This window comes from Leptidea sinapis, chromosome 12, assembly GCF_905404315.1.
Source record: "Leptidea sinapis chromosome 12, ilLepSina1.1, whole genome shotgun sequence".
In the NCBI taxonomy this organism is placed as follows: domain Eukaryota; kingdom Metazoa; phylum Arthropoda; class Insecta; order Lepidoptera; family Pieridae; genus Leptidea; species Leptidea sinapis.
The window spans coordinates 8864839-8936927 of NC_066276.1; the positions used below are offsets into that span (position 1 = coordinate 8864839).

General features: G+C 34.9%; 1 protein-coding gene across 1 annotated transcript; it reads right to left on the bottom strand.

Annotated features, from left to right (window-relative positions):
- Window positions 1-5607: 5607 nt before the first annotated feature.
- LOC126967139 (protein artichoke) lies at window positions 5608-54719 on the bottom strand. The gene is made up of 5 exons (XM_050811576.1): window positions 54548-54719; window positions 12735-12942; window positions 9543-12665; window positions 7763-8055; window positions 5608-7197 (listed from the first exon to the last, which is right to left on the bottom strand). Exons 2-5 carry the CDS (start codon window positions 12883-12885, stop codon window positions 6619-6621), a joined length of 4146 nt encoding a protein of 1381 aa, XP_050667533.1. The 5' UTR covers window positions 12886-12942; window positions 54548-54719; the 3' UTR covers window positions 5608-6618.
- Between the last annotated feature and the right edge of the window lie 17370 nt (window positions 54720-72089).

The following is a 72089-nucleotide window of genomic DNA, read 5'->3' on the forward strand; positions in this document are numbered from 1 at the left end:
TATGAATTTATGTATGTTTATATGAATTTATGTATGTTTAAGTAAGTATATTGTATTAAATATATCGTTGTCTTGTAACCCATAACACACGCTATACATATATGCTTAACTTGGGGCAAGATAATTTGTGTAAAAAGTGTGTCAATATTATATTATTATTATTTGATACGTATTTTTTTTGTTATTTTAATGCAAAATATTGTGTCTTGTCTCACACTTCGTAGAATAGTAGGTACTGTAACTAAGAGTTCTTATCTGTATATAAGATTTCCTCATTATAAAGTTGTTAAAGTTACTGAATAATATCTTATTTTTTTTGAATATTGACGCGGATGAGAAGATAATCGTATAAGACAGATTACAGAATGAATTGAAGTAAGACCGGTTGGTCTTAGCCCAATATAAAATATAATATAAGATATAAAATGAATATAATTCATTAAAGAGTATTACATTCTTTTATTCTGCAGCGATCTCTCTATGCTACAGTACCGTTTTAATTTTATATTTATTGAAGTATTTAAGTCATTCATGTATCACACACACAAGGTGACGAGCGCAATTGTATTGCCGCTCAGAATTTTTGTGTTTTTCAAGAATCCTGAGCGGCAGTACATTGGGCAGGGCGTATCAATTACCATCAACTGAACACCCTGCTCGTCTCGTTCCTTGTTTTCATAAAAAAAAACTCTAACGAGGCACAATCCTTTATTGTTCATAAACTTTCAATATGTGCCCATTATCCAATTATCAAAGCCATTACGTGAATGATGTCATCGTCGGTGCTTGACCGCGTCTCGAACATTCTATGGGCAACAAGAACGTATTGTGTTTCGGAAGCCCGACTAAGTAAACAGACGGAATCTTCCACTACTTAAGATCGATAGATAGTCTTTTATGTGAACGCTTACTGAATTCAGATGATCTGTATCTCTTAAGAAATATTCAACGTTTTTATATGAAAAATGCAAATAAATACTAACAATATTTGGACGTTATTCCAGAAAAACTTTCCAAAACACAATCATGTTGAAATAGAATTATGAACACAAAACTGGTCACGGTCTGACAAAAAATGGCAGCCCTACTATCACTCTTTAAATGAAATCATGACTTATTATGTATTGATTACACTAAAATTTATTAAACTTTAAACACGAATTCCTTAAAATGTGATCTTTGCGGCTTGGAACGTTTTGAATAGTTTTATTCAAAATATGATTCAAAATCACTTATTGAACGTCAAAAACTACCACCTATTGAAAATAGACTGCCTCAGATCTGAGAAGAACGGGCGCGAGAAACTCAGCGGGTTTTTTTTATAAAAATACATTATAAACATTTAGAACATTATCAAGAAAATATTGAGATGCAACAGTCAAAATGTTTATTTCTTTAACTTTTTCTCTTAATGACTCTTTAGGACCTAGGTTATAAATAGCGCGAATAGCGCTCTTCTGCAGCACAAAGATTGTATTAATATCGGCTGTACTGCCCCATAACAATATACCATAGGACATAATACTATGAAAATCTGTTTTAAGGCAAGAAGGGTCTATATCCTATCTTCATTTGAAACTATTATTGTTCTAACAAATATAGACTATCTTTGTAAAAGACAATAGCAATATGAACGCTATTGTCCTTGACGATGCGATTTGTGCGGGTAGATGACTACGTCTTTGAAAGTGTTCCTTTTGCCAATTCCTTTGTCCACCAGCGTATTGCAAACTCTATTGCTTTTTGATTCAAACGGAATCACGTCCTCGAAATATATTATATCATAAAATAACACTTTGTCCTATCTCACGTAGCAAGCAGTTATTTTTAATGCTCTGTATTTTATAGCATTGCCGAGGAAATGTGTACAAAAGATTACTCACATAATATGACATCTAAGATTCCATTATTTTATACTGTATCGAGGTGACCTAATTCCCATTTCCCTGTTGTCTAACTTTGCGAAACTAATATAAGTATTTTTTGTGTATATTCAAACATTTACAAGTGGGAGGCTCCTTTGCACCGGATGCGGCTAGATTATGGGTGCCACAACGGCGCCTATTAATGTCATGAAGCAGTAATGTGTAAGCATTACTGTGTTTCGGTCTGAAGGGTGCCGTAGCTAGTGAAATTACTGGGCAAATGTTACTTGACAACTTATGTCTCAAGGTCACGAGCGCAGTTTTAGTGCCGCTCAGGATTTTTGGAGTTTTCAATAATCCTGAGCGGCACTGCATTGTTATAGGCAAGGCCAGTATCAATTACCAACAGCTGATCGTCCTTCTCGTCTCGTCCCTTATTTTCATAAAAAAATACCCTATATATATATGTACGTACGATCTGTGGCTTAGTTCAGACACAATTGTTGTTTTACTTCGAAAATACACTGAGATAATTTTAGCATGTAATAATTATAAATCATTAACTTCAAAGAGATATTATTTCACAATGATTAAAAGCGGGAAGCGAGATACTATCAAAGGGCCGGCGGCATCACGCTGTTTCGCAATATGCGGTTACTTGCATGTATACCTACCTACTCACTCGCTTCTCTGAAACACTATAAATAGAACGATACCGAGTTCTTTTTTTAACTTACACATAAGCTATGGCGTTGCGTAGAGACGTCGCTTCATTGTGTGTCTTCTACCGTATTTATCACGGGGTCTGTTCCGAAGAGCTGTTTAACCTGATTCCTGCCGCCGAATTCCACCTTCGCACGACGCGCCACAAGTTAGGATATCATCCCCACCATCTGGATGTGTGGCGGTCCTCCACAGTGCGGTTTTCAAGTGCGGTGTTCCCGGGACGATACGACATAGCTTCAATAAAAGCGCATACTCCTTCCTTAAAGGCCGGCAACGCTCTGGCGATTCCTCTGGTTTTGCAAGAGAATGTGGGCGGCGGTGATTACTTAACACCAGGTGACCTGTACGCTCGTTTGTCCTCCTATTCCATAAAAAAAACTATCACATCGTTATAAGCTTGTTTTTCAATTTGTTAAGTACAAACGTAATTCATTTCCAATTCAGTTCAAATAAAAAGTGAGTTGTTGGCTTTAAATTTTATTGGATCTGACATTTTTATAGTCCGAGCTCGATGAAAGACTGGGAATACAGTTGGGAATGAATGGACTCTTGAGGAATCAACGATTCGCGACACTTGCTTTTGCATTATTCATTTAATCCGTTTAATAGGATCTGAATAGCTATTCGTAATCGTGTACGGAGAAGTTTATGGAGAGAATTGATGAAGAGAGCAAAGTAGGAGAAAGAATTAGTTTAATTTGCTTATACAGTAGTTAGTGCAGTGAGCCTATTAGCATATTTATAAAATATTTTGTATATTTGACAAGAATTTATTTATGATATATTTTCATATTCACAATAATTCAAACTATTTATTGGATCAATTAGGAATTTAGTGTGCATGAAAAGCACCTACCCGTAGTTAATGATATTAAAAAATATAAGCAGTTACTTGCGTTCTATTCACAGACAATTCCACATAAATTGATTTGTCTGTGGTTTTATTAAATTATTTTATGAAAATTTTGACAACCCGAAAATACAGATATATTTATATGACTTCATAAGATCTGACCTATGGTTAACACTACAGTTATTCGACAATTGATGTCTACAGGACACTTATAAAAAAATTACACAAACAAAATTAAAATAAAAAACTTTTGTAATTAAATCAAACCCACCGTTTAGTAGCATTCTATGATTTTATTTATTATAAAATGTGGGAGGCTCCTTTTCACAGGATGCCGCCTAGATTATAAGTACCACAACGGTGCCTATTTCTGCCGTGAAGCTGTAACGTATAAACATTACTGTGATTCGGTCTGAATGGCGTTGTACCTAGTGAAATTACTGGGCCAATGAGACTTAACATCTTATGTCTCAAGGTGACGAGCGCAATTATTGTAGTGCCGCTCAGATTTTTTTTTCCTTTTCAAGAATCCTGAGTGGCACTGCATTGTAATGGGCAGGGCATATCAATTACCATCATCTGAACGTCCTGCTCGTCTCGTCTCGTATTTTCATAACAAAAAAAAATGTCACGAGATTAAATATTACCACGACTAATACCTAAATATTACTTGAAATTTTGACTTACTCAGTAAGATCTCGCAACCTAATTATATCATTTATTATAAAAAAAAATGTGGTTGTTTTTATAATTTTATTGGTGCACCAATTTTTTTCTGAAGAGTGTTGTAATTACTGTTATTGCTCATCTACGTTCTGATAGGGTCTGGTGTTTAGTCAATTGTGTTCCCTTTATGTTTAGTTCTTTTGTTTATTTAAACAAACAACTTATCATGAGGTAATTCGTAATTAATCTTGCATCCGTTAAATTTCAAGGACAGTTTAATCAAAAATAATATATTTAAGTAGGTTCGTTTCATTTAACATCGGATCATCGGATACGTTGGATGTGGGGAGTACAGGACCGATCGCCTTGGAGATCTTTGCGGGGAGGCCTTTGTCCAGCAGTCGACGTCTTCCGGCTGATGATGATAATATAATAATAATATTGACACACCTTTACACAAATTATCTTGCCCCAAATTAAGCATATAGCCTGTGTTATGGGTTACAAGACAACGATATATTTAATACAATATACTTTGTGCCGTTTGGTGTCGAGACACTTGGCCCGTGGGGCCCAGAGGCGCGGAGAATGTTCAAAATACTATCTTCGCGCCTCAATAAGGCTACTGGAAGCCCAAGCGCTGGCAGCTATTTCGGTCAACGGATCAGCCTTGCTATCCAACGGGGTAATGCTGCCAGTATTCTTGGTACGCTTCCACGTAATGATAGTTTTAATTTTATGTAGTCGTAGTATTGTAAATATAGTTATAAGATTTGTTTTTATAATTAAAATTGATCAAAAGTATTACGTTATTTAAAAGAATTAAAAACATTTGTGTTGTAAAGGTTACAATAACATAAATGACTTTCTTAATATACTTAATTAAATATATATAAATACATATATACATACACATAAACATACATAAATACATATAAACATCCATGACTTGGAAACAAAAATCAATATTCGTCATATTAATGCTTGCACCTACCGGGATTCGAACCCGGGACCTCTAGCTTAGTAGGTAGGATCGCTAACCACTCGGCTAATCGATGATGATGATGATTTATGTTATGAACAGCTATCGTGTTTATATTATGTTTGGATGTGTATGTGTGCTTGCAGTGTGTGTTTGTGTATATGTACGTGTTTTTATGTGTTTGTTCGTTTTATATTGCTTCAATAACATTTTCGTATATACTGTATTCATAAATATTTAAATAATTACCTTTTTGAAGATATTTTTACTTTACTTCACTGTAATTCTTACAAATGCTGATTTGATTGATGATATAACTAATCATACGTCTTTCTTGCAGACCAGCAAATCTACTAGATAACTCTGGTGTTGCAAGAGGAGATGATCAGAGATGGTGCGGGAAGTGATCAGACGAACGTAAACACTTCTTTTTCCTGTTCATCTGACAAAAAGAAAAATATCTCTTTTGCTCTTACAAACATCGTCTTTAAAAATAATGACACCAGTCTTTGAAAGTTTTATTACCAATTCTACAATTTTGTGGTCTAATTATAAGTACATTATAAACAGATTGTTTTTAATTTCATACGTAATATTATAAAAGTTTGGTACATTTCATACATTTATTATTATGTAAAATTAAGTATTCAATTTGATATTTGGCTTATACTACAAGTCAGCGATCACGACTCCATTGCTTACAAAGACTAATCAATATTACTTTAAAAGCCTAGGTTGGATCACGGACTAGTAAAAAATTAAGGACTCCGCACCGTGATATTAGCAAGTGAAGCACCTTTACGCTAGTGTGTGTGCGGTTACGGAGTATACCAGTTACACAATTTCTTCTCCCTTAAGTAATCATATATCCACAAATAATTTTATAGTATTGTTTTTACACTTTATCACAACGCACGACGGCATTTTTAAAATATTTTATTGCGACGCAAACTGACTTGTCACAAACGATAGCGATCTCATAACGGCGGCCGATCGGCTTCTGTTAGTGTAAGTATATTTACACGTTTACCGGCTTGTTTTGGTGCCTCACTGTTATGTAAGGTGACACGGAGTCCTTATTTTTTTACTCGTCCGTGGGTTGGATGAATAGTTTGCTTAAATCTTAGAGCTACATTTATATTACAAGTTTAAACATGTTTTACACAATATATAAATTAAATAGACTATATTTACAGAAATAAACAAAACAGATTGAAATATAAAACTAACAATCACAAAGGGAATATTTAACACTACACTAAACGTTAGACGTTTGGAAGATTCCTTAAAATATCTAATAAAATTTTCGCAATAAATTAAAAACTGTAAACGTAATAAATAAGTTACATTATCAATCGTCACTTTCATAGTTCCTTTACAAAATATTCATAAAAATGTTTGCATAGAACATCATGTTCCATAAAAAGAGATTCAAAATCTAATTCCAATACCACTTTATAAAGTGTGATGAAATTGAAAACGGGAATCGAACGATTTCCAATTTGTAAACAAGAAGTCGACGTATTTTATTTTCGTTCAATCACATGGCTTATTTGGGGCTTCGTTTTATCTGTAATTGTGTTTATATCCATATCTGTTGTTTGTGCTTCAATATTAGCTGCAGGAAAATTATCGTAAGATATATATTGTGGTGTCTGTCGCGGGTCCTCCTTTGCGATCACAGGGCGTTTTTTTGTCTTTATATAACCTAAAGCTGACACTAAGACAATAAATACAATAAAACCTATACAGCAACCAACAACGAGACTTAATCTTCTCGTTAACATATCTGCTATACCCATATAGGTGTTGGAAAATGGACTATCTAATGAAGTTCCAAATATTTCTATGGTACTCACGCTGGTACATTTGCTTATCTGGGAGTCATTCATGAACCCTCGCAGATGATTGAATAGTAATTCATCACCGTACAACTGAGCACCCGTATTCTCCGTTGAAGGAGCAATCCGAGCATCCGGGTTTGATGAACTGGTGGCTCCGACAAAATTTCCAATAGCGATAACGCAAATCGTGTATCGGGCTCCAGGGGTTAAATGGCTTAATCTTGTCATTCTCGAAGTCGTATTTAATATTTTTCCTCGGATCTAAAACAATAGAATTAGAAATCCTTGTTTAAACAGTATTTCAAATGAATTTACAGTACAACCAACCGTTCACACGAGAAACATAAATATTTTTTATGGACCATTGAAGTGATGCACAACCTCTGTATTCAAATATTTGCTGTAATGGTAGCTTTGTGTTTTTTATGTACGAAACACGTTTACCCTCTATTGAACGTAATTCTTTTAAAGGCAAAGTGCGCAACAGTTTTTACCAGTGTGAGGCTCGATGCCGGTTATATTTCTGCCGTGAAGCAGTAGTAGTCTAAACATTATTATGTTTCGATCTGAAGGGTGCCGTAGCTAGTAAAATTACTGGGTAAATGAAACTTAACATCTTATGTCTCAAGGTAACGAGCGCTATAAATGTAGTGCCACTCAGAATTTTTGGGGTTTTCAAGTATCATAAGTGGCACTGCATTATAGGCAGGGTGTATATAGCTGAACGTGCTGCTCGTCTCGTTATTTTCATAAAAAAAATACATAAAATGATTGTGCAAAAGGAAGGCAGACAGTATAAAATTAAATTATATTCTTTAATACTTACGATTGCTGGCATCTGTTCCTTGTAGTAAGCTACTTGGTATCCACTTAATCCGGTCTGATTGCGACTCTGCCAAGACACTATAACAGAATACGTTTGAATGTCTTGGATTGCAATTCGTATAACAACTGGCACGTCGCATAACTTCTGCGATGTTAGCTCAAGAAAACTGTATCCATGCAATTCTTCGGGGTGTTCGCATCGTAAATTTCCGCTTCCCTTTAAAATTATTTTATGGTGATCTTGCATCCATCGCCAAACATCTTGAGATTCACAGTTGCATGTCAAGGGGTTTTCTGAAAATAAAAATATTATGTTTGCATTTTACATATCATTTTTTACTCAATTATATATATATTTTATTTCTTTAAGCTTTTGTGCTGTTGAAATTGTCGAAAAAAAAAAAATCAATTAAATTGTTATTTTTTAAAGTGATAAATTCTTCTTCTTTTTTTACTATTTTCACTAATTAAATTTTAAAACAAAATTTATGAACGATATGGCAGTTGAACTCTTTGTTCAACTCTCAGGTTGTGGCTCCATCTACAGAATCTAGTTTACAGTTGATAACATGCTCAACCCAAATATTTGCATTTTAGGAAATTTCCTTGAGATGTTGCTCTTGCAATTCATTATTGTAAGTGATATCCCTCAATTCTGGAATTAATGTAGAATTAGATCTATTATTAAATAAACATGTACAATATGAACAAGACATACCAATATTCTGGTGGATGCGCCGAGTTCGAGTCCTGCATCGTTCATTAATTTTGATACACATTAAATTTGTAAATTTTTAAGTTTCGATTCGTTGTTAAGATGGTCTTGGTACAATATGAAGTTCTTAAGAGATTATAAAATTAGATGAAACTACATCTATGGTAATGATTTTTAATTTTTTATCTACACACATGCTTTAAATCCTCTATTAAAGATTCTGAAACAGTTAGCTTATTGCCAACATTAAAACACCCAATGTTCTAATAACCATTACATCACCCAAAAGAGTGTTGTAATGTTGTACTGAATTTCATAACAACACTCCTCTGTTTTTTTTTATCCCTTCATGCGCAAAGAGTTTCAACATACAGCCACATTCTTATTGCTCGATGCGTGGTATCTGTATGAATTTCAAAAAAAGACAATTATCGTTTACGCGCGCAACCACACTCCCAGAACGTCGCGCGCCGTAAAAAAAAGTAGGTTATTCGAATCCCCGCCATTTTTCTTCGATATTTTTATTGTTTTGTTTACAAAAAATAAGCGATTCATTTTAAACGCTGCAAAAGAACATTATATACGAGTGAATTTTAATTATTTCACTATACAAAATGTAAGTTACTACTAAAATAAATAGTTGTTTCATTAATACTTATTTTATTTGTATATAATCAGTAATGAATGTTATTAGGTTACTAATAGGACTGGTGTTTTAATGTTAGCAGTAAGCTAACTGTTCCAGAATCTTTTAGAGGATTCATATTCTGGGTGTAGATAAAGTCTTGTATGCAACTGTTGATAATTAGGTATTAAAACACTCATGTGATACTATTATCACATGAGTGTTTTAATACCCCTTATTACACAACAGTTGCATAAATAACTATAATAGATATATAATATATAATAGAATAATTTTCATGAATAACTACTAAATAAACATATAGGTAAACCTATAGGTTGGTATCATAACGAAGATGTTGTCTACTGATGATATTCAATTCTTTCTAAATGTTACATGAGATAATATCATATCAAAACATAATTATATTGAGTAACTCACCATCGAATGAAATTGTTTTAATTTGAGATTCCATATTTTGAAGCATTTTAAGATGAATCACTTCAAAGTAATTTTTACTTAAATCAAGAAACACCATTTTATTCAACATCCGTAAAGCATCTGTAGCTATAAATGAAAGCCAATTCCCACTCAAGTTCAATTCGACAAGATTGAGAAGGTTTCGAAAAATGTCCTTGTTTATTCTTGTAATGTGATTGAATGAGATATCCAATTTTTGAAGACTCTGCAAATCTGAAGTGAATTCTTCCAGTTCTCTGATGGTATTTTGTGATAAATTTAGTAATTTTACAAAGAAGAGTCCCTGGAGGCGTTCTCTTGGAATATTTTCCATTTTATTTTCACTCAAATCCAAAATTTCCAAGGAATGTAATTTTGAAAAAGCACCAGGTGATAAGCGTTGAAGACAGTTAGACTTTAGAATTAATTTCTTTAGTGATGGGAAGTTCTCAAAGTCTTTGCTTGTTATGATCGTTAAATTTGTATTCATTATTATCAACTGTTGTAATAGAGGAAATGGCTTTATTGGAGGTATTTGTAATAACTGAACTAATGTATTTGATGACATATTGAGCGTTGTTAAGGCTGGCAGTACTATTTCGGATAATCCATTACTAGGAATGTGTTTGAAAAGATTATGAGACAAATCAATTTCCTTAAGACCTAAGGAATGTTGAAAGAAATTTGGTGGTAGAACAGAAAGCATATTGAAACTTAAATTGAGGGTTACCAAATTTTTCAAGGACGGTGCGCTAAAGCCGTTTAAAATAGAAATTTGATTTTTACATAAACTGAGCGTTCGTAAATTTTGTAAGCCTATGAATCTGAAGAAATCTATATTGTGCAGTTGATTCTCACACAAATTCAAAATTTCCAATGAGGTAACATTAAATAGAGCAACGTGAGGAAAGTCTGTAAAAGAATTTCCTTTCAGATTAAGATCTTGCAAAATGGTTGTATAAGCAAAAACATCTTTATGCAAGTCTTTCAAATTATTGCCTGCTAAATTGACTCTTAGCAAATTTTGGTTCTTAGTAAATATTGGCGGAGGTAAAAGTGATATATTTGACAATTCTAAAGATAAAGACTGCAATGAAGGTAAATGAGAAAATGCTTTATTCTCGAGTAACGTAAAATTATTGTTGGAGAGCACTAAAGACTTTAATCCTGGTATTTGTATCTGTGTTACATCTTCCCACGTAAGAAAATTATTGTTCATTTCTAAATCACTGAGATTAGGTAGCGTTTTAAGAGATTCTGACTCAATTACAGATACAGCATTATGATTTAATCGAATAAGCTTTATTGGTAATGTTGATATATGAAAGTCTAATGTTATTATTTCATTAAATGACAGATCTAGAACCCTTAATTTTGTCAATTGATTAAAAGATTGTTTTTCAATTCGATTGATATTATTGTTTTGCAAATATAATTCTTCTAACGTCACAGCGTTATAAAATGTTTCATTATTTATATATGTTATCTTGTTACTACTTAAATCTAAAAATTTTATTTTCTTTAAATGCATAAAACTCCTATCTTCAATAAACATAATACTGTTGTTTTTTATATACAATCTTTGTATGTTGTAAAGTTCACTGAAAATATTTCTTGGTAATAATTTTAATTGGTTTTGTGTAAACCACATAATTTGAACGTTAACTTGACCACGAAACGAGGTATTTTTTACAAAGGAAAGCTGATTTGAACTCAACTGTATCGATACTAACGATGAGTTTCTATTAGGGAATATATCACCAATAGTCGATAATCTGTTACCTTGTAAATTAACGTGCTGAAGTTTTTTCAGAGTAATAAATGCATGTGAATCAATATTTTGTATGAAATTGTTTTGTAAATGCAATTCTAGAAGTGCAGGAAGCGGACTAAACACATTTCTCTTAATATGTGTTAACTTATTATTTTGCAATCTTATTTCACTTAATTCTTCTAAATTATCAAATACTAGCTCATGTAGCTCGCTAATTTTATTATTATCGAGACTTAAAGTCACCAATCTAAGATTCGATTCAAAAATTTTATTTGGAAGTTTTTCTAGAAAATTTGTTCCCATATGCAGTTGCGTTAAGTTTTTCAACGTTCGGAAGCAATTGAAGTGTACAGACTTAATAGCATTGTGTTCTAAGTTCAAAACAGTCAACGATAAAGCATTCAGAAATGCATTATCTGGTAATTCCAAAATGTTGTTTTCAGACAAAAATATTTCTGTCAATTGTGTTAAATTTGAAAAAACTCCACTGATATAGTGCAGATGATTGTAACTCAAATCTATTGTTTTTATATTATGATTACTTTGAAAAATATTTTTTGAAATAAAATTTAATTTGTTATGGCTAAGGTCAATCGTCTCCAAATTTCGTAAGTAATAAAAAGCCTCTTCATCGATATTTTCTATTTGGTTACTAAAAAATGTCAATATTCTAAGATGCGGCATGCTTTTAAACCAATTCCTTTCTATCTTTGAAAAAAAATTCCCGTTTAAATCTAACGATGACAAACTTTTAATTGTAATATTTATGTTATCAGGTATACTTTGAATTTTATTATTAGCTAGCTTTAAACTTTGAAGTTTATTCAACTCTGCAATAGCCTTTAAAGGAAAAATATTAAGATAATTTTCCGACAATTCCAATTCTACCAAAGTTGCTTCAAGGTAGTGAAATGCACTATCAGAAATATTTTCAATTTTATTACTTTTAAAATTAAGTTTCTTTAATTTTAAATTTTTGAAAGAGTTTCCTTGTATTTCCCTGATATCATTTATCTGTAAATCAAGTGAGTCGATGTTCAACAAATCAGAAAATGATTCGTACGGAATTCTATTTAATTTGCTTGAAATTATACTAAGGGACGTTAAGGAGTGGTGAAGGGACGAGAAAGCATTAGGGCTTATTTTATTAATACTCGATTGAGAAATATGCAAATTGATAATTTTCAGTTGTGGCGGGAAAATGTCGGGACCTAATTCTGATATTGAGCTATCCAAGTCATAAAGTGAGAAAGACTGTATTGTGCCTTTTATTTTTGCTAGTACGTTTTTGACCACGTTCGGGGTTGCACTCGGACATTCTAGAAATAACCCTGAAAACAAATATAACTTTAAAAACTGTGAATAGTACAAGAAAAGACATATATATGAGATTAACTTACCTTCTTTGTAATTATAGCAAGGGCAAATTGGATTTTCTGTTAGGCTGGGACAGTATGGTTGTTCTTCTCCTTGCAGTATCTGGACATTTATAATAATAAGAAAAACATATATTCCACATCTTACAATTCGTTGCTGAGTAGATATGCCCATATTGATTTGACATCATTTCAATAACATGTTGCATCCGCAAGATCTAAAAAGGAACCCCTGCAAAGAAGAGAATACGTTATACAGTTTTCTAGGACTCGATTAGCACAAGTTTAAGAATAATTGAAAGCAAAATTCAAAGAAATTAACATCTTCACCATTGCTTCTCAATATATTCTTGATAATGTGACATATTATGTTCATAGGCACATAAGTGAATTTTCTAGAAACTGTCATAGCCATAATATATATAATGTTAACACCAGGGACAGACATAAACTTCGGCGAGTCGAGTTAGCAAGTCTTTTGTGGGGAGATGTATATGCTTTTACAACAAGATTCCAGATAATGTTCAAAACAAAAGTTTCAAAGAACGTTATTCAAAAAAAATATTAAAAAACGTTTGTGTGGTAAAGGTTACTATAACATAAATGACTTTCTCATTGATAATAAGAAAGTCATTTATGTTATAGTTTCACATATTCTACAGATTGGGAATGGAGGGACCATCCTCAGGCTATTAAATAATAAAGTTTAATTGTACAATATTACTGTGAAAACATTTTTTTTTTGATGAAAAACAATCCCGCTGAGTTTGTTGCGCCCATTCTTCCCAGGTCTGAGGGATTTGTTATGGAATGGGTGGTAGTTTTTGACTTTCAATAAGTGATGTCATATCCTATTTTGAATAAAAAAATTTGAATTTGAATATTAATGCTTCTTTGACAAAGAAAGCTAACTATATTATAGTCGATTATGTTAAAGAAGATACATGACAGGCAACCTAAAATTATATTATATTAGGAAAACAATGCAATTTTGTTGTCGTACGAGAGTGAAAGAGAGACCGGGAGCTACTTATCAGTTCATCTCCCCACGTCAAAACCGCATTACGTGCCGATGTAGTTAAAGTTGAGCTCGTGAGAAGAACATACAAAAATCTCAACGGCCAATCTTTTCTCTAATTTTTCAATCAAATAGAGTATTTTACAATGGCTATAATATACATAACAAATTAGTTTGTAAGGTGCTGTCGATCCAGTTATCCAATATATGAGTCGTGTTTAAGTAGTCTTTGCCTTATTATAGCATAAACGATTTTCTTAACGACACCACGGACTGGGAATAAAGCGAACACCCTCAGGTTCTTTAATTATAAATGTTTATACGTTTACGATATTGCATTGTAATCCATATTTTATATTTAAAAAAAAGCCCGCTGAGTTTCTTCTCAGGTCTGAGGCAGTCTCTTTTGAATGGGTGGTAGTTTTTGATGTTCAATAAGTGATTTTAAATCCTATTTTGAATAAAAATATTTGAATTTATACTGCGAGCGATATTCAAGGTGATATTGTATGAATTTTTCTTGTATTCGTTCAACATTAACGCTCAGGATTCCATTTTGAAATCCCTCGCTCCCCTCTGGATTAAAAAAAAACTCTCGTCTTATTAAGAGTGTTTGTTCCCTTGGCAAATAATCAATTAATCTAATATATTTTTATTACTTTTAAATAATATGCCACAACCTGAGAGTTGAACAAAGTATACAAGATTTTAAGACGACACGTCACTCGAACGATTGCCTCAGTTGGCAGAGCACTCGTACGGAACGCCAGAGGTCGTGGGTTCGAGTCCCGCATCGTTCATAGAATCTTGTTTTCAAATTTTATTTGTGTATTAATCCTAGAAGTGAGCGTTATCGCTTTAAAAACATAACAAATTGTTTAGATTTACAAGAGCGACATCTCAACTAAATTTTCTAATATGCAAATATTGGGGTTGAGCAGGTTATCAACTATAAAATAGATCCTGTAGACGAAGCCACAATCTGAGAGTTGAACAAAGCATGCAAGATGACGATACGTCACTCGAACGGTTATCTCACTTCAGATCGTTGGTTCGAGTCCCTCATCGTGCATAAAATTTTGTTTCCAAATTTTATTTGTATATTTTTATTACTTTTAGTTGATTGGACATTATGGAGTTTTGAGCGTTGCAAAGCTGAACGATCAAAATCCAATACACTTTAGTATTAAATTGATTGAAATGACATTTCATTCGTTTATTATCTCCATGCAAAATAAAACTTAAAGTAACATAGCATACCATAGAATTACTGAAACTTCAATAAGTCCTCTATAACTTTGTACAGTGGAGAAAGTTGAGCTCGGAACACGAAAGGTAATTTTGTTCTTTATTATTTTCAGTTGCCTCAAGGGTGCTTTGAGTAAGGTAAATGTTTTCAAAGCGAATCGATTTTTAATTTTGTTCTTTTACTGTCTTCAATGGGAACGTTCGATGCTTTTATCCTGTCATAACATAGGCCTGGTAGCTAAGGAAACAAGCTCTTTTTAAAATTAATGTAACTTTACTGTAGAGTAAAGCTAAGGATTTGTAAGTAAGGCTTGACTTAGCTTAAATTGTTATGTAGTTATAATAATATTGACACACTTTTACTAATATATATGTATAACATAAACATCCATGACTCGGAAAAAAACATCCATATTCATCATATTAATGATTGCACCGGGATTCGAACCCGGGATCTCTTAGCTCAGTAGTCAGGGTCACTAACCATTATGTGGTTATAATAGAAATGCTCACAAAAATTATTATTAAGAGCTATTAATTATGAATGGTACTTGAATAGTAAGAGTAATTTTGAAGATATTTCCCTTTTTTGAAAACGAAAGAGAAATTCGCGAAAAACTAAAAATATTACAAATTAATCTAAAAATAACAGATTTATATGCAGGTAGAATACGTAATAGTGGCTATTACTGAAGTTAGATTTTCAAAATAAAACAAAATTTTAATATGAATTGAATATCATAAGTTCTAATACTTATTATATATAAATTTCACTGGCACATTCCCAATTTGGGGTCGGCCCTCCTGATACAAGATCGCCATTGTTTGCGTTCTTGGGTCATTACTGGCGTTAGGCCTAGCATCGTCATGTCTTTGTTAACAGTTCTAGTCCATGTACTTGGTGGGCGGCCTCTGCCACACTTCGCCTCATCCATATCCATGACTCGTCTCGTCCCTGCGCATTACATGCACATACCAGCGTAATCGGCCTTCCTACGTTTTATGATGTATATATATAGGTGCAATATAGGTGCAATTTTAAAGGTGCCTCGGATATACTCATTATGAATTTTGTCTGACCGTGTAACACCCCAGACCAACGCAACATTTTCATTTCGGTGACATGCATTTTTTTGTTCGTCACACTTTCTCATTCCCCAGCATTCGGATTCATAGAGCAAAGCTGGTCTTTCTGCTCGTTTTAATTGACATTTTTGCGTCACATAGAACACCGGTAAGAGATCTCCACTTCAGCCATCCTGTTTTTATTCTATATTGAAGCTGTCAGCTCACTCTTAGACCTTTTCCCCTTAATGCTACCAGCCATGCTTCGAGGCTTCTTTGAAGTTCCGGAAGTGATTCCTCTACTATGACTACATCATCCGCATGTAAAAGTGTCCACGGGGTCGGTTTTTGTAGATCTTTGGTGATGTGGTCCATGACGATGTTAAATAGCAGGGGACTCAGTGTCGATCCTTGATGAATGCCAACTTTCACTTCGAGGCTGTTACTCATGCCAGCAGCATTCCGGAACTTTTTGGGCCTTGAGTGCTTGCCAAATGAGCTGACGAGGTATTCGGTCAAAAGCTTTTTCCAGATCTATAAAGACCATATGCAGATCCTTTTTAAGGGCTTTGTACTTGTCCATTAGCATCCTTAAGGTATGTGTGGCATCAATACTGCCCTCTCTCGCAGTTAAGCCGCACTGATTTGGTGAAATTGTTGTGAGTTTATACAGTCTCTTTACCGTATATCTTTCCCAGATCTTAAGGATATGTGACGTCAACGTGATCGCTCTGTAATTTCCACACTCTGCTATGTTTCCCTTATTTTTGTAGAATGGTATTATGTTGCTCAGTCTCCACATGTCTGGCATAGTTTCTTTTGATAAAATCAAGTTGAATAGGTTTGTTAGCCATTTTACATCATAGGCACTTGCTTTTTTCCATAGCTCTGCAGGTATTTTATCAGGGCCTCTGGCTTTGCCATTTTTCATTGCAATAATAGCGGTTGTAACTTTGGTAGGTGCAATGGCTACTATATGGCCAGAAATTGGAGAAAGAAGTGATATTTGATAATGTATAAATTCTTAATTTAGTAGTTTTTGAAAATATTCTAATATAATAATAACTAATATTAAGTTCTAATACTTATTAGTGTATTTTTATTAATTTAATTTGAATTGAAAAAAATGACTACACACAAGATGAATAATTTCATATGAATTGGATATGTAAAATTAGAACTAATAATTTACAATTTCATAACAATAATATACACAGATAAAATTTGAAAAGATAGTTTTATGAGTGATGCGCGACTCGAACTCGCAACCTCTCGCGTTCCATCGAGCGATCTTCCAACTGAGCCAACCATTCGAGTGACGTATCGTTTATAAAATCTTGTATGGTTTGTTCAACTCTCAGTTTGTGGCTTCATCTACAGGACCTACTTTACAGTTGATAACCTGCTCAACCCCAATATTAATTGCATATTAGGAAATTGACTTGAGATGTCGCTCTTGTAAATCTAAACTATTTGTTAAGTTTTTAAAGCGAGAACCCTCACTTCTAGGATTAATACACATAGAGCACTGGCACGGAACATCACGGTCGTAGGTTCGAGTCCCGCATCATTCATAAAATTTTGTTTTCAGATTTTACTTGTGTAATTAATCACACAAGTGAGGTTATGAGGTAGAACAATAATATAACTAAAAAAGTGAAGTAGCCTTTGTATAGATTGTCTATATCTACTAGATGCATAAAATCTTTTAAACAAAACTCTTTTAAAGGATTGAAACGCGCGTTTTTACATTAGATTTTTGCGTAAAATTTACGACCCCTTGCCGTTGCCCCCCGTTGCCCTTTGTGAGTGAAGTACGTTATTTATTTAGGCAATTATTTAACATATAAACAGCAATTTTATTAAAAGGTTATCAGGATGTATATAGTAAAGCCAACAAATGACTTAAAAGAAGGTTTTATGCATAGTTTTTTCTTTGATTAACGCGAGTGTAACACATTTAAATAAAACGCGTGTAGTTTAGCGCCATTTATTTCCTAAGAGGTGATATTTCCTGTAGACAGATGGTTTTTGACAAAAAAAAACTTTCTACAGAAAATATTGACTCATTTCATCTGCAGTCCCCCTGAAAATGAGATCTGGAAAGGCCTTGAAACGTCGTGCTTACTAAAATAATAATGTAACGCAAAAAATTAATATAAAAACAGTTACAAATACACGCGTTTTATTTTTTTAAAGTGTTATATTTAAATGTTATATTTAAATCTTCTTTAAAGTCATTTGTTGGCTTTACTATATACATCCTGATTACCTTTCATAAAATTGCTGTTTATATGTTAAATAATTGCCTAAATAAATAACGTACTTCGCTCACAAAGGGCAACTGTGCATATCTTCTTGGGCGATTAATTAGACCCCTTCCTGGCAGTTCACTTGAATTAGAAAGCAACCGTTCCCCTTTGTGTAATTATAGAGGTTTTACAATAGTCTTTTGTTTGGCACCTTTCAGGTTCGCCGATTGTTTACTCGATTTGATTTACTTAACGTATATCCGTTATGTGCGGTGCTCGCTGTAATTTAATACTGTGGGAATGAATGTGAATATTTAATCTGAATATTAATTATTTAATCGTTGTACGAGTGTACCTGTGTGCCTTATCAATTGTGGATACCCTACTCTCAGTGTAAGATATTTCTCGAAGAAAAGGAATATTTTATCGTAATAATATATATAAATCCAGTGTCCTAGTGTTTGTTTCCACTGAACTCCTAAACTAATGAACGTATTTTAATGGGGTGCAGTTTAGTCCAACTTGAAAGATAGGATAGTTCTTATTTCAAATTCAAATATTTTTATTCAAAATAGGATGTGACTTCACTTATTGAAAGTCAAAAACTACCACCCATTCCAAAAATAATGCCGCAGACCTGAGAAGAACGGTGTCGATTTGGCACCCAAAATTACTTTTATTTCCAATATTTGTTTTGTATTTATATTCTATGAGAGAATTTACTCACGCACGGTTTGACAGTTCTGCTGTGAAACAATTTCATTATAACAACAGGAAGCATATTTTACGAAACAATATTTCCTTAATGTAATTGAATATTATTTTAAAATTCATAAAAATAGTATTTTATTTATAATGAACAGCAAACCGTCTGTCAGCTCAGCTTGTTTTTTTTTTATAAAGTTATGTAATAAAAGGGAAAATTAGCCTGCTGGTCAGCTAAATTGAATAGTTCGCGTGAGAGACTTCCAAATGGTATAATGTTAACCCCCCCCCCCCCCCCCCTTTAACTTCTTAAATAAGAGAATTATAAAAGTAAAAAATTTATATGATGTTCATTAACATGCAAACTTCCACCGAAAATTGGTTTGCACGAGATCTAGCAGGTAGTTTTTTTTTAATACGTCATAAATCCTTACATCGAACTACAAGAACTTTTATAGTATGTAACTAACAAAGTCGGATCACAGAATGAATTTGCGCGTCTTTTTAACATCTTTGACACACTTTTAATTTGGCTCGCACTCGGCTTACTTGCCTATAAATTACTACCTTCTACTGTCAGTAATTAGCTGTCAAGAATCTGAAGCTGTCCCAATATACCCGATAAGTCATTCTTAACGCCTTAAATTGGGACGCGTTAATTGCAATTTCCCTACAAACTTTATATCGCTGGTAAGCTGTACGTCGTCCCATTGACAGACAGCGTGCACGGATAAGGTCAGTTACCGTCGATAAGTTTATTGGGACAGAAGAGTCAACGATAGTTACGATTTGTATCTCAAGTAAGAGATAGACTGAATATTGGGAACGGCCGTAAGTATCCGTCATTGATCTCTTTAATGATTGAAATTTAAACTAACAATATCGAAATGCCAAATTCAAAGAATTTTTAATCATTAGGGACAAAGTAGGGATTAAAAGGCTAAATTTTTTCTGGCTATTTGCAGAAAACCAAGAAGCTCTTATTGAAAAGATGAAGGCGTACCTTTTCCGAACGGATGGAGACACAATATATCAAAGGAGGTTTGAACATTAAATAAAATAAAAAATATAATACCTGATTTCGATAATACCATGTGAATCTAATACAAAATTTCGATAATACCGCAATTTGATCAGGATTGTGGCAAAATAATGGGTGACATAGAACGAATAACTTATAGAATATATTTTCTCAATATATTCTTGATAATGTTCTATATGTTTATAAGCACAAGGAATTTGCTAGAAACTGTGACAATCATAATGTTAACACGAGTAGCAAACATAATCTTTTTATGCCTACTACTCGGTTAAGTCGAGTTAGTGTGGCTTTTATTGGGCGATTTATATGATTTTACAATATGATCCCATAAAATGTACAAAACAAGTTTGTTACTAAATTTAAAAGAGCGGTAAAAACTTTTGTGTGAGAAAAATTATTATAGCATAAATAATTTTCTTACTGATACCACAGACTAGGAATGATGCAGACACCCTCAGGCTCTTAAATTAAAAATTGTACGATATTACATTGTAATCCATATTTTTATAAAAAAAGCCCGCTCAGTTTCTTGCACCCGTTCTTCTCAGGTCTGAGGTAGTATTTTGAATGGGTGGTTGTTTTTGAGGTTCAATAAAAGATTTTGTATTAAAATATTTGAGTTTTAATTCATTTTTTTTCCCAATTTGCCCAAACAGTTCCAGTAGATCGAAATTAATAAGTGTTCCAAATTGAGTAAGAACCATCATAATTTTACAATATAGAAGCCAAAGTAGAATCTTAAAAACACACATTAACTCTTTTCATAATGTTTTGCTCCATACATGTTCTTTTATGGAGTACCATACAGTAGTATGACAGTTGATAACTTTAAATTTAAAGCCATTAAAGGCATTTTCTTTTCTCAATATTGATTCCCTTAGAATTATTTTTGGTGTCATTTCTAACACTACCACCGCTTCGGAAATAAATGGCGCTCTGAGAGAGAAGAAGCGGTGCAAGAAAGACTCCCAGCATTCTTTTTTTGCGATATTTTTAATAAAATAAACAATATTGTACTGTCATTGTTATTGCTATGAAATAATAATAATCTAGTCCCAGGCTGTCCGATCACTTAGATATTCAGCTGTGGAGTTCTATGTATAACCAAGGAGATATATAGCACCAACAGCTCTTTTTGCATTTAAAAAGGATTTCTTTAATCTTTTATCATCATTCATCCGAATTTAAATACATACAGCATACCATCTAGATAATACTCAATTTAACATAAATTTTGGTTACGAATCAGAAATTTAATGTGCGTTATGATCCTTATAAACACGGTTTATCCGCTTAACAAGTGCCAACAATCTACATAACAGATTAAGTGAAATACAATTAAGTTCATTTATAAATTTATTTCGAATAAAGTATATTGTATACTTCAATGCAGAATCATATGAAATGAAAATAAAAAAAGGGGATATGAACAATAGATGTTGGCCGATTCTTTTTTTCGATTTCGGAGGAGTTTGGTTGCAAACACCGCAACACGAGAATTATATATATAAGATATACAGAATAACGTCTTTCTGTTCAGCTAGTAGTTTATATTTTAAGTAAAACTAACGAGTGATGCAAAATTCAAGTATTGAGTAAGCATTTCAGCATGGAAGCATCGAGCGATTCATCACTTTCAAAGTTTTCCATCATCGCTATGTTTGCCACTAACATCCCGACTAACGACGCTCGCCGCCAGAAACGATTAGTAAATTGATGCTTGTTTCGAAGAAACTAGAACATTGATGAGTTTTAGTAGATATACGATGACAAAGAGAATGTAATATTGCTTTAAATATCTCGCTAACAACGATATAAAAGTACGATGTAATATAGCTGTAAGTATCTCGCTAACCACGATATAAAAGTAGTTATTAAATTTTAGTTTGTAATTGTAAATCAATTGTTTGTAATAAAGATTCTTTTGTTTTCGAGGAACACTTCTTTATAATAAATTAATTTATTTTTACACGTTTCCTATGAATACGTGTTGAACTCATCAGGAATACTTTTGAGGCCTGTGAGGAATCACAGAATGCACTTGGTTTCTTCTGTGATTTATCTAAGGCTTTTGATTGTTTTCAACATTCAACGCTGGTCAGGAAGCTATGTCACTATGGTATAAGAGGATCTACACTCGATCTTCTGATCTCATATTTAAATAATAGGATTCAGAGGGTCGAGGTATATGGCAGGAGATCTCCTGGGACTCTTCTCGGTTTTTAAGTTTTATATGACGAAGTAAACAATGCTCTATTTGACATCGTGTACTGGTTTAGCGCCAATAACTTATTGTTAAATAGTCATAAAACCAAATATATTAAATGTACCGCGCCAAATGTCAAAAATAAAAAATGTAAGCAATATATAGTATGTAACTAGAGATATGGTATTGAAAACGGACGTTGGATAATATATATAATCATATAGATAGACTGTGACAGCTGTGAAATCATCGAAAAACAGTTGAGTTGTGCGCTAACCTCCATTTTGAGCAATTCACGCACATTAACACAAAGTGTCATGTCAAATCGCGAGTGTAAGACTTAGCTTGTCACGCACAATACACTAATATTCCTGGCCTGTTTTTATCGGTTGTCTAACAGCAAGAGAATCTATCTAGACGTATAAATTATCTAAGGTTTTATATATTTTCATAAAACCAAACGTAAAGATCTTTTAGTAAATTGGTTCACATCTTTAGATTTTAACACGCTTTTACACTAATTAATTTACCCCATATTAGACATAGCCTATGCTATGGGTTGCAAGACAACGATAAATTTAATACAATATACTTACTTAAACATACATAAATATATATAAACATCATACAAATATTCATCATTATAAATGTTTGCATCTACCGGGATTCGAACCCGGGACCTCTAGCTTAGTAGGTAGGGTCGCTAACCACTGGGCTATATAACCTTGATAATATTTAAACGGAATGACACCTGGTTCATATTTTTTCCGAGACTGCTGGACAATATTGACCCTAAAGCACGTCATGTTTACATTATAAACTTTTCTAGTTGGTTTTATTATGACTAACCTCCGAAGCCGACCCATTTTAACGGGAATTTTACTGGCAAAATACAGTTAAGTTTGGGTGTGGATTTTCAATGGATGACAAAACGAGGGTAGGTAATAAATTCGATACGAAGGTTACGGATGTGCGGTTGTTGCTAAAACCGCAGCGAGCAGGGAGGAAGGTAAAGGCTTTGTTTTAAGAGGGAACAGAGCATCACGTCAGTGCTAAAGTTTCATTAAAACATATCTTTTTGAATGAGCGTAATGATATCAAATAGTTCAAATATGACCAAGAATATTAGGACAATTAAAATGAATCTCATTCAATATGTTCCTGGCTATAATATATAGTTCAAAATAATTCATAATCTATGCAACCATGAATGAATGAATGAAGCCTTTATTGCAAGCAAACTAAAAAGTTACATTTTTAACTTATACTACAACTTAAAATACTATGTGATTTTAATTATATTTCACCTAATATATGTTATATCTTGTTAGTCGTTGCTCGCTTGTCTAGGCCTCCTTCAGATCTTTTACATTTTCCTATCGTAAGTTGTTCTTTTCGATGTTGGTCCAGCAATCTTTTTGAAATCATCTTCCCATCGTATCGGTTGTCTCCCACTATTTCTTTTTCCATATCTTGGATACCACTCTATAATATCTTTTGTCCATTTATCTTGTTTGCTTCTTATCACATGTCCTCTCCAACGCCATTTTAGCTGCTTAATTGTTTTTACCACACTTTCCATTTTTGTTTTCTTTCTTATGTTTGTTAGTCTTCTTTAATCTTGCTTTCTTATTTTCGACATGCTGCGCTCGATCCCGTATGCAACCATAGTAAGTTGCAAATAATGAAACCCGTTAACTTCAAGTTAATTATTACGTCTGTGGTTTTGCGGTGGTGGAGAATCCATGGAGTTCTATTAAGGCTAATTTTTTTTTTGTAATATTAGAATAATTAATTATTACAATCTTTGTAATTAGTTAATTACAATCTTTAAAATGACTGCAGAAATGTTATTTTTAATTTCATTTCAAATATATATTCTGCTCTGTTTTCGTAGATAAAGGTTTCTTAAAAATAATAAGCAATTTTGAAATTGAAGATTATCTCATGTCCTATTCTAGTTCCGGTTTCCATTTTTGCTCCCGTTCCCAAGATATTATATGAATCTTATTTCCAGAAAGATTGCTATGATAAACTAAACCTACTATTGGTATAGTAATTATAGCTCATCGACGTGAATTTTTGTTATTCACAAATCCTGCGGGAACCATGGATTTTTCCGGGACAAAATATATCCTTTCCCAAGCTCTAGTCTATCACTGTACCAAATTTCATCAAAAGCGGTTCAGTAGCACCGGCCTTAAAACGTAACAAATAAACTTACACTCACATTTATAATATTAAAAGGGATATTTTGTGTACTCTCTTTATTTTAAATAGGTCAAAATTAATACTATTATTTTTTTTAATTATTTTTATTGTTAGTCATATATCCATTAGGGTGAATGTTTTCATGTTCGAATCAAATTAGTCTTTGACAGTAATTTCATTAGAATTTATTCGGCTTGAATAATCTTGTTGCATTCAACGCTCACGCCCAATTCAGAACCCAATAGTTGACATCTCGTTAATTCCATATAAATTTTCTGTTGTGGTTATGTCGGTCTATTGTTCTAGTCAGTTCAATGGGGCCTTTTTTTTACTTCAAGCAGTAATGAGCTAGAATAAATTCAATTCAATTTATTTATTAAAATATACATTCTTATTATTATAATTAAAAAATATAAATTATAATTGTTAAATATAAATTCTTTGATTAACGCGAGTCTTACACATTTAAATAAAACACTTTTAAAGGATTAAAACGCGTGTAATTGTAACTGTATTTTTACATTAAATTTTTGCGTAAAAGTTACATTTTTATTTTTATTTTAATAACCTCGACGTTTCAAGATTTTTCCAGATCTCGTTTTCAGGGGGACTGCAGATGAATTGAGTCAAATATAGTATTTTTTATAGTTATCATTATGGAGTTTAGCGCAATTTATTGCCTCGGAAGTGGTATTTGCTATAGATAAATGGTTTTTCGCAAAATTTACTAACAGTATTCTCTAATTGTGTGACAGTGTCACAGTTATTGTGGCCTATCTTATATAGGGCAAACCAAACGCAATATCTCAAGCCGACTAACGGCCGTTCCCAATATTCAGTCTATCTCCGGTTGTGGCCTACTTGAGATATTAAAAATCATAACTAATGTTGACTTTTCTGTCCCAATAACTCACCTTATCTGTACAAGTTGTCTGTCAATTGGAGGACGTATAGCTTCCCAGCGAATAGAAGTATGGAAATTGCAATTCACGCGTCCCAATATAAGGCGACAAGAATGACTTATCGCGTCTATTGGGACAGCTTCAGATTATTGACAGCTAATTATTGTCAATAATAGTAGTAAATAGTAGTAGTAGAAGGTAGTAATTTATCTCTATCTGTAGAGTATATTGGGAACGGCCGTTAAAGAACACATTGCGGATATCAAACACAGACGTCACTCTAAGTCAGCTGTATGTGAACACATAACAGACCGCCCTAACCGCTACATCCGATTCAACCAACCAAAAGTTGAAATTACTGGGCTAATGAGACTTAACATCTTTTCTCTCAAAGTGACGAGTCTGCGGTATCGTCCAGAAGATTGGGTTTCTTAATAATGAATTGGGTTTTTTAAAATGTAATGAACTTGCATTGTAAAAAACAGGGCATATCACTTACCATCAAATGAAAATTTTGCTCGTCTCGTCATTCATAAAAAAATCCGTAATGTAATTTGGCCTTTTTTAGAATGATTTTTTTTTTGCTTTAGACTATAATCAACTGACATTTTATGAAATGATAAGAAAATATTATATAAAATATTAAAAATGCATTTATTTTCTCAAAATTGATTCCTTTAGATTTATTTTTCATGTCAATTTTAATATGCTAGATAATACTACCACTATTACTTCCCGTAAAATGAAGCGTTAACATATTTTTTTATTTTATATATATATATATTTATAGTATATATACATACTTTTATAAAAGTAATATCAAAAGGAATATAAATACATGTATGTACACATATGTTTTCACATAATTCAATTAATGTATTTTTTATTTTGATGATGCTTATTTTTTCCCTTGAGATTTCACTATCTAATGTAATAAGTAAATGATTTAAGCCAAATTTCAATCAATAATAGAACTATACAATGTCTGAAAAGTTTCGGTTTCAGCCGCAACATAACTTTCTAGAAAGTCGGTCAGACACTAATTGAAACAGTAGGTTTATGTTACATTAATTTAATTTGTTTTACATCATTTTTGAATAAATATTGTTCTGTTTGGTACTTAAATTATTTCGGTCCTAAATGCAATAATATATCTTCAATAAGTAAACATGGTTTCGCTTTGTTTTGGTTAGCCAATATAAATACACATTTTATTATTCAGATTCCATAGATGAAAAAAAAAACTGTATTGAAATAAATTGTGTATACATTTTATTTGTTTGTGTTTTTCTTTTATATTTGGTTTTTTGTTTAGTTGGCGCAAATTTGGCCTCACATGGAGTACTGTTCTCACCTCTGGGCGGGTGCTCCCCAGTACCAGCTTCTTCCATTTGACCGCATATAACGAAGAGCGGCTCGAATCATCGACGATCAAGTCATCTCCGATTCTCTAGCATTGCGTAGAGATGTGGGTTCTCTCTGCATCTTCTACCGCATTTATCACGGGGAGTGCTCCGAGGAGCTGTTCGGGTTGATTCCAGCGGCCGAATTCCACCATCGGACATTACGTGCAAAGTACCATCCGCATCACGTAGACGTCTGGCATTCCACAACCGCGCGTTTTGTTCGAAATTTCTTGCCTCGCACAGCCACTTTGTGGAATCAACTACCGGCAGCGGTCTTCCTAAACAGATACGACTTAGGGACCTACAAGAAAAAAGCATACTCCCACCTTATGTCCATGGGCGGTTGCCTCACCTCTCCCCATCCCGTGAGCCTCTTGCCCGTTTGCCACCTCTCATATAAAAAAAAAATTGTAATCTCATGACTCTGCAGTTTATGTAAAGATTTTGTATGTTTGTCTTTGAAGAGTAATCACATTACAAAAAAATTGATGATATAATATTGCATATTATACATGTAGTTACAGTATATTACACAGAAGTTATTTTTAGGGTATTTGTACTAATGAACAATACCACAAAATGGCATTGAAACTTCACGATGTTTTTCACGGTTGCCGACATCATAATAATATGACTAGGATTCACCATATTCAAATGGTACCATGAACGGTTGGCTCAGTTGGAAGAGCGCTCGCACGGAACGCGAGAGGTCGCGGGTTCGAGTCCCGTATCGTTCATCGTATTGTGATTAGGACTAACGATATTCGAATGGTACCATGAACGGTTGGCTCAGTTGGAAGAGCGCTCGCACGGAACGCGAGAGTCGCGGGTGCGAGTCCCGAATCCTTCATAAATTTTGTTTTCAAATTTAATTTGTGTAATTAATCCCAGAAGTGAGGGTTATCACTTTATAGCATAAGAAATTGTGAAAATAATATTATTACATCAGTGAATGATAATATAAATTACACTAATATTACAAAAGCTAAAAGTTTCAGTGAAAAGTCTAGAAACTTTATCAGTTTCTAGACTTATCACAATAGAATGTACAGGACGCTTGATTAAGTTAATTTACTTTTAAAGAAATTTTATTAAACTTTTAACGGTGGCAAAACCCTTTGCTAACTTGAAATGGCTTTTGTAAATGAAAATACTCACATTTTAATTATTTCAGGCAGAAAATTAATGAAAATGTTTTTGATAAAATTTAAAATTTTTATTGAACTTATCACCTAAATATACCTCTCTGGAAATGTCAGAAGAATATTGACAATAGGTGCAAGTTGTTTGCCCTAAAATATTATATTTTTAATCAATATTTAAATTAACGTAATATTAAATTTGGAACCTCTGAATTAAGAAAATTTCAGATGTTGATTAATTTAACTTAATGTAACATTATATTAAACCTTTTTTTACATTACTTAACTGGATATAAAATAAAATGCATTTTAACTAAAAGGTCCATTTGGACCCGCAATTCTATAGTACAATAGTAGCTAGTGAAATTACTGGGTAATTGCGACTTGGTATTTATGTCTCTAGGTGACGAGCGCAGTTGTAGTACCTCTCAGAATATTTGGGTTTATCAATAATCCTGAGCGGCATTGCATTGTAATGGGCAAGGCGTATCAATTACCATCACCTAGACGTCCTGATCGTCTCCTCACCGATTTTCATAAAAAAAAAGCAGGCGTAGTCTCAAAGTGCGGCAACGAATACTACGACCAAATGGGCGTACTTGTGTCAGTCTTGAACAATGTCTGACGTTGACGTGCCACATGTTCTGTTAAACTTTGCGAATAATTGAAACTAAAATACCGGGTTGCGTACTAAAACTTAGTAAAAATAATACTAATAGAAATAAGAAAGACACTGGGATCATATATCATCAGTAAATATTTTGTATTTTTAATTTTAATGTACAATAAAACGAAGCGTATGTTACAAAATTTGAAAGCATCTAATAGTTGCCTTAACAAAAAAGCTATTTTTCTTAGGTAGTGAGGTATTTAGTTGGAGTACAGCGGATACCAATCATATAACATCAAAATGTCGTTCAACTTCGAACCACTTATCAAAATCAATAAGACAATGATATATAAACTACCATGATATCTTGATAGCACTCAATGCCATTAAATATGATTACATTGACAAATGACTCGTCCCTTGGGTTCTAAGGTTGGTAATCTACTGGCGAATGTATTCCAATTAATTCTCTCTATTTTCCTAGATATAATACCATCGTTCACTTGCCTCAGAAAGATACACGATATATCATACGAATGTCTTATTATGCCGTCCGTAAATCACATACATTGTGTAGTAGTTATAGATTACGGCCAAAAGGAGGTTCTTTGTGCAGTCTGGTATTCAATTCCTTTTGTACAATATTCAGCCAAGCTGAAGCCTGTAACGTTGTTAAAACATAATCTAGTTTGGTTGAACACAAATCTGATTTTCCTTGCGATTACTTGATTTATTTAGACTAATGAAGGTCGGATGTTGACTTCGTCTGTCTCGAATTGTTGACTTTATATTGAACGAATATTCAACGTATTTTTTTAGTATTAAACCTAAGAATTAACTATCTATAGAGGTAATTTAAACCATACTCAGATGTTTTCGGGATTGTTCAGTGATGACTTTGAAATGCGCAATTTTTCAACCGGCCCTTAAAACTCAAGTCGGTTCTAAATCCGACCGTACTTTTTTTTACGTTTCTTAGCTCATATCTCCGCCGTTTATGAAATAAGTCATATTCGGATGAAAGGGTACACATGGTGTAATCGTCAACTATGCACAGGCGATTATTCCGTAACTATCTGAGATATCAAAAAACTTTAAACAGATTTCGAAAGTACTTTACCTAATAAGTTAAATAACTTAGCCCTGTGCTGCCCCGGGGCGTAAAAAGAATAGGGTAGACCCAGGTCCAAGGGTGTCGTAAGAGGCGACTACGGGCTTTTTGAAAGTGGGAGAGTCACGCTGCCGTCTTATGACGTCAGCACAATCGGGCCAGACTCGTCCGGGTTACTTACCACACTCACACAATACCGGCGTGAAGTAGCGGCCTAGTGCCGCTATGTTTCGCATAGGTTAGTGTCGAGGACCGGAGGCCATTCCCCCCCACCCCCAACAAAATATGAGAGCGGTATTTAAAGAGAAATTACCCCAGGAGGGTACCGGCTCTTGTAGAGCCGGAAAATTCCTCCCCGAGCATTCACGCTCGGGCTGCCCCTCGTATTCTGGGGAGGGCACAGTACCGCGTATTTCACAGGACAAACAGGGCAGCAACACCACGGCACCCCGCTCCACGCTTAATGTGGACTTTTGTAACATCCGGGGAATTCACTCCAACTTAAACGACGTCCACCACCACCTTGAGACGGCGCAGCCGCCCTTGTGTTTCCTTACGGAGACGCAGGTATCTCGACCTAGCGATACGTCATATTCAACGTACCCCGGGTAAAAAACTGAGCATAATTTCATGCCTCATGCCGGGGTATGTGTGTACATTAGGGAGGATATCTGCTGTCGCCGTCTCGGCAATTTTGAGGGTAGGGTCCTGTCTACTCTCTGGCTCCGCGTAGATTTATAAGACCGCGTCCGCATCTATGCGTGTGTCTACAGGTCCCATAGTGGTAACGCAGAAACGGATCACCTCATGGGCTGCGTTCAAGCGGCATTTGATGACGTGCTTGCTCAGATCCCCTCCGCTGAAATCGTAGTCTTGGGTGATTTCAACGGGCACAATGCCGAATGGCTTGGATCACGTACCACAGACTACGCAGGGCGATCTGTGCATAATTTTGCATTGGCGTATGGTCTGTCCCAATTGGTTGAGTCGCCAACGCGGCTCCCGGATGTGGATAGCCACATGCCGTCCTTATTACATCTTCTGCTGACTACACATCCCGATGGTTACCAGGTCTCTGTCGACACCCCTCTCGGAACGTCCGACCATTGCCTGGTCAGGAGTGTAGTGCCTATCCGACGCAAACGTCGCAGACCACCAGCGACCCGCCGCGTTTGGCACTACAAGTCAGCAGATTGGGATAGGATGCGTTCCTTTTTTGCATCCAACCCTTGGGGCAGGGTTTGTTCCCCTTCGGATGATCCTAGTGCCTGCGCCGTTGCAGTAGCCGATGTGATACTGCAGGGCATGGATATTTTTATACCAAGCTCTGTAGTACCGATCGGTGGCAGATCACAGCCCTGGTTCGATGCGCCAGTAAAAGCAGCATCTGACTGCAAAGAACAGGCGTATCGAACTTGGGTTGCGGCGCTGGGCACAAAGGATCCGAACTGTAAAGTTCTTAAGAGGAAATAAAACCGTGCCCCCAGATTTAAGCGGCAAATCGCCAGTGCAAAGTCAAAGCACGTCGTCAAAATCGGAGAGCTGCTTTCCAGTTACCCGACCGGAACACGCAAGTTCTGGTCGTTGTCGAAAGCTGCTCTCAGTAACTTCAACCAGCCGTCCCTGCCGCCGTTGCCATGAGGAATGACACCCTGGCCCATACGGCAAAAGAGAAAGCCGATCTCCTATTCACTCTTTTCGCCTCCAACTCGACTCTTGACGACAACGGAAAAACACCGCGGACCATCCCGCGGTGTCAGAGCTCCATGCCTGAAGTGGATTGGAACTGTATCCGACAGAAAACTGTTAGGCGAGCTCTGTTTTCGTTGGACGTCAGGAAGCCGGGCGGGCCGGATGGCATTTCTCCAATCGTGCTTAGAACGTGTGCCCCTGAGTTGACGCCGGTGCTAACGCGTTTATTCAAAAGGCGTAGTCCCTGATTCATGGAAGTCAGCCCTTGTCCATCCGATCCCAAAAAAAGGAGACAGTTCGGATCCGGCAAACTACAGGCCTATTGCTATTACCTCCCTACTCTGCAAAATCATGGAGAGCATAATTAACCGTCAGCTCTTGGTATACCTTGAGGGTCACCAGTTGATCAACGACCGACAGTACGGCCTTCGCCATGGTCGGTCGACTGGCGATCTTCTGGTATACTTAACACATAGACGGGCGGCGGCTATTGAAAGCAAGGGGGAAGGCCTGGCAGTTAGCCTGGATATAGCGAAGGCCTTTGATCGTGTATGGCACAAGGCGCTCCTCGCAAAACTTCCATAATTTGGGCTTCCCGAGAGCTTATGCAAGTGGACCTCCAGCTTCCTCACTGGGCGCAGCATACAGGTCGTTGTCGACGGTTATTGCTCGAATCCCAAGCCCGTGAACGCTGGAGTGCCCCAAGGCTGTGTGCTATCTCCCACGCTGTTTCTTCTGCATATCAATGATATGTTGGACACCGCCAACATACATTGCTATGCAGACGACAGCACTGGTGATGCCGGATACACGGGCCATGCAGGTCTCTCTCGGGAAAACGTCGACCAGTGCCGGGAGAAGAACTCAAGTTTGCGCGTTTACCACTAAAAAAACCCCATTTGTCGCATCACCGCTCTTCGACAACACTTCCCTTAAAGCCTCGCCTAGTATCGGAATACTGGGTCTCGAAATCTCGAGCGATTGCCAATTCCGTGGCCATCTGGAGGGCAAAGCCAAATTGGCTTCGAAGATACTTGTCGTCATATAGCACGGCAATATCTCAAGCCAGCCCACATTCTAGCGCTCTACAAAGCGCAGGTCCGGCCTCACATGGAGTATCGCTATCATCTCTGGTCTGGCGCACCCCAGTATCAGCTCGATCCATTTGACCGCGTTCAACGCAGGGCAGCTCGAATTGTCGGGGACTTAGCGCTCTGTGAACGGCAGGATCACTTGGCGTTGCGTAGAGACGTCGTTTCATTGTGTGTCTTCTATCGCATTTATCACGGGGAGTGTTCCGAAGAGCTGTTCAACCTGATTCCTTTCGCCGAATTTCATCTTCGCACGACACGCCACAAGTTACGATATCATCCCCGCAATCTGGATATGTGGCTGTCCTCCACAGTGTGGAGCACGAAGCTGTGGAATGAGCTTCCTTGTGCGGGACGATACGACATGGGTACCTTCAAGAAAAGCGCGTACACCTTCCTTAAAGGCCGGCAACGCTCTTGTGATTCCTCTGGTGTTGCAGGAGAGTGTGGGCGGCGGTGATCGCTTTACACCGGTGACCCGTACGCTCGTTTGTCTTCCTATTCCATAAAAAAAAAATCCAAAAATTTTACATTAAACTCTCCCATACATTTAGTATGAGATAGTAAGCCAAATTGGCTTCGAAGAAACTGGGCGTCATTAATAGAGCACGAGAATACTTCAAGCCGGCCCACATACTAGCGCTCTACAAAGCGCAGGTCCAGCCACGCATGGAGTATTGCTGTCATCTTTGGTCTGGCGCATCCCAGTATCAGCTCAATCCATTTGACCGCATGCAACGTAGAGCAGCTCGAATTATCGGGGACCCAGTGCTCTGTGAACGGATCACTTGGCGTTGTGTAGAGATGTCGCTTTATTGTGTGTCTTCTACCGCATTTATCACGGGGAGTGTTCCGAAACGCTGTTTTACCTGATTCCTGCCGCCAAATTCCACCTTCGCACAACACGCCACAAGTTAGAATATCATCCCCACCATCTGAATGTGTGGCGGTCTACTACAAAGCTGTGACATGAACTTCCTTGTGCGGTGTTTCCGGGACGATACGACATGGGTACCTTCAAAAAATCGCGTATACTTTCCTTAAATCCCCAGTTCTCACGCCTTGTGATTTCTTCCAATGGGGATTTGTCAAAGACCACGTGTACGCTGAGAGAGTTCACAGCCTAGAAAGAAGAGTTACAGAATCCTGTACATCGTGCAATTGATTTAATTACTTCGCAAATATTAAGGAAAATTCATTTAGAAACTGTAAATAGAGTTCGTCATTGTATTGCACAACGAGGACGTCACTTTGAACGTCTGCTTTGAATACAAAATTTTGTACTTTTTGGAGGTGTCTAATGTAATATTTTTGGATATTTATCGTTTAATTTTTAAAAAGTTATTACTCCCATTTTACTCATTAGGTAAAGTACTTTCGATATCAGTTTAAAGTTTTTTGATATCTGTAATAGTTACGGAATAATCGCCTGTGCACACTTGACGATTACACACGGTATACAGGGTTTCATCGTTACTTAACGTACTTATGTCGTACTAAATGCGTGGTTGTGTTTAGTATCCATATTTTGGATACTTCTCGTTTGATTTTTAAAATGTTATTAATGTCATTTTATTGATTACGTAACATACTTTGGATATCATTTAAAAGTTTTTTGATATCTTGAATAATCATCTGGACACACACGATTACATCCTGTATACTCCCGAATAGGTCCTATTGTCTTAAAAAAGTTCAGATTTGAATTGAGGGAAGTCCTCAAAATTTATAAGCAAACATAATTTTTGGTTTTCTCATCAATAAAAGGAGAATTGTTATACTTAAAGTATAATTTGGTGAAACGAAACTGTTAATTCATAAATAATGGCACCTGGAAATATCAGGATAAACCGACCCGACGAGCGGTTAACAAAGCGACTCCTTAGAATCATGTATCCATGCAGAGTGTGAGCGAATTTAAATTTTGCATACGACTTACACATTCTATTTCTATATACCAAAAGAAAATGGTCTTTGTTTGAGGCTCTTTCATGCCTACACCACTAATTGTATCGACATGAAACTACCACTATTCGATGCGAAATTTATCCTAGGTAGTACATTATGTTTACTTATTTTTTTTATTGTAAAAAACATTTCTTTTAAAATACGCCAAGCGATGCGGGCAAGAACGGCATGTTATATTTATACATATCCTTTCATTAGATTGCAAAGGTATTGTCCCTTATAAATGAAACATATCCATTTAATAATTACTTTTTTGCGCTACTGCCATTGTACTCGTAAATCTCAATGATTATTCGCGAGGACTTAGTTAATCTTGAGTCACAAACAAGTGAAAAATAAAAAAAATACAGAAAATACCGACTTCAATCATGCATACTATATATATAAAATGTTATATATATATAATTTTATTATTTTCGTTTCCAATGTTTATGGTAGCAGTAGACTTGGGGGATTAGATATCTTTTTTAATTAATAAATATTTATTTCTCGAAGTCTGTGTCTTGGTGTCTAGAGAATACCAGCATTGAGAAGTAAAATTCCTAACATAATGCTGACTAGATACTATTTTGGTTCTTTATTGTCCATATTGTTATTACACTGGCCTTCAAAAGTAAGTATCACACTTTTAAAATTGGGATAACGTTTTAAGTTCACAAGATATACTTTCGAAATAAAAAGGACTCCAAAGAGAATTTAATTTTGTACATAAAAACTTTATGGTCGGTAACCTTATTTTAAGAATTGGCTGAAAAAAAACTTCAAAAACAAAACCATTCCTTTTTCAAAGTGGACGTTTCCGAATTACAATTTTACCATTCACATTTTTCTTTCTGTTTTAAATTTTTTTCAAGATCGATGGGTCTTGTTTTAAAAATTTATGCTAAATAGCACATAACATTTATTTATCATGCCTCTTTCAGTTGAAGAATGTGCTAGGATCATGGCTTTTCTGGAACTAGGCAACAGTATGCGTCGCACTGCAAGAATGGTGGGTGTGACGGTACGAACGGTCCAGAAGGTAAAGCGAAGGTACGAAGAGACTGGACACCATCTGAGGAGACCTTGTAATGGCAGACCCCGGTGTACCAGTGCCCCCCGGTGTACCAGTGCCCGAGAAGATCGTTATATTATTTCCACTGTGTTAAGAAATCGCCACCAAAATGCAGTTGAAGTCCAGCAACAGCTACTTCAGACCCGGAGGCACTACATTAGTTTGAAACCCCGAAGACCAGCGAGTGGCCCAAAACTCGAGAGACAGCATCGAGTAGCGAGACTGCGATACGCCCGTGAACACATGCAGTGGGATGAAGAAGAATGGTCAAGAATTTTGTTTGCAGATGAGTCTCGATTCTCCCTTTCCAGATCCAGCTTTAGTTCAAGCCCAGGCCTTAGCGCAGGCTCAAGGTGCAGTACAAGCGCAGTTAGATAAGCATGCCACGCAGCTGGAAAATCGAAAATCAGAAAACTCAAGTTTAACCGCCATTTTGGTTCAGAGCCGGATATCTGAATTTTGGGTGGACATGCCGCGTGTCTGGTTCGCACACTTTGAAGCCGTCATGGCACCCCTGAAGCAAGGGGATGACGTAAAGTTCAAGCCTGCATCTCAGAAAGAGTCCAATACGGTAGAGGCAGTGTACATGTATGGGCTGGCATATCTTCAGAAGGTCGCACAGAGCTAGTAGCCATAGAAAATGGCACCCTCACTGGGCAAAGATATGCTCAAGAGATTCTCAATGAGTATGCAGGGCCGTATTTGGCAAATATGGGTGATGGATCGATGCTGATGCATGATAATGACCGGAGGAGGTCGGTATCAGCGTGATGGCTTGGCCATCAAGAAGTCCTGATCTCAATCCGATTGAACACGCCTGGGATGAGCTTGGGAGGCTAGTCATAAATCGCAGACCACCACCTACTACCTTCAGGGCACTAAAGCAGGCCCTGGTAGAAGAATGGGAGAATATTCCTCAACATCGGCTCCGAAACCTAGTGTTCAGTATGCCAAACCGGCTCGAAGCTGTAATCAGAGCTCGAGGAGGCAATACCAGTTATTAAAAATTAAATAACATGTAATACATTTTAGTTGAAATTTTTTACACTAAACTAAAAATGTCTATTTTCATTGTCTTTTTTAAGTTAAAAATGTTACTAATGTATAATTTTAGTTTCTAAGAATTAAAGTCATTAAAATTTGCAACAAAACATTTTTAATCTTAAATCTCTACCTTCTATAGTTAAGAAAAAATTAATTTGAAAAGTGTGATAGTTACTTTTGCAGGCCAGTGTAGTTATAAGATTTCTGTAAAATTTTTCAACTGTATGCGTGGAGTCGGTATTTTATTTTTTGATTCATGATTCCTTCCATATATGTACTTCAAAAGGTAAAAATTAATAAAAAACCTACAGTGAAACCATTTTAAACTCTACTTACAAATTAAATTGCAGATTGAAGTTTTTTAGAGCCGTTTTCAATAACCTATCTATCTTTAGTTTAACTTACTAAAGGTAGACAAATCTATCCTTTTAAGCTAACTTACATTTCAATAACCTATCGACATAAAGCATTGGACTCTAACCATATTGGACATAACTATTAATAGATAAGATCGTGTCAATGTATGCGTAACTAGAGATACGCTATTGAAAACGGCCGTTATTAATCACAAACAAAGTGACTCAGTACTCAAGCGACAATTTTTTTAATATTAACTCAAAAATCTAGAAAAACATTGCCAACTAACAGGCACATTATAATTTACAATATTTCTCCTCGCTCTAGTAAGCTTGTTATAAAACTCTACATCAACTGTTTCCAGTAAATGCGATCTCATGTTTGCTCAGATGAAAAGCTGAATAGACCAGATGGAGTAAAAATGACGTGATTATTTCACCTTGTTAGTAATACTTGTTTTGTTTAAACCAAAGTTATTTAAGTATCTACACTGTTTTCATTCTTCATTTGTTTATTTTGATCCCATACGATAAAAATAATAATAATGCACAAATAAAATTTGAATAACAAAATTTTTTGAACGATGCGGGATTCGAACCGACGACCTCCGGCGTTCCGTGCCGGTGCTCTAACCAACTGAGCTAACCGTTCGAGTACCGCCTCGTTATAAAATTCTGTATGCTTTGTTCAACTCTCAGGTTGTTCATCCAAATTGTTCAAACTTCATCTACAGGATGTTAATAAATGTTTATTTCGGACACACATCCATATTGCATAATTTTACAAAGTCACAATTACAATCAGTCAAAATTACTTAAGAATTCCAATTATTTATGAATATTAAGATATTAATTTGAACAATATTTTATGTTTTTAAAGTGATCACTTCTAGGATTAATACACAAATAAAATTCGAAAAACAAATTTTGCTCAGTTGGTTAGAGCATCGGCACGGAACGAAGTCGTGGGTTCGTGTCCCGCATCGTTCATAAAATTTTGTTTTTGAAATTCTATTTGTATATTAATTTGAATTTTAATAAAAAAAAACATTCGATTTCCACTGCAGCTATTTATGGTAGTTACTACGATGAATATTTAACTAATATTTAAAAGTGGGATTTTTCAAGTACTCAGAAAATATAGAAATTATTTTGTTGGTAGAAGAGCGTATACGCGACCAAAAAGATGCTTTCCGTAATCAAATAAAAATAAGGGCACAAGAATAACAATTAGAACGTACTTCAGCTGTCGAACTGCAGTTTCAGCAGGACGTCGTTATACGGATGATGGTCGAAATTATCATGAAAGAGATTTCATACCAGTCTTTGCTCAAGCTTCGATAATGAATACGTCTAGATAGGACTCTATCTTCTTGCTGTAAGACAACTGATAAAAACAGGCCAGGCATATAAGTTCAGTGTACATGACAAGCTACGTCTTACAATCACGATTTATATGACACTTTGTGTTAGGTTAGGTTAGGTTAGGTTAGGTAAGGTTAGGTTAGGTTAGGTTAGGTTAGGTTAGGTAAGTGAAGTGCTCAAAATAGAGGTTGGCTTAAAACTCAATGATGGTCGAAATTATCATGAAAGAGATTTCATACCATTCTTGCTCAGGCTTCGATAATTAATACGTCTAGATAGTACTCTATCTTCTTGCTGTAAGACAACTGATAAAAACAGGCCAGGCATATTAGTTTAGTGTACATGACAAGATACGTCTTACAATCACGATTTATATGACACTTTGTGTTAGGTTAGGTTAGGTTGGGTTAGGTTAGGTGAGTGGGCGAAGAGGGGGAAGAGAACCGGTTTCACGAGGAGTACCGAGCTGCACGGAAAACTCTGAAGCTGGCCATATGCCGCGCCAAAGAAGACAAGAGAAAGGAGATGCTGGAGGGTCTCGATCGTGACCCCTGGGGTCGTCCATACCGTGCGGCGCAACAAAAGCTGCGTGCACAGGCCCCCCCCCCCCTTACGGAGACTCTCCAGCACAGCATCCTGCAGGAAGTGGTTGAGGGCCTTTTCCCACAACAGGTGGAACACGCGCCCCCGTTGATGGCCCCTTTCGCCAGAGATGACGGGGAGGCTGAAAGGGAAGTCGTTCCGCCCGCTACAGAGGCGGAGATAGGGCGGCTGTTCTATGAATTCGTTTGAAGAACACCGCCCCTGGGCCGGACGGGATTCCTGCCCGAGTGCTGGCCTTAGCCCTCAACCACATGATGGACCGCCTCAGGGAACTGTTCAACGCGAGCCTGGTGTTCGGACGGTTTCCTGACGACTGGAAGAGTGGGAAGCTGGTTCTCTTGTCAAAGCCGGGGCGGCTTGCAGACTCGGTCGCAGCCTACAGGCCCATAGTGTTGCTGGACGAGGCGGGTAAATTGTTTGAGAGGGTGATATTTACCCGCATCTTCCGACATCTGGGCGAGGTTGGCCCCGATTTGTCGGACGCCCAATTTGGCTTCCGAGCCGGGCGTTCGACGATCGACGCTGTAATGCACCTGAGGGCTGTGACTGAAGAGGCAGTGAGCTGCGGTGGCGTGCTGTTGGCGGTGTCGTTGGACATCGCCAACGCATTCAATAGTCTGCCGTTCAGGTGCATTAGGGAAGCACTCCTTTATCACGGAGTGCCGCAGTACCTGAGGCGGCTGGTGGCAGACTATTTAGAGGAGCGTACCGTCATGTACGAGGACCGAGATGGATTGCTCAGACGTCGGCCCATGTCGTGCGGTGTGCCACAGGGGTCTGTTCTAGGACCACTCCTGTGGAACATGGGGTACGAATGGGTCCTTCGAGGGGATTTTCCCCCGGGGCTGGGGGTCATCTGCTATGCAGATGACACCTTGGTCACGGCTCGGGGGAAAAACTTTGAGGAGGCGGCGTGCCTGGCTACCAGAGGCGTCTCTCAGGTAGTCGGGCGCATCGAAGCGTCGGGCTTACGGATGGCTTTGGATAAGACTGAGGCCCTTTTGTTTCATGGGCCTCGTCGTGCTCCGCCACCCGGGGCCTCAATAGAGGTGAACTCGGCCCTCGAACCGGTTCAGGCCCACATAAAGTATCTGGGCCTGATCCTTGACGGTAGATGGCTCTTCGACGAGCACTTCCGCCAGCTTGCACCAAGGCTGGTTGACGCTGCGTCCGCCCTCGGGCGACTTTTGTCCAATTTGGGCGGACCCAGCGTCGCTACGCGACGGCTGTACACAGGGGTGGTGCGGTCAATAGCACTGTACGGTGCACCGGTGTGGGCGGGGGCTCTGACCGCCCAAAATAGGGCGGGCCTCTGGCGTCCTCAGAGGGTTATGGTGGTTAGAGTCATACGCGGTTACCGCACCGTATCGACGGACGCGGCGTGCGCATTGGCCGGAACGCCCCGGTGGGATTTGGAAACGGAAGTGCTCGCCGAAGTTTATCGGCGGACGGCTGAGTTTCGAGCGGGTAGTGGCAGTCGGCCCCCGCCCGAAGAGGTACGCGAGTGGCGAAAAGCCGCCCGCCGAGCCATCCTAGTTCGATGGTCTTCCCGGCTGGAGGCTCCACGTGCTGGAATTGCTGCCGTAGAGGCGCTCCAGCCAGTCATTGTCGAATGGGCAGGGCGACAGCATGGGGCTCTTTCCTTCCGAATGACGCAGGTGCTTTCTGGGCACGGTTGCTTCGGGAAGTACCTGCACTCAGTCGCAAGGAAGGAACTGAGTCCCGCCTGTCACCACTGCGACTGCAGTGAGGACTCGGCTCAGCATACGCTGACAGTATGCCCGGCCTGGGTAATTCAGCGTCGGGTCCTCACAGCAGTCATCTCGCTGCCGGCCGTCATACGCTCCATGGCTGGCAGCGAAAGGTATTTTACCGCGGTCGCGACCTTCTGCGAGGATGTCATCTCGCAGAAGGAGGTGGTGGAGCGGGCTCGGGAGGACGATGTCCACTCGGACCGTTTCCGTTGCCGGCGAACCGGGCAGCGGAGGGGCGCTGTAGTAGTAATAGTGAGAAATAACATTGCGTGACAATTATAATGCCGTGATTATTGGATGTAATCAAAAATCCTAAGCATACTGCATTGCTATAGACAACAGCCTAGCGAAACACTCTAAGAAAAAAGCGATTCATTGTAATGTATGAAACGTGCAGTCATTGATATATTGACAGATGACGGCTATAATCTTGTAAAAAAAAAGGAGATGGCCGAAATCCACTACATTTTAAGCAACTGTTCGCTTTCAAACTTAGCCGGATTATGCTTTTTCACCAATCGCCATACTCTATTTACGACGATTTCAAACTTATATCAAATGACTGCACGTTTCATACTAAACTAAATTGGGAGGCTGTGGGAGGCTACTTTGCAAAGGAAGCCGACTAGATTGTGGGTACCACAACGGCGCCTATTTCTGCTGTGAAGCAGTAATGTGTAAACATGACTGTGTTTCAGTCTGAAGGGCGCCGTAGCTAGTGAAATTACTGGGCCAATGAGACTTAACATCTTATGTCTCCAGGTGATGAGCGCAATTGTAGTGCCGCTCAGAATTTTGGGTTTTTCAAGAATCCTGAGCGGCACTGCCATGAAATGGGTAGGGCGCATCAAATACCATCAGCTGAACGTCCTGCTTGTCTCGTCCCTTATTTTTATAAAAAAATATACCATATGCATTCAATATATATTAAACCTTTAATCAGACTCTACCAAAAATATAAGTCGAGCACTGGTTTCAAAACTACAGAACTGGTTTGTGTAGCTTCGCAGGCTACCAAGCCTTTTCAGACGAATGTGAATAAATATTTAAACATTTACTAACATGTTTGGCTTAATTAGCTTGTAGTTATATAATATTTAAGCAAATATTCAAAATTCACGGGCTTAATGTCATGAAAATTAACAACTTTGACAGTCATAATGCGAGCGGCATTCAGTAAAGTGAGAATGAGTTATAAACTGTTTGGAAGCGAAAACGTAAATACTGGCTGATAAAGCTAAAAGTATTGATTAAATTTAAAAAAAGAAACTAATTTTCTTTTGTTTTTAAAAATGGAATTTTGTTTGCAGTTTGACGCTCATTTTTTTCGTTTGTTTTTTGCATATACTACATTGAATAGCGTGCCGTTTCTTGTGTTAGTTGTCTGTGCTTGAAATATTTAGGAAAAGAATAGATTACATTATAATCCCAATACTAGATTTTTGGTTTATAAATTACGAAAGTATATAAGTACCTATGTTGCATGGTTTTAAATCCAAACATAAATAAATACTCATCAGAGCTATTGTGTATATGGGTTTTAATGAGATTATTAATCACATCTCAAAATAACATATATGGCAGGTAACGAAAAAATATCAAGAATTCAGTAATAAGCTGTTATTTCTATATTAGAAACATTATAATTTTTTTAATATCATAGTTCTTAGAACAATATACTTTTCCTTCAATAATTTGATTTTTTAGCGAATTTAATTAATCAAATACTATAAAAATCATCATGTATTTATAAAACTAAAATAAATTCATAATTTGATTTGAACTTCATCAGATAAATGCAGGATTCAAAATAATTACAATTATTACTAAGAAAAGATAAATTGAAGCGTGAAATTATTAAATTACACCAGTCTAAAGCAGTGCCTTGCTCATTTGTTTAAAATATATACATATTATTGTCTACTAAATATATACATACACATTCACCAGTACGAAGCTCCTTTGCACAGGAAGCCGGCTAGATTATGGGTACCACAACGGTGCCTATTTCTGCCATTAAGCAGTAATGTGTAAACATTATTGTATTTCAGTCGGAAGGGCGCCATATCTAGGTGAATTACTGGGCAAACGAGACTTATGATCTTATGTCTAAAGGTGACGAGCGCAATTGTAGTGCCGCTAAGAACTTTTGGTTTTTTCAAGAATCCTGAGCTGTACTCCATTGTAATGAGCATGGCGTATCAATTACCATCAGCTGAACGTTCTGCTTGTCTCGTCCCTTATTTTCATAGAAAAAAAACATACAACCACACACAACATAGACACAGAGAATAAGAAACACAGACGGCTGTTGTTCTGTAATACGGCTTGATGTATAATAATATTGTCAATATGAGTAATCTTTATCGGCTTTAAGAGTTATGTTTTATATTATTGTTTATATAATCACTGTAACGCTGTTGATAACCAATAAATATAGTATTTTCTTTGATTAATGCGAGTGTTACACAATTAAATTAAACACATTTTAAGGCTTAAAACACGTGTAATTGTAACTATGTTCTTAAATTAGATTTTTGCGTAAGTTATATTTTTATTTTAGTTAACCTAACATTTCAAGACCTTTCCAGATCTCGTTATTAGAGGTCTTTAAAAACACAGTCAAAATTACACGCGTTTTAATCCTTTAAAAGCGTTTTATTTAAATACCAATAAAGAAATAAATTAATAAATAAACTATAATACGTTCATATTTTAAAAACCCTGCTTATAATTACGGGTTAAGATCTAAATACGGAATCGGTATAAAAATTGCAACACGCATCCCAGTGAAACGTTTTAAAACAGCCATAATGTTAACTGCGCTAATTAAAAACGCTGTTCCTTATGAGCATCGCGTGCGGTTGCCAATTACAGATCTCAGATTGTAATCGGGATAGAACGGGGTCAGAGACCACTCGACATCCGCAGATATATCGGCTACACGCCAAACTATCATAACATTTCGATGTGTAATACTGTCGCAGCGAAATAACGCGCTGTCATCTTGTTTGCGGATCGTACTAGAGCTAAGCTATTTGTACTTTTGTGTGTATTAGTATTTGATACAGAATAAACATATGTTGGGATTGTTTCTGATGGTTTAATGTTAGTGTAAACACACATAACTAATTATCTATCTGTTATATATCTATTCTTATATTACATAGAGAAAAGATTTGTATTTTAGTATATTTCCTTGTATCTATATTTACAATACTACGACTACATAAAATTAAAACTATTATTACGTGGAAGCGTACCAAGAATACTGGCAGCATTACCGCGTTAGATAGCAAGGCTGATCCGTTGACCGAAATAGCTGCCAGCACTTGGGTTTCCAGTAGCCTTATTGAGGCGCGAAGATAGTATTTTGAACATTCTCCGCGCCTCCGGGCCCCACGGGCCAAGTGTCTCGACACCAAACGGCACAAAGATGTATGACTCACTGAGACCAACATATTTGCGAAGCTTGCTGTCTTCGGCAGCTGAAGCAGCAGCCCCAGCACCAACTGACGTAACTTGGACATGAGAAGGAGCCAGAGTGTCGACGCAAATAGCGTCCCACACCAGCGCCCTTCCCCGTGCCCTTTCCTTGTATTAATTTGAAAATATAGGAGACTAGCTGACCAGACACATGTTGTTCTGTACTTAAAAAATAAAATACAGTTTTTCATGAATTTGTCAATAATATTTCATAACAATGAAATGTAAAAAATACTCCGTCTCCGTGCGGACATAAATTCTCTCGTATAAATAATGTCCATACAAAACAAATATTGGAAATAAAAATAATTTATGGGTCCCAAATCGAAATAAAAACTATCCTATCTCTCAAGTTGGACTAAACTGCACTCCACGAAAATATCCCCATTAAAATCCGTTCATTGCTTTAGGAGTTCGCTGGTAAAACATGAGCACACTGGATTTATATATATAGGTTTTGGACACATAAAAATAGGTTCAAACCTTATCAACATTTTTCTGTTAATATATTTAACAGCAAAGCATTATAATATGTATTTTATTGTATATCTTAAAGCATACAAACGAGCAGGACGTTCAGCTGATGGTAATTGATATGCCCTGCCCAATGCAGTGCCGCTCAGGATTCTTGAAACACCCAAAAATTCTGAGCGGCACTAGAATTGCGCTCGTCACCATGAGAGACAAGATGTTAAGGCTCATTTTTCCAGTAATTTCACTACCTACGGAGCCTTTCAGACCGAAACACAATAATTTAGACATTACTGCTTTACGGGAGAAAGAGGCGCCGTTGTGGTACCTATAATCTAGCTAGCATCCTGTGCAAAGGAGCCTCGCACCGGTAAATTGCTAGCTTGCTTGGGAACTCTACAAATGTTCGGGATAAAGGCTAACCTGTGTTTAACACCTTATATAAAATTGTGTTATATCAGATTGCATCAAAATTAAATCAATAATTCTGCCTTGTAACAGTAACAGATAATTATAGAGTTACTTTCATGGCCGTAAAATGAGTATTGTATTCAAGCAAGTGTATTGGCTTTTTAGAAACGTACTAATATTGTTTACATTTCTGGTTTATGTTTATTATATCTCTGACCTGTATAAATACCACTGAACAGGCTGTTAGATATGTTTGACGGCAAATTTTTTATGCCTATTTGAAGCTCTACTCGCGAGCGTCCAGAGAACTAATTTTGTCGTATAGTACAATTGGCTGCGAAGGAACGTACAATACTCTGAAGTATTTTTGCATTTTGAATTAATTTTGTTCGTTTTTCGAGTTATTTATACTTTAAGAATCAACGTAATAAAGGACGTAATAGTTTCCCGCCTCCATTTCTCATGTCCATCTATCGATGCTGAGGTTGTCATCACAAGTTTTAGTACCACAGACTCTCGCTACATGGCCAATAGCGCCAAAACGGCCAATATCAAACAGGCATAAAAGCGCTTTGACAACCGTCAGGCCAGTGGTATATAGTAGAGATGGTAGAGGTCAGTGAAGTATTAACTAAGATCAGAGTATTATTATAAAAGGCATAAAAGGCATTTATTTTCTTAAAATGTAATTTCTAATAACTCGTAGATACTACTACCGCTCGGAAACAAATGGCGCTCTGAGAGAGAAGAAGCGGCGCAAGAAACTCTCCCAGCATTATTTTTTTGCGCTCTTTTCAATAAAAATATACAATATTGTAGAGTCATTTCTATCGTTATAAAATAATCATAATCTAGTCCCAAGCTGTCCGATCATTAAGATATTCAGCAGTGGAGTAAAAGGATTTACGACAGAGCCATTTTTTTTATAAAACATTTAAATTTATTTATAGATAATGCCTGAACAGTGGCTGGGACTTTATTATAGAAGTGTATACATTTACCCTTAAAGCTATTATGTATCTTATGAAGCCTACTAGAATTAGTTACAAGCAATCCCTTATTTCTATTGTTATAAATTGTTACATATATTATAAATATTTATAACACACTATTATCATATTATAATGCTGAATTATCATGATAGTAATATGAATGACAATTATATAACAACGCTTTTGTAACTTAATAGTGCGCTATTTTGTAAACTTAATTGTTTTACATATACTGTCTAAAATGAACTCTCTTCAGAACAAATTCAATAGTTTCTACGAGGAAAATGATAGTGTGCACTTTACAGCTAAAGGAATATTTAATGCATTACTTAAAGTGTAAGTACTTTATAAAATCTAATCAAGGTGCTTAGAAGAAGAATAAAAAGAGTTACTTAGATTTTTAGAAATATGTTACATGTTTTATTATATCAAATATTTATAACCAACATCAAAGAAAGATGGTGTTTTTCGAGCCGCATAATCTGTCGTTGATACACCGATCTGGTTTTATTTCGGTTCGAAAGGTTATCATTATAATTCTGTATTAATGATCCTATTGTAAAAATAATGTCAGATTTATCATCATTGTAACATAAAAGGCGACTTTGACTCTACAAATCCTAATAGAGCCGATTTAATTCATTATCCAAGTTGATAGTTAATAATATATTTTTGTTGACTTAATAATGTTTATGACTTAATAACTTTGTAAGGATTTATGCATTTATAAAACTATAGTAATTTCCATGTCTTACTCAAATAAACACGCAAAAATTAAATCCATACACCATTTTCCATTAATATGTTAAAATATGTGATTTTTTATTTTTTTTTTCGTTTTTAGTCAAAAGTTATCGATTTTTTTTATTTTGCGACTCTATTTTATCATGCGAATATATTATCACAGAAACGGGTGATTTGAGTTATCTTAAGAAATTCGATGCAATCTGGGTACTATATTCGGCAGATAAAATCTTTTGATTCCCGAAGTGTTATTTGTGTATTATTTCTGTCACTTATTACTCTGAGATTCCTGTGACATATATATTGCTTTGGGCGTAAATCATTTATACGTCTAGATAGATAGATAGACGACAGCTGTGAAAACGTCGAAAAAATAAACTTTAGAACTGACCTCTGCTATGAGCAGTTCACGCACACTAACACAAAGTATCATACACTAAAGTAATATTTTTTGTTGGTTGTTTTTATCGGTTGTCTAACAGCAAGAGACTCTATCTAGACAAATAAATTATCTAAGGCTTTGGGCAACATTTCAATGACAGCATGTTGCTATCATTTATAATTAACAACGCGCCTAAATGAAGCAATAAAACATAAATATTCATAAAAAAGACATTTATTTACGTTCAGACACTTACGGTATCTATTTCTGTTTTCATTTCGTTTGAGTCCAGACAGATACTTCTACACTGAGCCGCAGACTACAAAGCCGTACACCTAATCATTAACGGTGTTATTCCAAAAAAATTAACATGGCTTAGACACGTGTTTTGTTAGACAGTGACCTAAGTATAACAACGTCAGCAACCTAAGAATAACGACGTCTAAAATGGAGTTTATCTTTTTCTATTACAAAACAGTGTTTAACTTGTGTTTAACTAAAACGTCCTTAAGCACAACATAAACTGAAGTGATCGGGAATAATTAAAGGAACGGAACGTGATTTTTGTTACCTATCATCTATCTGTCATAATTATTTCTAAATCTTCTATATGAATATTATCTATCAGTTAGACACACCTTAGACAAGTTTCAACAAGTGTTTATATATTAGCAATGTCTAAAGATTGTTGAACGATAAATAACAGAAAGACACAGATTTGTAATAGAAATATTTTAAAACAAGTGTTCATCACATGTTTAACTTTTTTGCAATCACACAGTAAGTATTTAATTGTTTATACCCTCCTAACCTTGTGAAGACAAATAAGCATGGTAAAACATGTGTTACTCATTCGACTGTGCGACGTAATAGAGAGTAATATGTGTTCATTCTAGATTTATAGTTCGCGGGTTCGAGTGCCGTATCGTTCATAAAATTTTGTTTTCAAATTATATTTGTGTATTCTTTATTTATTTTGTTATCTAGAAAGTAAATTCTTAAACCAATTGATGATTCCTAGTTGTACTATTTGGGTATACTCACTCACATGATAGCACTCATTCACATGATAGCACTCACTCACATGATAGCACTCACTCACGCGATAGCACTCACTCACATGATAGCACTCACTCACGCGATAGCACTCACTCACATTATTTGCCATACATATATGGTTTTTATTTATATGATATGAGGAACGTCAATTTTTTTTTCATAATAGGTAGCAGTATTATATTATAAAACATTCATAACATTATGTACACACAGACATTGAGAAATGAAGCATTTTTTATTAATTTTACTAGGGTTGACAACAGCTTAATACAAAATATTCACTTATTATCAAATTAATATAATTGTCCTGAACGAAAATCAAAGCTGCGACACTGTTTTCTATAGGCAAGTACTAAACCACTCAGCTAACTTTGAAATAATTATCGTAGGTTTAGTATAAAACAAAAGTATTATTTCTTTACACAGCGTAACTGAATTCAAAGAGTTCCTTTCCAACATAACAAAATTACTATCAAATATTATATCATGCGGGCGAAATAGCGGAGAAAAGCTAATTAAATCATAACAATGTAGTATTCACTAGCTTTTTGAAGTGTAATTTTACCTATATAGTGTTTTATTTAACACTTTCAAACGCAATTAAAATAGTACAGCGCTGTTTATTGCAGAGCATATTACAGTGAAACTTGGTTAAGTGGGACCTGGATAAGTGAGAAACCTCCATAACTGGAACTCATGCTGAGGTCCCAACACTTTGGCACTGAATTACCTCTGTTAGTGGGACGAGGTAAACTTCTATATCTGGGATTTGTTCTTTCGATTTATCATCATAGATAACATTGTTTGTTTACTCATTCTTATTCTACCCACACGTAATTCCAAGTACGTAAGTACAAATTTTGAGCTTCAATTACCTTCAGTTTTAGTTTCGCTTTACTATCATACACATGTTTATTTGAAAAATGTCAAAACGAAAGCTACAATCGTTATCATTACGTGAAAAACTGAAGTTAATATCCGTTTATGAAAGTGGGAAGACACGCGAACCCTCTGTAAATGAGACAGATATTTATTTATACCTGTATATCTGAGACACTGGGTAAGTGGAATACCTCTATAAGTGAAACGACATTGCAGGTCCCTTGATGTCTCACTTAACCAGGTTTCACTGTATTATGTTATGGGAGTCTTCAAATATCCCAGAATCCGTCAAAAAGGATTTATGATTTAGAATTGTATTTGTTGGATGCAATTTATGATTGTGACAGTTATCACGAACATCATGTTCACGAAGCATCCTTACATAAACAATGAATTGAAGCTCTAAAGATTGATTCATCGAATATACTATAATATATATATATATATTATCTAAACACCACTCATATATTGGATGCAGCACCTTACAAACTAATTTGCTATTTATATTACAGCCATTGTAAAATACTCTATTTGATTGATAAGAGTGACTGTTGAGTTTCTTATATGTTCTTCTTTTTTTTTATGAAAATTACGATGAGACGAGCAGGACGCTCAGCTGATGGTAATTGATACGTACCTCACCCAGTACAATGCAGTGCCGCTCAGGATTCTTGCAAAACCCAAAAATTCTGAGCGGCACTACAATTGCGCTCGTCACCTTGAGACATAAGATGTTAAGTCTCATTTGCCAAGTAATTTCACTAGCTTCGGCACCCTTCAGACAGAAACATGTGTTGTGGTACCCCTTATCTAGCCAGCTTCCTGTACAAAGGAGCGTCCCACTGGCCTCGTCTCACGAGCTCAACTTTTTACGAATATATGGTAAATTCAGTAATAAAAAAAAATTGTAGTGACGATCCAGAAGCGCTTAGTTTAAGCCTAATTGAATAAAGTTTATTTGACTTTGACTTTGAACAAGTGGAAATAATAATGTGGATACAGAACTAATTAACTGAAGCACACAAGCTATTGACTGATACACAAAAACACAATAGTATTGATTATTAGTATGAAAGAGAAAAAATAAAGTTTTACCGCATACTTTACAATACTTAAATGAAAACATATTATTTACTGTATGATATATGAGAGAGTTTATCTGACGTCATATTATTTTTTCATATAATATATTTCATAAAAGCCGAGAGTTGCGTTACGACTTACCACTGTGCTGGACGATTTGTTTTTTATACGGACATTACATGAATATGTTAGACTAATAAGTTAAACAGCACTGTTTGTGATTTTGCAGCTATTATAAAATATTTTATTTATGTGCAATAATTCTTAAAGAATTCTTGATATAAGCGAATTAAACTCTGCCTGTGCTTATATTCTCATTGGTCTAATTAAAAAGGCATAAATGGCATCTCAAAATTGATTCCTTTAGAAATCTTTTTGATATTATTTCTAATATACTAGATACTACTACCGCTTCGGAAACAAATAGCGCTCTGAGAGCGCCAACAAGCGGCAATCATAATCTAGTCCCAGTCTTTCCGATCAATTAGATATTCAGCTGAGGAGTATTAGGACTTACGACAGCCATTTATTAATAAAACATTTAAATTTATTTCCAGATAAAGCCTGAACAGTGGCTGGGACTTTATTATAAAAGTGTATACATTTACCCTTAAAGTTATTATGTATCTTATGAAGCGTACTACAATAAGTTACAAGCAATCCCTTAATTCTAGTGTTATAATAATGAAAATTACTATTAAGAGCAAAAAATTAAGATATATTGTATAAATGAACCAAAATATTAACAACTTACTTTATATCATTTGATAATAAGTATAAGTAAGGGCTACAGCTAAGAACCTCTTCATTATAAAACTGCATAGCTCAGGTACCCGAGTATACTAGACACAAGTCTACCGAGCGCTTTACAAACAACTTTTATCCCCAAGATAAATTATCCTCGTTACTCACAGTATACAATACAATGTAGGTACACCTATCTATGTAACAATGTGGTTGTCTTTCTGTAAACTTCTTAACATTTGCTATCTTTAAACATAGTAAGTCGTATTTATTACATGCCTTATAATATTGACAAATAATATAATATAATATTGACACACTTTTTACACAAATTATCTTGCCCCAAGTTAAGCATATAATATATATGTTATGGTTTACAAGACAATGAGATATTTAATAGAATATACTTACTTAAACATACATAAATACATTTAAACATCCATGACTCAGAAACAAACATCCATGTTCATCATATAAATGCTTGCACCTACAGGGATTCGAACCCGGGACCTCTAGCTTAGTAGGTAGGATCCCTAACCACTCGGCTATACAGGTCGTCTTATTATCTTATGTAATGCATATGTCTTACTATTATTTTCATATAAAAAATAATAAACAATTTTTTGAAGTTTCTTTATCCACGAATGAGAAATTTTACAGCAATGTCGTCACGATTTTCGGTTACGCTCCATGTTGTTTTTTTCCAAATTTCATAAATAAGAAGACTTAGTAGTAAAATAGCTTTAATTTAATACGGAAAATGTTTGTTTTCTTGCCTTATCTACCCAATTTCTCATCAATTCAATAAACAAAAATGGTATCAAAAAGAAGTTTCACTTCTTACTTGTGTACTCTGGTACATACATATTATTTTGTTTAAAGTGATAACCCTCACTTCTGAGATTAATTATGCATTTAAAACTGATACTAGCCTGAGATATGAAGAAAGCATACAAGATTTTTTAAACGCTACATCGAACGGTTGGTTCAGTTGGAAAAGGCGCTCGCACGGAACGCGAGAGGTCGTGGGTTTGAGTTTAGATTTGCAAGAGCGACATGTCATGTCAATTCCTTAATATGCAAATATTGGTGTTATCAACTGTAAAGTAGATCCTGTAGATGAAATCACAACCTGAGAGATGAACAAAGCATACCAGATTTTATCAAGGATACCTCAGTCAAACTGTTGGCTCAGTTGGAAAGAGCGCTCGCACGGAACGCGAGTGGTTGCGGGTTCGAAGCCCACATCGTTCTTATTTTTTTTTCTATTTTTTTTTGTATTACAAATAATATAACTTACTATTTCAAAATTTTTGAAAATAATATGTTATCATAATTTATTAATTTCTTTTAAGAAGGGCTTAGGCTCAATTCAAAGACTACGAATATAATTGAATATTATTAAATTTTAAATTAATTGTTATTATCATAAGTTTTTACTTTGTTCAAATGCACGATTAATAAGCACATTATATAAAAGTTCTGGTCTGAAAATTTTCTGCGGGATTTTATGAATACTAACAAATACACAGTCACTCACTCACCGAGCATATCATAGATCACTTATTACAAAGCCTAAAAATATAAAAAAACATAATATTCAATAGTTCTGAAAATTCAAGCTTTTAAGTAACTTATCTAGTGTAGTTCCAGGGGTTGGCAATGAAAGCCAAAATACAGATCTCCTAGTTCAGATCCAGGTGCTATAATTTTGTGTACGCTAACATGGTGTAAAACTAACGACATGTCAGTAAATATAAAAAAATGTCAATTTATTAGCTTCACAAAAAAAAGGAATACAATAAACCTTAACTATTCCATAGATGGTACCAATTTAGTCAGGGTTGGTGTTCTACGTGATTTAGGTGTGTGGTTCGATTCATCATTAAGTTTTAAACATCATTATGAAACCATAGTGAAAAAAGCAAGTAGGATGCTAGGATTTATGATGCGCACATCAAAACCATTCAAGCACATAGATTCGCTAAAGATACTTTACAACTCACTAGTAAGACAGCAACTTGAGTACTGTTCCTCAGTCTGGGCACCCATTTACAAAGCTGACAAAGATAGTATAGAAACAGTTCAAAAGCGATTCATTAGAAAATTATGTATAAGAATGGGATTGAGACGAGCCATACCTGAGTATGAGGACCGCTTGGTATATTTTAAATTTCAAACTCTTAAATGCAGGCGAGAAAATGCTGACATGGCTATCCTACACAGGATTGTGCATGGGACTTTTAGCAATGATTTTTTAACAGATGTTCACTTTATTACTCGCAAGCAAGCCACTCGTATGCCTACAATTTTTGCAATACCGCACTGTTACAACAATATCGCATATAACAATATACAAATAACAATTAAGAAGCACTGTACCATAGAACTCAAATATTAGTTGTACTTACATATTTTCAATGTGATTGTAGATAATATAACGCTGTGTACAATAGTTAGATTAACAATTTTATAGTGATAAGATCTTTAATTTTATTTTATATTACACATGTTTTACTTTGTAATCGTTTTTGTACCTATATTAAATAAATAAATAAAATGAGCACTGTATGTAGCACAGCATTAAATTGTATATTATAAAGTAAAAGTAAATTCAGTCATCCTAGTAAGTAGTATTTTTTTAAAGAAATAAATTAATAAACTTAACTAAAACCTAAAGTCTTAGAACTTGTTTTTCATTAATTACGAATTAAATCAATCACTTTATCTATGTAGGTCACGATAATGACACTTATGAATGTCAAAAAAGAAATCAAAATTTTTGAATCTACTGCTACTTCGGAATGGGTTGAGCTAATGAGAAGAAATAGCTAGAAACTCATTGCCTCTCTTTTAAATCATGATTTACATTTTCACCGTTTTACAAATCATTTTAATAACAATATAACATGTAAAGTGAAATTTAAATGAAAAAAATAATATAAAATAACATAATATTCAATAGTTCTGAAAATTCAAGCTTTTAAGTAACTTATCTAGTGTAGTTCGAGGGGATTTCTCCTAGTTCGGCTCTAGGTGCTAAAATTTTGTGTACATTTACCGTGAGCACTGTTCACAGCAATAAATTTATATTATAAAGTTAAAGTAAATTCAGTCATTATAGTAAGTAGGATTTTTATGAAAGAAATAAATTAATAAACTTAACTAAAACCTAACGTCTTAGAAATTTTTAACGTTTTTTACAATTTTTTTTAAATTAATACGTACTAAAAAAAATTGCGATGATAAGAAACATCTACTCTTAATATTACCATATAAAATACGTAAAATTACAGCTATGTTAGTTAAGTCATCGAGTTCATTTAAAATTATTAATTTTAAGAAAAGATAAGGCGACGACCATACAAAATTGTTTTAACACACGGTATTCCATTATTTCTTTTTATCGTTTTCTCAATTTGAAAAAACTTTAGTATTCAAATATTTGTTTTAAAATCTCACGCCTATACAATTTAACGTAAAATTTCTCAGCGTCAGTTCTAATTAAATTTACTTACAAATATTCCTATTCCATTCCCAAATTGTAAAATTACTTACGCAACATCAACAAACAGTAATTGAAATTATAATTATGTTGTCAAACAACACCTCCAGCATCATTCGACAAACACAGAAGTTCGAAACAAGTCGGTAAACATCGTGCAATGTAAACTCAAGGTATTAAAACTTTAATATTGATAATTTTTAACGACTGCGATATAAAAAAGTTAAACTCACCTTTATTTTCCATTAAAACTAAGCCATAGTTCATACTTCTATTACAAGTCAGATAATCGAGTAACTTCGTAACGTTTCACTGCACACGTAACTAAACAATTCGGTAAGGCGAGTTGTCTCCGATATAGTTGGCGAAATTCAACTGGAGCGATCCAGGAGCGACCGTACTCTCCCCACTTCACAAGCTCACTAGAACAGGGATTGGGACGGAGTCTGCGTAATGGGCTTCCCTACAGATTGCTTTATGGGAATAAACGCTAATAAATTACGAACATCGTACACGCGTAAGCCAATGAGCCCGTCTTCTTGATTAGTTTTAAGTCCCCACTAATGTGTTAGACATGCATAAGGAAGATTCCCAAATTCGCATCTCGAAGGTATCCGCTTAAACTTGTTGAAGGTTTCGGAAACTTTGAGTTTCTCACGGCTTCAGTTTTATCGCTCAAGCTACGCTAGCTTTATATATAACTTTTAAAACCACTTTGAGTCAAATTGTTGGTTTCCAACAGCCATAATATTAAGTGAAAGTCAAAAAAACTTTACTGACATAAATTCAACTAATTCCTCGTCAACTCAATCACTAGAAATCGAATGTAAATACATGCTGATTTCACAAATCAATAAAATCTAGAAAATAAAACCTAGCAATCTAGTAAAATAATATAAGGATAAAACATTACAATTTATTTAATGCAACAACTATAATACTATTTAATTCAATATTAAAATGTCGTTTACGTAATCATTAATATTGTAATAAGGCTTCGACATGAGTCTGCATTTGGGTAAATTATTTTAAAATTTAATACCAATGTTTATTGTTTATTTTACGGAGCCTAGTAGAGGGCTCTGTCAGCTTGTAATTATTACAAGTGTTAAAATTATAGTTGTCGCTTATTTTACTGTATAAATTATAATTTTTATGGCCGTGCAGGAGATTACTAAAAATACATTGACCGGACATAGTCATAAATGAATTTCTTTGTATTTTTCTCGACGGGTTAGAGATTTTCGTGGACTCATTTGGTATTTTTTTTGTTTATTTTTTTTAAGTATGGAGATATTATTTACTTTCGCTGCACTATCCCATAATATAATGCCGAACGATATAACGCTATGAAAATAGCTAAAATAGACAGTTCTCATACCCTTTCTACAGCAAAAGCTGCTGAACTTAATTTACTAGATAGGTGTTTACTTGCCTTACATTTTGCAACATAAATTTCAAACATATTGTTTTCATTTTATTCATATTGAACCATTTTGATACTCTTAACAAAGCATTATTTATTTTATCACACTTATCTTGCTGACGTTTGTTTCTAAATAACAAGAATGTGGCATCAGTAAAGAAGACTATATGATACTTGTTATTTATAAAAAATGGCAAATCGTCAATATATATCAGGAACTGGAAAGGTTTCAGTATTGAGCCTTGACGTACGCCCAAGCCAAGATGAGACCAAAGAACCAGAGGATTGTTTTCTATTTACGAATTGGATTCTTTATGTGAATGTGATTTTAACATTTTCAGCGATACACATCGTACACCGTTATGATGTAATTTATTAATAAGAGTCTCATGGTGAACACAATCAAACGCTTTTGTCAAGTCACAAAAACACCCAAAACATCAAATAATTCTCCCAAGCTTCAATAATATGTTTTATTAAGTATCCAGTATAATTTGATGATTTATCTCGATTTAAATCTAATTGATATCTATGCATTAAGTTGTTTACATAGAAATATTTCGTCAACTGCTGTGAAATATTTTGTTCAAAAATTTTGCAAAGAGTAGGTAAGACTGATAGAAGTCTACAAATAACAGGATCAGTCACACTGCCATATTTAAAAAGCGAACTAATTTTGGTATATTTAAGTAAATCACGAAAAACACCTTCGTTAATAATTATTATACAGCTGTTATAAATTGAGGCCGAATCCTTAGCAATAATTTCAATGAATGATGTAACAAAATGTACTAAACCACCCCATAAGTCTCTTTTGACTTTATTTTCTATTTACTAGCTAAAGTCTTGTTAATTTAACGTATGCATATTATAATAATTCTTTATGAGGTAGCTCATTGTCGCTCAGAAGACAATGGAGAAAGCTATGCTCGAAGTTTCCCTGCGAGATCGAATCAGAAATAAAGAGATCCGTAGGAGAACCAAAGTCGACAACATAACGCAGTTGTTGCGAGACTTATGTAGCAGTGGGCAGGGCATAGCTCAACAGACAGACGACCGTTGGGGCAGTTAAGTCCTCGAATGGCGACCACGTACCGGAACACGTAGTGTTGGTAAGTCCCCCACCAGATGGATCGACGATCTGGTCAAGATCGCCGGAACACGATGGATGTGGGCAGCTCAGGACTGGTTGTCATGGCAATCTTTGGGGGAGGCCTTTGTCCAGCAGTGGACGTTTTCCGGCCTAAGCGATAATAATAGATTAATCGCTTAAGCCATACGATGTTCAGCTGTCAACATGTTGGCTTTATAAATCACTTTCCAAGGTCATGGGATAACAGAACGTCAAGGGTTACGAATGAATTTTCCGAGTGAATTGGACATGTAAAGAGAGATTGATAATAAGCTGAATTGACGACGACCCTTTGTGTAAACTGTAGGTGTTTTTGTTTCATCTATTTTCATAATACGAAACCGGTTATCTGTGAAACCCTCCCAAGTCTCAAACTCACGTTAAACAAAAACTTAATTTCCACATTAATCACACCGCTTGAATTTAGTTCACACAAGTTTTTGGACCTTCTTAATTTTTAGCAAAATAATGTATCTAAATCTATAGGATCAAATATTTGGTGATAATTTCTATAAGAATCGGAAATTGGTAGTCAGTAAAAACAGTAGTGAATTTTGAAATAATTACGAATAAATCATTTTATATTTATAATTAACCGAACCATGATATGGGCTTCATAATGTATAAATTCAACAGAATTGTATAGTTATTAATTTTTTACATATTGTATTTTTATGAATTACACAGCTAAAAGTCTTAAGATATACTTCCCACAGTAGAGGTATGTTTATATATGTCAATGACGCGGCTGATAAGGTTTATAAAACTATTTCACTTATTTATATATTTTTTGATTTTTTTATATTATATAATAGTTCATATTTTTTTAAATATATTTATAATTCTGTATTATATAAGAGTACCATCGAAAAATTAAGTTCAACAGCAATAATATTATTATGTTCAATTATCGCTTAAACAAGCATTACGTTGATTACAACGGCATACAGTTTGTCAAAACAAAAACAAAGAGTTTATTTCACGCATATTACCTTATTTGTATTGTGTTCACTTACCAAAATAATTTCGATTATTCAAACGATAATTCTATAAAGAATTGACAAACAAATGAACATAAAACTCTTTTTAAGCGCTCAGTTAAAATCAATTCTATAGAATAACTGTAAATTCATATTTCCATGACTCTAAATAAAATATTGTCTTCCGACTCAATGAAAAACATAACGAGGTGAGGTTTCATAACTTTGTACACTTATATTTTGTATTCCGAAACAAGGATAATTTATTCCTTTACTGTGAACACGCCGCTTTATTTGGTTGCTTAAATATACACTTTTTTGTTTAGCCAACAATAATTTTCCATCAGTAATACTCTGTTTATTTTTACTTTGTTACAAAACATAATTTAATGTTACAGTAATGCCTTTACATTCACTAAAATAAAAATACTTTGGGGAGTAGAAATAGCGGCATATTATATATGTTCATCAGAACGAATATCATGTAAGGAACTATAAAGATCTAGTAGCTGACCGGACAGACGTTGTTCTGTACATCTTATATATAAAATTCTCGTGTCTTGTATGAAATTTTGTGTGTATATCGAGTAGGTCTGAGAATCGGCCAATATCTATTTTTCATACCCCTAAATGATAAGGTTAACCCAATTTTTTTATTTTATTGAAATTTTTATTTATTTATTATGATTCAGCATTGAAAATTTTTGGGGTTTTACAAGAATCGTGAGCGGCACTGCATTGTAATGCTTAATCAGCTGAACGTCCTGCTCGTCTCGTCCCTTATTTTCATAAAAAAAGTGGCTATTATATCGTGATTCCTCTTGTCTGCGTGGGTGGTAGTGTATATTTATCATCAGGTTACCTGAAACAAGAAAACTTTATAATGATATTCCTATCATATATAGCTTAAATTCTTACGTGTATTAAAAGACCATCCATATAAAGTGAGAATTGTAATTATTATAATATTTTGATGGTTTTAAATAGGCAATAACTCAAAAACACTCATGTGGAATTAATATTAAAGCACAAAGGCCTGAACCCCTGGGATGTTCTGATCAAAGGTTCACGTCAAATCTAATGACATGGGGTGACCTGGGAAAGGTTCTACAGTAAACGTACCTATATGAATGTACACATCATTAAAACATACATTGATCAACACTGTAAACCAAAACAGAGAGTTTATTTTAAAGTTTTTTCATGTATTAATGTTATTAACGCGACAATCGCGGGTGGCAATGTCCTACTTATCTCACGTGGTGCGTATAAGATTTTATTTCCCACCATGATGAAAAGCTCGCTTATAGTCACTCCATGAAGTAATCCCCATTAAAATCCCTTCATTAGTTTAGGAGTTCACTGGAAACGAACATCAGTATATATATATATATATATATATATATATATTAAAAAGATTTTACTTACGAAAACATCATATTTTTTTTTGTAATAGAGGAAATTATGACGGGTGTTCCGAGCCAGAATACCTCGGAGAGGTATTCCCCGAATCTGTCGGTGCGGTGGTACAGTACCCTATTGGGGTCAAATATCGTGCAGGACCGCTGCCATATTAAGGTGGAGAGATGGGTTTGAATATTATAAAATCAAAACAATAATTGTAAGATACATTTAGTGGTAAGGTTTACAAAATGACTAGCGTTACCGAACTTTGGGAGTGGGTTGTTTACCATCGGGATATTCTATGGAATAAATAATAATTTATTTTATTATTGCAGCCCTTCCTCTCATGTCTTAGACATATAATATTTATATCAGCATTAAAAATGTTGAAAGTCATATATTTGACGATGAAAACCGGTCACATGGTCAGGATCTTCGTGCGGTTTTGCGGTTAATGCGGTTTTTACATAATATGCTTGTTCTGAATACTAATATTGTGATCAATAATGTGTGTGTTTATACAAATAACCTTACATAATTTTTATTATCCAGTGCCTAGAATGTGAAAGAAAATAATTAGTTTAGTAACCTTACATTGGTTATAGACAGTCTCTCAAAGAAAAATTTAAAGAAATAAATATTATGACTGTTCATTGTCAGTACATTTATGAAAATTTAATATTTGTAACTAATTCTAGTAGGCTTCATAAGATACACAATAGCTTTAAGGGTAAATGTATACACTTCTACAATAAAGTCCCAGCCACTGTTCAGGCATTATCTATGAATAAATTTAAATGTTTTATAAAAAAATGTCTCTGTCGTAAATCCTATTACTCCACTGCTGAATATCTAAATGATCGGACAGCCTGGGACTAGATTATGATTATTTTATAGCGATAGAAATGTCTGCACAATATTGTATATTTTTATTCAAAAGAGCGCAAAAAAAAGAATGCTGGGAGAGTTTCTTGCGCCGCTTCTTCTCTCTCAGAGCGCCATTTGTTTCCGAAGCGGTAGTAGTATCTAGTAGTATAAGAAATGACATCAAAAAGAATTCTAAAGGAATCAATTTTGAGAAAATAAATGCCTTTTTATGCCTTTTTACAAGATAAATCCGAAAAGAAGGCTAGAAGGAAGGAATAGTCATAGCCAAATAAACTTTATTCAATTAGTTTTAAACTAAGCGCGTTCTACAAATATCGTCACTACAAATATTTTCTTTAAATTACTAAAATTACCATATGTTCGTAAAAAGTTGAGCTCGTGAGAAGAATATACAAAAAACTCAACGGCCACTCTTTTCAATCAAGTAGAGTATTTTACAATGGTTGTAATATACATAACAGATTAGTTTGTAAGGTTAAAGTTGCATACAATATATAAGTCATGTTTGAATAATATTAATTATTTCATAAAAAGTAATAAAGAATTAACTGTATAAATATAAATTATCGTATATTGGATGCATCAACCTTTAGAGCTTGAATTTTTGTTTGTGTAATTTTTGTTTCGTGAACATGATGGTCGTGATTACTGTCACAATTTGTTATCACATCCAACAAATGCAATGAACAATAACAAATCGACCTAGCACCACAAGTAGCATCCGTTCACAAGTTGATGCATGGACCAGCCATCGATCCCTTCGCACATATTTGATATTTATTGATTTGGTAATTAACTACAATGTAGGTAGGTATAGTAAAATAAATATGGGATGGCTCAGAGAGTCTTAAGAATCTGAACAGTTGTACTAAAATGAACAAAGACACGTTTACAATGTTCAAACCTTTCAATGTTTTTATAACTGCCACTTTGTGGAATCAATTACCGGTTGCTGTTTTCCCGAACCGATACAACTTAGGGACCTTCAAGAAAAGAGCATACTCACACCTTAAAGGCCGGCAACGCATCTCTTGATACCTGTTGTTGCGGATGTCCATGGGTCGTTGCCTCACCAATACCCATCCCTTGAACTTCTGGCCTATTTGCCCCCTCTAATATTAAAAAAAAACAATCGTATCAAAATATCTTGTCGTCTCAAATTTTACTGTACAATAAGGAAACCCCTAATTTCTCTGATACCTAAAACAACAAAGAACGAACAATATTTATACAGAAATACAAGACATTCATGGAATATATTATAACATTAAATACACAACATCAAACATAGCGCATTGGTGGTTTAACATGCAAATAATTAGAGTCAATAAATACAGATTGTAATTAGAGAGAGAAAATCCCAGGATACCGCGAATATTTGGCAGCGTGTATTACGTACTTCATTCTACTTGTTGGCTCATTTAATTTTATAGTAGAAGGAATGTTTAATCTTACTAGCCGTGGTGTCGTAGTGGCCTGCCGCAGATTACAAGCTTATGACACGTAATGATACCAAACAAAGCTTTACAAGTATTTCCTCGTTGACTCTTATTTTAATGCACCTAGAGTCGATTATCGTTTTCGCCGGTGTTTTACTTAAATTGTTCAAAAAAGAAATTTCCTAAGCATTTCTATAAGCGAATTCTCACTTAAAACATATTTTATTTATTATGAATGCCTTTCAGCTCATAGCATTGAGGGATAGTCATTACCAGCAAGCAGGCTTAGAATAACTCAAGTGTAATATAAGTTTACTGAAAAAGAGCCTTTAGAATTAAGAAAACATATCAACAGCCATATTCATAATTTTAGTAAAAATATATATAATTTAAAATACCGTAGTTACGTTTATAACTAAGCCTATAGAAATAACTGTCACTGAGACGATTTTAAGTATAGTATCATTTTTTACAAGATTTTACGATAATCTCATGCAAAACCAGAGGAATCGTGACCATGTCATATCGACCTGGTAAAGTAAGATATACCTTGATAATGTTATTGTTGTATTTTTTTTATTATCGCGATTGTTACACATTTAAATAAATCACTTTTAAAGGATTAAAACGCATGTAATTATAACTGTGTTTTTACAATAGTTACATTTTTATTATGCAATACATGTAACTAAAGTGTAGTTACTAAAGATGGGTAAGACCTTTCCAGATCTCGTTTTCAGGGGGATTGCAGATGAAAAGAGTCAAGACAATATAGTAATATAAAGTTATTATTACAAATAAGAAAGCAATATAGGTCTTCCAGTACACCAAATTAAGGTTAATGAAAAGAAAATGATACACAAGTATCAAAATGAATTATGATGACGAAATACGTGTGCGGCGAACTGAATGTGGAATTGAATAATATATAAGATTTGCATGCTAGATTTCAACCAATATAATATTATATTCTGGGTTTTTAAGATATAATCATCGTCAGAATTTTTAAAGTGACTAAAGTATTGTTTGTTAAAATACCGAAATTCAATAATTAGTGATTTTATATTCATTTTGAATAAAAATATTAGAATTCGTTTTTGTTAGTATGTATGTGTATGTATGCAGGTAAGTGTTGGAATATGTTTGTATGTATGTACGTGTATGTATGTACATATGACATGTGTGTGTTTGCTTGTGAAATGTGTTAGAAAGATTGTGTATGTGGTGTATGTCAGTCGGTCAGTCTGTACGTGTACGTGTGAGTGGAGTGAAAACGAGTACAGGACGAGGACTCACGTCTCTCCGGACATCAAAAATGTGAGTATTTGGTTGTTTTCTAATTTGTGCGGCGCTGGCATCGTTTGAGTGACGAGAGCCAGCGGTTTGCTGGGCTTGACCGCGTCTAATTGATTAATCGGCCGTTTTCAATAATCTATCTATCCGTAGTTTAACTTACTAGAGGTAGACAAATCTATCCCTTTGCGCTTACTTACATTTCAATAATTTATCGACATAAAGCATTGGATAACAACTATATTGGACACAACTATGGATAGACAAGATGTTGTCATAAAACGGTGATAGCAATGTATCCGTAACTAGAGAAACGTAATTGAAAACGTCCGTAAAATGATAACGATATATTTTCAATAATATGATAATTATAGTTTTAGACTGTTGTTCTATTTTTTAATTTATTCAAAACAAAAAAGAACATGTTTATGAACAAACTATCGCATAGCAGATAGTTAGTGCATTATATTGTTACCGACATTTGTAAAGGTGAAATCCATTGAGCGAAGCGGATGTTTGATTCAATTTGCAACTCACAGGGCTAACGAAATTTCAACAATTCTGAATTCACAATGGAATTGTAAACAATTTCTGATACACAGGTTTCGTGTAGACGTGTCCTGTATTCGATGAATGTAATCATACAATCCGTTTCTATCAAGTATCTATCTATATAGTGTCACTAAATAGACAATGGAACAAGATTTATTGAAATTCTTTCCTTCACTGTTTTGACAACGTTACTTTTTTTATTACTTCATATTATTATTAAGTTCGTATATATATACATATAATTTTTAATTATCATATGTCACGCAGTTTTTATAAAAAGAAAAATAATATAATAGCCTTTATTCAGACAAGTTACACAAAGTGTTTTACTTAACCTAGAATATTTATGTTTAAAATGAAATTTAAACTCCCTCAACAACCTTGTCTGTTTGCCTATTGTTGGCAAGGACCTCCTCCAATTTCCTCCATAAATTTCAATGCCCTGCAGTTCTGTTCACCTGCAATAGTTCTTATTTGGTCCACCCATCTTTGGAAAGGTCTACCCCTTTTCCTTTTCATGTGACCTGTGTACCAATTCATTAATGCTTAACTCCATTTTGCCTGTCCTCTGATTGTATGCCCTGCCCACTTCCATTTAAGTTTCTTAATGGTTATAGATACGTCTTTCGTTCCTGTGTGCTTTTTTTTAGTTTATATTTTTTATCTATCTAATAGTTTCTTTCCATCATGCTTCTGTTCATTGCATTCTGATGTTTGAAGTTTTTTGATTTGTGCTTTTGTTAGGGACTAAGTTTGGCAGCCATATGTCAATACAAGCAGAATACTGGTGTTGAAGAGTTTTCTTTTGATGGCCATACTAGTTTGTTTATTTTTGAATATATCTCTTAAACTCCAGAATCTTTTACATGCACTTCCAATACGTCTTTCTATTTCTTTAGTTGCTAGATCTTTTCTTGATATTATTTGGACCAGGTATACATATTCATCAACATACTCAATTCTATTTTCCTTCATGTATGTTCTTTTCTTCCATTTGTCATGCTTTTGGTTTTATAGGTGTTCATTTCTAATTCAGCTTTCTGTCTCCAGCTCATTTATCATTATCTCAATCTCATGTTATGTTTGCGAGAATATTACGATGTCATCTGCAAATCTTAAATGCGACAGATTATCCCCATTTATTTTCAGACCACATTGCTCCCAGTTTAAATGCCGGAAAATCTCTTCAAGAACAGCAGTGAATAATCTTGGTAATAATGGGTGACCCTGACGGACACCTCTCCCTAGCTTTATTTCTTTACCTTCTCTCTCTGCCATACATGTTTCTTAATATTCTTATGTATTTCTTTTGAATCCCCTGAGTTTTCAGTGCTCTCCATATCGCCTCATGTTCCAGAGAGTTAAAAACCTTACTGTAGTCAATAAAGCAGCAGTAGAAGGTAGAGTTGTATTCCTTACCTTTTTCAAAAATTTGCATGACTACATAGATATTATCTAGAGTTGAATAGCCACTCCTTAATCCGGCCTGTTCTCTCGGTTGATTTTCATCTAGTGTCTTATATAAACGGTTAAGCAAAACTTTCGCAAAAACTTTGTATATGTTGGTCAGAAGACTAATGGGTCTATAATTGTTTATGTCATCTTTGCTTCCTTTCTTATGCAGTAAGACTATTGTTGATGTCGTCCATTGTTCTGGGATCATCTCGCTCTTTAGAACATCATTGAATATGTATGTAAGAATGGGTGCGATGATATCATTATTATCTATAAGGAATTCATTTTTAATGAGGTCTGAACCAGGAGCTTTGTCTTTCTTTTGTGATGCTATTGTTGTTTCTACTTCAATGAGCAATATGTCTGGTACTATTTCATCTCCTTCTAGATCTGTTGGCAGAATATTGTGATATTGACTTGTATACAAATTTTTAAATAAATTTGTTGCTAATTTGTAAATGTCTGGTATTCTAGTCAAGTTTTTGCTACACAAGGTTTTCATTTTAGGTATCCAGTATCGCTTTTCTATTAGTTGTTTGGTTACTTTCTTAGCTCCTCCTGTATTCTGAATACATGGCTCTCACTTTTTTCATCTGTATTTTTCTCTATCTTTTCTTATGTTTATATTTATTTGTTTACTAGTTTCGGTTATGTTCCTTCTAATTTCTTTAGTCTTGTTTGGCCAACTAAATAGTTCTTTCCTGATTGCTAAAAGGCTCTTTGTTGCTTCTGATAGCGATGGTAAAAAAAAAATTCTGGTTTTTCTGATGATTTTTTGGTTGACTTTGATTCCAAAATTTCTACAAATTTGTTGTTTCTATCCTAAGTGTTAAGTTCTTTGGTAATATCCATGAAATTTGTTGCTTTCGCCTTTAATTCTTTGATGTCTATGTATCTGTCTTTATTTTTCAACTTAATTTTAAATGGCCTTTGCTTGATTGTCTTTACTTCTAGTTTAGCTCTGAGTGCTCTTTCATTGCTGTTGAAGTCAAGGTTATTTATTACTCTACAATCACTAAAAGTTAGATTTCTATTCGAGAGAATAATCTATCTAATTTTTTAACTCCCATCTGGAGATTCAAGTACGGTTTTTGTATTGGCTGTTTAGTATTTTTAAATTATATTCATAAGCAAAATTGAATTAGTTTCTCTCCGTTTCTTGTCCTTTTACCGGAGGTATAACAGCCTAAAACTATTTCCTCCCCCTCTCTTTTGTTTCCAAGCTGCGCACTAAAATCTTCCATGACTATCAAGTTTTTATAAGCATGATTTTTTATTGCATCTCTAAGAGTAGAGTAGAAAGAGTCAATTTCAGCCTGAGTCGATTGCTCCGTTGGTGAGTAAACTTGAACAATAGACCACATTTCTCGTAATGGTGGCAACTTTATGATTAGTATTGCAATACGCTCTCATATACCTATCCGTTCAATTATGTTTTCCTTTAATTCCTTTCGTATTAAGAAGCCTACTCCGTGTTTACCTGGCGTATCTCCTTTATAGTAAAAAATGAATTCTTTGTGGTCTTCCAATCTTTCTCCTACACGTCTTACTTCAGTCAGTCCTAAGATGGACCAGTTAATATATTCCAGGGCCATTTTGAGTTCTGATAATTTTTCTTGTTCAGTCGCGCCATTTGAATTCGTATTTGTAAGTATGTATGTGTATGTATATATATTATAAGTTCAATAATTGATATAATAGCACCATACCGTGCAATAGTTTTTAATAATTATATTTAGCATGGCGTGTTTCCTGACCTTCTGAAATATAGTAAAATTACCAATTACCAATATTTAAGTCAGGATGCATGAACAACTACCGTCCTGTGTCGGTTTTGCCGACCTAAAAATTTTATAAAAAAATAATATTATCCTAAATACTTACTTACTTTATTATTTAAGCAATAGAATTCAGAATGTTGACGTGAATGGCAGGAGATCTCCTGGGACTCCTTTCAGTATGGGAGTTCCGCAAGGGTCTATTCTTGGACCGTTCCTCTTCCTTATCTACATAAATGATCTTCCTAACCTTATAGAAAGAAAACATAAGATATTATTGTTTGCGGATGACCCCTCACTTTAAAAAAAGTGAAAAAAAATAGGTTTTATAATTATGATGAAGTAAACGATATTCTATCTGACATCGTGTATTGCTTTTGCGCTAATAATCTAGTGTTAAATAGCTAGAAAATGAAATATATAAAAATTACCGTACCAAATGTCAAAAATGTAAATGCGAGTGTTTTGTTAAAGGTGAGAGTGAGAGGTGATAAAACCGGTGGAATCTGCTATATATCTTGGCATTACTCTGGATTCCGAATTACAATGAGGCCCGCATATTGAAGGATTGGGTATTAGACTTAGTTCTGTAGCATACGCGGCTTAAAACATTAGACAAATAACCAACGTAGATACGGCTCGACTAGTTGTAGTATTATGTGTCCTATGGTATATTGCTATGAGGCAATGCTGCCGATGTAGATACCATCTTTGTGCTACAGAAGAGGGCTATTCACGCTATTTATAATCTAGGTCCTAAGAATCAATAAGAGCATTGGAATAACAAAAAGGAAAAATATGATGAAACTTACTATAAATGTCACAAAAGTTAGAAAGGAATAAATCAGACAAAGTCTTACCTTCATCCTTTCTTACAGTTTTACTAATACAGCCATGCCATTCGACCTGTCTGTAGAGCTTAAAGTGAAGAAGCAGCTGATTGAGAGGGAATCGAAACTGCCTGTCTGCTTCAGTTTGGACTTCATCCTCTGTCAACTCGGGAAGATCAATACCACCCCTTATACATAACTTATGTAAAACATAGAAGTCTTTAATTTATTTCAGTTTCCTACAAACTCTGAAGTTGATTGAGCAGGCTGTTCCGGTTCCTTCTTCGTTCTAAACGTTCTTCACGCAGAGCAGCATCGATAAATAGCACTTTTGAAGCCATTTTAAGCAAATTTTCAACAAAATCCACACAAACGAAACCAAAAGGTCATCAATGAAACATATAGTTTCGTCAAATTGAGGTTAAAATTCCGAACAAACAGCTGTCATATTCAAGCTTTGGTTCGCAACTTAAATGAATTAGAGTAGGTTCAGAAAATAGAAATGTCAATCAATGTTCGTTCGGGACGAAACTTTGGAGCAAATGGAACTGTAGTAGGAAACACGCGAAAATTCGATCGAAACTTTATTTTTCGGTGAATAACAGTAGACCTACATGAATTAGTTCAAACAGTCGAGTTTAATGTTTTTCTATAACGTAAGAAACAATAAGCACATTGGTATAACTATCTGAGAACTTAGGAAATAGCAGCTCTAGTCGTATAGATACCAAAAGCCGGACTTATCACCCAACTTTTAGGATTCATATATTGACAAAATCAATAATAGCCTTTCAAACATCAGAAAATCCAACCAGTGTAAGAAAAAATTGTTATTGCTAATGTTTTTTATAACTAAATAACTATAATATTCGAGTGATTATAAACTGAAACATACAGCTTCATATTTCTAATGACTTAATAAAACAATAATAATAAAAGAAACGAATTTATTAGCACAAAACACTTAGATACCGCACTACCTAAGAACAATAGCTTTTTTATTACGGCAACCATTAGATGCTTGTGTGCATGACATCTTGACAATCAATCGCATCTTACAAATTTTGAAACATACGTCTCGTGTTATTTTATATTGAAATTAATAAAATACTTACTTACTGATGATAATGTGATCCCCGTGTCTTTCTAATTTCTTGTATTATTATTTCTACAAAGTTTAACAACGCAACCCGGTATTTTAGTTTCAATTATTAGGAAAGTTTAACAAAACATGTGGCACGTCAACGTCACACATTGTTCGAGACTTACTCGAGTCGCGGTTGAGAGTAGTTAGAGCGGTAGAGTAGTAGTTGGAGCGCAGCGGAGTCCAATCTTTAATCTAAAACAAAACACATAAAACGAATTCTTTATAAAAATGATCTGTCACAGTCATATTGATGGCTGTCGTAATAGTGATTAATGTCGGATATATTGAAGCTACTCTACTATCCCACATTAAGTTTTTTTTTTTTATTCGTGACGAAATTCTTCTTTCTTTCTTTGGGTCAATCCATGTCTTATGTTGCTTGCTTATGTATTACATTATGTAAGAAATTAATGATTAGATGAACAATAAAATTGGTAAAACTACTCGAAAATTTGCTCCATTAATAAATTCTACTTCATAAACAGGGAACTTAAGAATAAAGTTAAAGTAATTATTACTTTCAAACTGTGTCTCACTCTTTTAAATCAAGATTTACATTTTCATCGTGTTTCAAATCATTTCAATTACAATAATATAATATGTAAAGTGATGCAACAAATATCTCAAACTCAAACGTGAAATACTCAATGGCTTACACGAATAAGTCAAAAAAGTAAATGTAAATTAATACAAAAGTTATTGGTAGCTGCATCATCCACACACACCGTAAACAAATAAAGGTATTCTGTGAGCATTTAACAAGCAATTATATAATAACTTTTAAAATCTGAATCCGAGCCTCCGGCAACAGGATCATCCTGCCACCACAAGCAGCGCCCGTTCACGAGCATCACGCATGAGCCACCAATCGCCACCCTCAACCATATTTTAGGGAAGGGGATGACTCGTCCCATGTCGCCGCCACATTTAAGCATTTTCACAAAAAAAAATAAAAAATAACTTAAGCTTTAACCTAAATTGTATATCTTAAACTACATGCATATATTACTTATAAGTAGATACGTATACATACAATAATAGAATGAAAACATTAAAATTTTGTATAAAAACAAAAAATAGTTGCGTTCTCCGTGCTCTCCATAATGAATGTGTGTTTTTGACGCAAGCGACAAGGGGCCTATTGTTTCAAGTGGCTAACGCATGCCCGACTTGTCTAGATCGTGAAAGATTAATAATGCTTATAATGTTGGTTTTTGTGTGCATATTATCCACAATATATCCCTCGTTTGTCTCTTGGGCCTTCGTGTCTATTCTGTTTTGTAATATTTTAATATTTTTCTCTATGTTAGTAAAATGGGTACATTTACAATATTATGGCAATAATTTTATATTTGACTAGCTGACCCGGCAAACGTTGTTTTGCCATATAAAGTATAATTCACGCGATAGTTTTATTGCCTATATTATAGCCTGTACATCATTTTGTTCTATTGTCAATAGTTTTTGCAGCGCACGCAAAAATAGGTTTTCGATTTTACACCTTGTGTTACAAAATAGCAATTTTATTACGGATCCCTAATTTTGAAAAAAAAAACATAGTCTATAGCCTTCCTCGATAAATGGACTACCCAACACTGAAAGAATCATTCAAATCGGACCAGTAGTACCAGAGATTAGCGCGTTCAAACAAACAAACAAACACTGCAGCTTTATAATATTAGTATAGATGATTTATATATTATTTCATGATAAAATATAATGATAATTTTTATAATATAAATTTAATAAGTACCTCCAAAAAAAGCGCGTGCACCTTCCTACGCTTCGGTGATTCCTCTGGTGTTGCAAGAGAATATGGGCAGCGATCACTTAACAACAGGTGATGATCTGTTCTAAATATAAACTATGCAAGGATTTAAATAGTTCATTGTTTCGGAGATTGTCCGATTTGTGTCTGTGACACGTGTATTTATCACCGAGAAAGCTGTTATTAGTAGTATTTTAAGCGCGTGATACAAGTGAAAACTGGATAGAATACTTTTGTGTATTTTTATGTTGATATAGAGAAAGAAGAAAGATTACGAAAATGGGTAGAACCATAGATATCTTAAGCTTTGATTATTTGTGGGTAGAACCATATTATGTGTCTTCTTTTATTGGTATTGTGATCATTGAAACGCGAGAAACTGTTTTCTTCGAAAAAAGGACTTTTGATTGCTCTCATCATCATCAGATGATATCTGATCACCGCGGCCCATACTCTGTCCTAACACCAGAGGAATCACACGAGCCTAGCCGACCTTATACAGCGTCGAGTTAACGAACATATTATTCGAAAAAAAAGTGACTGGACCTACGTGGAGACGAACTGCTCTGGACAGATCACAATAGAAAATTTTGGAAGAGGCCTATGTCGGAAGAAAAGCAAATGATGTAGAAGATTAATAATATCACTCAGATTAGAATATTACTTAGATTAGAATTTTACTGAGCTTAGAATATTACTTAGATAAGAATATTTCTAAGATTAGAATATTACTTAGATTAATACAGGCTTATTCATTCATTAATTCGAAAACTGAATACACATTCGTGCGTAGTGGCCGAAAATCTAACCGGAGGCACTGCAGTGAGAATCAATACTTGTACCATTTGAAAAGAATAAATCGATAGAAACTTATAGGTCACAAGACTGATATACTAAATTTCATTTCACAAAATATCGACAAACCACTGCACTAGATATTGACAAAACTTTATTCTGGCTTGATTCCCATTTCCCTTGTATCATCCTGGTATCAGAACAACTTATGTCCTCTGTAGTTGACTTATCCCGAGGGAAATAAGGGAAAGCAGGATATACGCTTGAGACCTCACGCAAAATATATCCTCCAAGTATTATCTATCATCATAAAGTAGTTGGCCTTCATAGATATAATATGAATGTTTTATTTAGCAATTTGGGTCTTCCCCTTACACAAGCCCGGGATAAATACAATATTTGTGGAGAGAATACATATTACGGATTGACATTAACTACTTCTTACTTTGTTTTAACTTTATTATATATTTTCAAGTGTTTATTTTATTTATCCTGATGCCTTATTTAGCATGAACGCAATCGTAAAAAACTAGACTTAGCTGACACTAAAGGTTTTGCGTAACTTGAAAAACAACATGTTATAACCAAAATACTATGTTTATTGCTTTTCGAAATACTCTCCTTTACATTTGAAACATTTTTTCATGCGATCGAACCATTTTTTAAAACAGGAAAACCACAGATCCGAAGGCATGTTTTCTAATGCTATCACTGCCTCTTCGCAATTGTTAAAAGTGAGACGGCAGTTGAAAGCCGCCTGTCACGAAATTCGTCATGTAAAGAAACCCGACCTGTGCTCAAGCAAGGTGCTTCTCTCTCAAAAGCATTTTGTAGACGAGCGGCACAGTCTTGCGGATAAAAAACAATTGACAAATGATTTCCCACCAA

Coding starts and splice junctions, on each gene's coding strand:
- LOC126967139 (XM_050811576.1), bottom strand. CDS start 12,885: ATGGGCATATCTACTCAGCAACGAATTGTAAGATGTGGAATATATGTT. Junction 12,666..12,734: donor TTGCTATAATTACAAAGAAG/GTAAGTTAATCT, acceptor ATTTGTTTTCAG/GGTTATTTCTAGAATGTCCG. Junction 7,198..7,762: donor AGGAACAGATGCCAGCAATC/GTAAGTATTAAA, acceptor CTATTGTTTTAG/ATCCGAGGAAAAATATTAAA.